Source organism: Triticum aestivum, chromosome 5A (assembly GCF_018294505.1).
Source record: "Triticum aestivum cultivar Chinese Spring chromosome 5A, IWGSC CS RefSeq v2.1, whole genome shotgun sequence".
NCBI lineage: Eukaryota > Viridiplantae > Streptophyta > Magnoliopsida > Poales > Poaceae > Triticum > Triticum aestivum.
Window position 1 is genome coordinate 19,962,891 of NC_057806.1, and position 72,089 is coordinate 20,034,979.

A 72,089-nucleotide genomic window follows, 5' to 3' on the forward strand; every position below is an offset into this window, starting at 1 on the left:
CTTCACTACTGCCGCACGCCGACGGCTACTACCCCAACATGGCGTGGCCTCCACTGCCATCGGCGTTGTGGTATCCAGCTCTCCTTGCCGCGCTACATTCCGCTCCATCACCCAACACCTACACCGGTGGTGGTGACTGGTATATGGACACTGGGGCCACTACCCATTTTGTTCTCCCATCCTGGTAATCTTAATTCTTTTCATCCCATCACCACCTCCACTCACATCACCGTCGGTGACGGTTCCTCTCTTCCTATAACGCATGTTGCACATGCTTCTTTTCCTTCTAATTCTATGCCATTATCATTGTCTAACATACTTGTTTCACCATCACTCATTAAAAATCTTATTTATGTTCATTCTCACACTCATGAAAATCTGTTACTGTTGAGTTTGACGAACTTGGTTTTTGTGTCAAGGACGCTCGAACAGTACTCCACTGTTGTGATAGCCCCGACGAGCTCTACCCGATCCATCCCTCATCCTCCACTGCCACCGCTCCGGTTACACTCTCCACCGACGTAGATCTTTGGCATGCTTGTTTGGGTCACCCCAACCCGGTCACACTTCGTCATATTATTAAGAGTTTCAGTTTCAGTTGTAATAAGATTGAGGATGATATATACTTGCCATGCATGTCGTGTTAGCAAACATGTTAGACTTCCTTTCAATAATTCTACCACCATAGCATCATATCCTTTTCAGTTGATTCATAGTGATGTGTGGACCTCTCTAGTTGCAAGTAACATGGGCTACCTTTATTATCTTTTCATCCTAGATGATTATTCTAACTATGTGTGGTCTTTTCTCTTACGACAAAAATCAGATGTGCTACCCACTCTGACAGATTTTTATTCCTATGTCACCATGCAGTTTGGTCGTCCCATTCATGCCCTTCAAACTGACAATGGAAAAGAGTTCGACAATCTCGCCATCTGCAACTTACTTGCCCACCATGGTACTATCTTTTGTCTCACTTCCCCTTATACTTCGCAACAAACGATTGAGCTGAACGTGTCATTCACACTCTTAACGACTATGTTCGCACACTCCTGATTCATGCAAACGTGCCATCTCAATTTTGGCAGGATGTTCTTGCCACATGATCTCTTCTTCTCAATCTCCAGCCATGTCGTCCTCTGGTTGGAACTATGCACCGCATCATTTACTCTTCGGGACTCCACCTTATTATGATGTTTTACGTATCTTTGGGTGTTTATGTTACCCTAGCATTGCCGCTACCACCCCTCATAAACTTGAACCTCGACCCCTCGCATGCATCTTCATCGGCTACCCCTCAAATTCCAGAGGCTACTAGTGCTATGACCCTCGTCTCCCATCGTGTATTCACTTTGCGGCATGTTTACTTTGATGAGAAAGTTTTCCCGTTTCAGCGGGTACCTTGATACGTCCATTTTGCATCATGCTTTTATATCGATATTTATTACATTATGGGCTGTTATTACACATTATGTCACAATACTTTTGCCTATTCTCTCTTATTTTACAAGGTTTACATGAAGAGGGAGAATGCCAGCAGATGGAATTCTGGGCTGGAAAAGGAGAAAATATTAGAGACCTATTATGCACAACTTCAAAAGTCCTGAAATTTCACGGAGGCATGTTTTGGAATATATAAAAAATACTAGCGAAAGAATCAACCAGAGGGGGCCCACACCCTGGCCAAGAGGGTGGGGGGCGCGCCCTACCCCCTGGGCACGCCCCTGTCTAATGGGCCCCCTGGCAGGCCTTCGGTGCCCATCTTCTGCTATATGAAGTCTTTCGTCTGAGGAAAAATCAGAAGGAAGCTTTCGGGACGGAACTCCGCTGCCACGAGGCGAAACCTTGGCGGAACCAATCTAGGGCTCTGGCAGAGCTGTTCTACCGGGGAAACTTCCCTCTGGGAGGGGGAAATCGTCACCATCGATCCTCTCACTGGGAGGGGGTCAATCTCCATCAACATCTTCACCAGCACCATCTCGTCTCAAACCCTAGTTCATCTCTTCTCACTACTAGGGAAAAGCCTATACAACAGAATCTTACCAGCAGCACGCTTTAAAATCAGGCGCTACTGCTAAGTAGCAGTAGCGTGCACGCTATAAACTCGCTGCTGAAACAAGTTTATCAGTAGCGCGCACACTCCAAGAAGCGCTATTGCTAAAATTCCCATGACGTCGCCACGAGGCCAGTTATAGCAGCAGCGCGTTATCATAAAGAGCACTACTGCTACGGACCGTAGCAGTAGCGCATTCGCACAATAATCGCTACTACTAAGTTTACTACAAAAATTTAGTCCCACCTCGCTCCGTGAAGAGAGTTTGTACCACCTTAAATATGTTACTTCTACAACTTTCACAAGCACTTGGTCTTCATTGAACTCTATGTGTAGGATCTGTGGCCGCAATAGGAATCCTCGCAGGTTCTGAAACCAATCGGCGAGGATTCCTATTGACAAATCAAATTGTACACAAAAAGACCATTGATGATCAATGTATTTTTTATGTCTATGTCTATTTTTACATACTGACACATAGCAGTAGCGCGTTCTCGGCGAAAGGCGCTACTGATAGGTCGTTTAGCAATAGCGCATTTTTCTATAGCGCGCTACTGCTATGCCATTCCATCTCCCCCCACTCACCTATCTGATCCAGATCACACTCACACACACTCACTCTGTCTCCTCCTCATCACCCCCCGCGCCGCCGGTCCTCCCCCATCGCCCCTCCTCCGATCTGCGCCGTTGTCACCTCATCCTCCTCACTGGACTCGGTACCGGCCTCCTCTTCCGTCCTTCCTCCACTCGCCGCTGGCCGGCCCCTCCTCGCTCCGCCTTCCTCCTCGATTCGTCCTCCCTCCACTCGCCACTGGCCAGCCCCTCCTCGCTCCGCCTTCCTCCTCCGTCCTACTATCTTCTCCCTCCTCGAGTCGCCCCTCCTTCTCCCTCCTCCCTGCTACATTTTGATTTAGTAGGCTAGTTCATATGCAACATTTTGATTTAGTTGATATGATTCAGTTGATTTAGTAGGCTAGTTGATTTAGTTGATTTAGAACATTTTGATTTAGTTTATTTAGTAGGCTAGTTGATTTAGAACATTTTGATTTAGTTGATTTAGTATGCTAGTGGATTTAGTATGCTAGTTGATTTAGTTGATTTAGTATGCTCGATTTTATTGTTATTTTTTCTGTACATGGATAGGTAGATACTTTTGTTTTTTTGTAATAAGTTATTTTTTTGGCAAAATGTAGGTGCCAATTTAGTTAAATTTGCCACTTGTTTGTTTAAACAATTATCTTAGGCAATAGGGGCTAAATTAGGATTATAATTGTCCATAAAATTGTTTCTCGCAGAAGAACCAAAAATATCACATGCTACTGTTTTTCTTTCCTGTGAAGTGAATCGTTAATCATTTGCTCATATTGCTTTAGGAAAATGGCGCCACCACCAGCACCACTATGTCGACTGTGCAAGTCAAGGTGCGCCAGCAGCCTTGCAACTGGCAAGCTGTTCGGCATCTACTTCCAGCCGAGTTTTCGTCATGCGGCGGTAATAAATTAGATGAAATGTAACAACTATTTTATTTTTAGTGTTGGCATTACTGCATTGTGTCATTTTGCTTTTCTTACACAGACCGTCCCATGCAATGTGAGTTTGAAATTCAACAAGCTGACAGGAGACACTGTGACATTTGAGGCTCCTGGGGGGCCGTACACTATGGAGGTCGAGAAAGGACGCAATATGTCGCAGATTGGAGGAGATGGATGGGCCGTTTCCTCGCCCACATGCATCTTACTGGTGGTGAGTTGATCAGCTTCTCCTTCATAGCAGAAAGACCCAAGTTTGCTGTCATTTATCTCAACCTGGTGGAAGATGATGAAGATGATGAAGATGACGAAGATGATGTAGATGACGAAGATGATGAAGATAATGAGGACCCACTCGATGAAGATGATGAGAACCCACTTCATGAAGCCATTGTAGCTCAAAGAATGAGGCTGAGCGAGGAGGAGGTGTGCAACCTATGGGACATAATTCCGCCACGTGATGACTTTGTCGGGGTGCCATTCGTGACCCGCCTGACAAGTACCATGGTCGATCGGCATGAAATGGTATGTTATACGCACCGACTGTAGTAATTTGATGATATGCTTAGTGAATCCGATGATATGCTTAATGTAGAGTCCAATGATATGCTTTGTGGAATCTAGTCGATGATATGCTTTAGTGTAGAGTCTGATCACATGCTTATTAGTGTAGAATCCAAGGAACTATTAATAGTGTAGATTTCCATATATACTTATTAGTAGAATTCATGATTAATTAGTACAAATGCGTAGTACTGTGTCTTTTGATAGTGTAGAAATCTAGACTTAATAGAAATATATTTGCAAGAGTATGTGTGAGGCTATTTATTAATTGATATGTTTTTCTTATTCAGAAATTGCCAAAGAACCTATGTGTGAGTTGTGGTATCGAGCCTGATGAAGAAGGCTCAGCTGGACTACACCTTACCGCAAGGGGCTCCGTCACCACCTGTACTTACCGCATGGACACAGATGGTCGCACACACTTAAACTCGGTTGGGTGGAAGAGATTCCTCATTGTCAAGAATCTTCGTGTTGGACAGGTCATCCTAATTACTATCAGGAACACCCACCGCCCAGGTTTGAGGATGATGATCGTTGTCGATATCATCTAGAACTACATATGTGTGTGTGGCTATATCATCTAGAAGTACATATGATGATCGTCATCGATATCATGTAGAACTACATATGATGATCGTCGTCGATATCATCTAGAACTAAATATGATGATTGTCGTCGATGTCACCTTGTACTGCTTGAGGATGCATGTTGAGTATATATGAAATTGTTAGCTAGTACTCCCTCGGTTCCAAATTACTCGTCATGGTTTTAGTTCAAATTTGAACTAAAACTACGACGAGTAATTTCGAACCGAGGGAGTACTACCTAGTACCTATAATGCTTTATGAAATTGATATCTAGTAGTACCTAGTATCTGGAAATTACAGCTTATTGAAGCTGGAATGGGGAAATGGTGAAAGATATAACAGTAGCGCGGGACCAGGAAATTGCTACAGCGCATTCCGGAAAAGCGTTGTTGATATAGTCAATAGTAGTAGCACGGGTACAGACGGCGCTACTACTAACAGTTAGCTGTAGCGCCTTATTGGTAGCGCGGGTGCCCGCGCTGCTGATAGCCTCAAAACCCACGCTACTACTAGGGTTTTCCCTAGTTTCCAATCTTTGTCTCAAAACCTCAGATTGGTACCTGTGGGTTGCTAGTAGTGTTGATTACTCCTTGTAGTTGATGCTAGTTGGTTTATTTGGTGGAAGATCATATGTTCATGATAACCCACAAGTATAGGGGATAAATTGTAGCCTCTTTCGATAAGTAAGAGTGTCGAACTCAACGAGGAGCTAAAGGTAGAACAAATATTCCCTCAAGTTCTATCGACCACCGATACAACTCTACGCACGCTTAATGTTCGCTTTACCTAAAACAAGTATGAAACTAGAAGTACTTTGTAGGTGTTGTTGGATAAGTTTGCAAGATAATAAAGAGCACGTAAATAAAAAGTAGGGGCTGCTTAGATAAAGACACAACTAAATTAGTTTTAGTAAAGAGCTTTTTGTCACACAAGAAAGTTATTTGTCCCTAGGCAATCGATAACTAGACCGGTAATCACTATTGCAATTTTATTTGAGGGAGAGGCATAAGCTAACATACTTTCTCTTCTTGGATCATATGCACTTATGATTGGAACTCTAGCAAGCATCCGCAACTACTAAAGATCATTAAGGTAAAACCCAACCATATCATTAAAGCATCAAGTCCTCTTTATCCCATACGCAACAACCCCCTTACTCGGGTTTGTGTTTCAGTCACTCATGCAACCCACTATAAGCGAATCATGAACGTATTGCAACACCCTACAGTGGGAATCCCTCATGCTTGCGCGGCACGAAGAGCACTATAGGACAGCACCAATAATAAAACATGCAACTGAAACCAATCACGACCATCAATTAACCCATAGGTCAAAACGTATCTCCTCAAACATCATAGGATAGCCATACATTATTGAGAAATAATATATAGAGTTGAGCACCATGTTTAAGTAGAGATTACAGTGGGTAAAAGAGGGGTTACACCACTGCATAGAGGGGGGAAGAGTTGGTGATGACGGTGGTGATGTTGTTGGTGTAGATTGCGGTGATGATGATGGCCCCGGCGGCGTTCCGGTGCCACCGAAAGCGAGGGGGAGAGAGCCCCCTCCTTCTTCTTCTTCCTTCACCTTCTCCCTAGATGGGAGAAGGGTTTCCCCTCTGGTCCATGGTCTCCATGGCGTGGGAGGGGCGAGATCCTCTCCGAGATTGGATCTTTCTCTCTGTCTCTATCTGTTTCTGCACTCTGGGATTCTTCCCTTTCACCGTTTCTTATATATCCGGAGATCCGTAACTCCGATTGTATTGAAACCTTCACCAAGATTTTTCTCCAAAAATTAGCTTTCTTGCGGCCAGAGAAGAGCATCAACTGCCTTACGGGGTGCCCACAAGGGTCAGGGGCGCCCCCCCTACCTCGTGGCCCCCTCAGGCATCGTATCGCGTTGATTCTTCTTCCCAAAAATCATAAATATTCCAAAAAAATCTCCGTCAGTTTTTATCCTGTTTGGATTCTATTTGCTATGGGCTTTCTGTGGAACAAAAATATGCAACAAACAGGAACTAGCACTGGGCACTGGATCAATATGTTAGTCCCAAAAATAGTATAAAAAGTTGCCAAAAGTATATGAAAGTTGTAGAATGTTGGCATCGAACAATCAAAAAGTATAGATACGACGGAGACGTATCAGCATCCCCAAGCTTAATTCCTGCTCGTCCTTGAGTAGGTAAATAATAAAAAAGAGATAATTTTGATGTGGAATGCTACCTAGCATAATCTTGACCACATAATCTAATCATGGCATGAGTATTAAGACACGAGTGATTCAAAGCAATAGTCTATCATTTGACATTAAGATAATAATATTTCAAGCATACTAATAAAGCAATCATGTCTTTTCAAAATAACATGGCCAAAGAAAGTTATCCCTACAAAATCATATGGTCTGGCTATACTCCATCTCCACCACACAAAATATTCAAATCATGCACAACCCTGATGACAGGCCAAGCAATTGTTTCATACTTTTGACATTCTCAAACCTTTTCAACTTTCACGCAATACATGAGCGTGAGCCATGGACATAGCACTATAGGTGGAATAGAATATGATGGTGGAGATTGTGTGGCGAAGACAAAAAGGAGAAAGTCTCACATCGACGCAGCTAATCAACGGGCTATGGAGATGTCCATCAATTGATGTCAATGTGAGGAGTAGGGATTGCCATGCAACGGATGCACTAAGAGCTATAAGTGTATGAAAGCTCAAACCCGAAACTAAGTGGGTGTGCATCCAACTTGCTTGCTCATGAAGACCTCGGGCATTGAGGAAGCCCATCATCAAAATATATAAGCCAAGTTCTATAATGAAAATTCCCACTAGTATATGAAAGTGATAACTCAAGAGACTCTCTATATGAAGAACATGGTGCTACTCTGAAGCACAAGTGTGGTAAAAGAATAATAACATTGTCTCTTCTCTCTTTTCTCTCATTTTTTTATTTTTTTTCTATTTTTTGCTGGGCTTCTTTGGCCTCTTTTTTTATTTGGGCTTCTTTGGCCTCTTTTATTTTGATAACCTCACCTGGGACAATGTTCTAATAATGATGATCATCACACTTTTATTTACTTACAACTCAATATTACAACTCGATACTAGAACAAAGATATGACTCTATATGAATTCCTCCGGCGGTGTACCGGGATGTGCAATGATCTAGCGTAGCAATGACATCAAAAAATGGACAAGCCATGAAAACATCATGCTAGCTATCTTACGATCATGCAAAGCAATATGACAATAAATGCTCAAGTCATGCATATGATGATGATGGAAGTTGCATGCCAATATATCTCGGAATGGCTATGGAAATGCCATAATAGGTAGGTATGGTGGCTGTTTTGAGGAAGATATAAGGAGGCTTATGTGTGATAGAGTGTATCGTATCACGTGGTTTGGATGCACCGGCGAAATTTGCACCAACTCTTGAGGTGAGAAAGGGCAATGCACGGTACCAAGATGCTAGCAAAGATGGAAGGGTGAGAGTGCGTATAATCCATGGACTCAACATTAGTCATAAAGAACTCAGATACTTATTGCAAAAATCTATTAGTCATCGAAACAAAGTACTACGCGCATGCTCCTAGGGTGATAGATTGGTAGGAAAAGACCATCGCTCGTCCCCGACCGCCACTCATAAGGAAGACAATCTATAAATAAATCATGCTCCGACTTCATCACATAACGGTTCACCATACGTGCATGCTACGGGAATCAGAAACTTCAACACAAGTATTTCTAAAATCCACAACTACCCACTAGCATGACTCTAATATCACCATCTTTATATCGCAAAACTATTGCAAGGAATCAAACATATCATATTCAGTGATCTACAAGTTTTATGTAGGATTTTATGACTAACCAAGTGAATGAACAACTCCTGTCATCTCTCTAAATAGATATAAGTGAAGCAAGAGAGTTTAATTCTTTCTACAAAAGATATACCCACACTCTAACAAATATAAGTGAAGCAAAAGAGCATTCTACAAATGGCGGTTTTCTATGTGAAGAGAAACAGGCAATCCAAACTTCAAATGATATAAGTGAAGCACATGAAGCATTCTATAAAGCCATACTCAAAAGATATAAGTGAAGTGCAAAGAGCATTCTATAAATCAACCATGTAATATCTCATACCAGCATGGTGCATAAAAGAAAATTGAAAACTAAATGCAAAAGACGGTCCAAGATTTGCACATATCGTATGAACGAAACGAATCCGAAAACATACAGATACTTGTTGAAGAAAGATGGGATGCCCTCCGGGGCATCCCCAAGCTTATACGCTTGAGTCTCCTCGAATATTTAGTTGGGATTCCTTGGGCATCCCCAAGCTTGAGCTCTTGCCTCTCCTTCTTCTCCTCACATCAAGACATCCTCGATCTTCGAACACGTCATCCACACAAAACTCAACAAAAAGCTCGGTAAGATCCGTTAGTATAATAAAGCAAATCACTACTCTAAGTACTGTTGCAAACCAATTCATATTTTGTTTTTGCATTGTAGCTACTGTAATATAACTTTTCCATGGCTTAATCCACTGATAGAAATCGATAGTTTCATCAAAATAAGCAAACTATGCATCAAAAACAGAATCTGTCTTAAACAGGAGAGTCTGTAATAATCTGAACATTAACCATATTTCTTGTACTCCAAAAATTCGGCCAAAATTAGGAAAAATAAAAAAAAATTATAGAAATATAGTGCAAAAAGTTTCAGAACCATTTGACATTCCAGTAAAAAATGTAAAATCGCGCACTACAGCCAAAGTTTCTGTCCTGCACCGCACAAACTAACAAGCATTGTAAACATCCTAAAGGCAAACCTTGGCACATTATTTTTATAATACAAAGGGATTGTACAAGGGGATAATTATTTTTGTTGAAAAGTTTCTGTAATCAAGATTCACAAAGTTTCAGTGAGCATGAACAAAGTTCATGGAGCTCCCCCACTTCAACAATGCTTGTCTCTCTCACTTTCACTTTCCTTTTTCAAAAAGTTTTGGGTTCCCCTATTTTTTTAAAAATATATAAAAGCACTCAACAGAAATAAATGACTCTCTAAAACTTTCGGGTTGTCTCCCTGGCAGCGCTTTCTTTAAAGCCATTAAGCTAGGCATATAGTGCTCAAGTAATGGATCCACCCGGATCCCAAGGTATATCAAAGCCAATTTTAATTAACAATGATTTGTGATTTAGTAATGAGAACAAAGTAACATATATCATGCAACAATGAAGTCTAACTCTCTTCCTATGCATCGGCATGTCATAAAAGAACAATTCATGCACACAAAGTAAAGGCCAATGCATAGTATAAGATGTTTCTTGCAATTCTATCGTGTTGGAAACATAAAGAGGCGGTGATATAGTTCCTCTCTCATAATAATTGCAAGTAGGAGCATCAAGCACATTCATATTATATTCATCAAAATCATCATGTGTAGTAGTAAAATGCAACCCATCAATATAATCCTTAATAAGGGCAAACTTCTCCGATATAGTGTAGTTTGGAGAATTCAAAAAGATAATAGGACTATCATGCGTGGGTGCAATAGCAACAATTTCATGTTTAACATAAGGAACTATAGCAAGTTCATCTCCATAAGAATAATTCATATTGGCATCTTGACCATAAGCATAGCAAGCATCAGCAAAAAGGGATATTTCAAAAAAATCAACGGGATCATAAAAATCATTATAGCAATCATCCTTCGGTAAGCACGAAGGGAAAATAAATAATGTATGAGTTGAAGAGTTACTCTCATTAGAAGGTGGGCACGAATCCGCTCTTCCTCCTTTTGTTCTTCGCTCTCCTCATCATCTTTTTCATCCAATGAGCTCACAGTGTCATTAATTTCTTCTTCCATAGACTCCTGCAAAATATTAGTCCCTTCTTGGACAGCGGAGGAGTCCTTGATATATGGTTAAACATAGGCATTAGAAGCATAATTATCATAACAATATTTAAGTATGGAACTTTTTTCAAATTTTTAAAGAGTAGCATCATACTCTTAAATCAAAGAAGCAATTTCATAAGCACCCTTAAAAGCAACAAATTCTTCAATTTGTTGAACATCATAGTAATTATAAACACCCCATACGAACATACAATTCCATTATCACTAAACTCACATTGGTAGAGAAGGTGTTTCTTAGGGTTTTCAGAACAACAAGTAACATCATATATTTCACATAAATTCCAAGCATAGCACTGTAAACGATGAATTTGATCCAGTAAAAGTTTCCCTTTTTGAGATAAGCGGTGTCGCACATAACAAGCATGCTCATCTAAACATTTGCCCTCAACTAAACTAGTTGGGGTTTCAGCACGAGCACATAGGGATCGAAGCTAATCCAAGTAAAAAGCTTCAGGAGTGTGATAGATTTTGAGTGGTTCTTCAACCATTGGTGTAGTAGGTACAACTAAGTTTTTTGATATTTTGCGTTTCCTACCCATAACTAAAGATAGAAAACAAGAGCACAAAATAAAAACTACTTAGTGATAAAGCAAACAAGCACACACGAGAATATTCACCCCACGCTATAACTCCCCGGCAACGGCGCCAGAAAAAGGTCTTCATAACCCACAAGTATGGGGGATCAATTTTAGCCTCTTTCGATAAGTAAGAGTGTCGAACCCAACAAGGAGCTAAAGGTATAACAATTATTCCCTCAAGTTCTATCGACCACCGATACAACTCTACGCATGCTTAACATTCGCTTTACCTAAAACAAGTATGAAACTAGAAGTACTTTGTAGGTGTTGTTGGATAAGTTTGCAAGATAATAAAGAGCACGTAAATAAAAAGTAGGGGCTGCTTAGATAAAGACACAACTAAATTAGTTTTAGTAAATAGCTTTTTGTCACACAAGAAAGTTATTTGTCCCTAGGCAATCGATAACTAGACCGGCAATCACTATTGCAATTTTATTTGAGGGGGAGGCATAAGCTAACATACTTTCTCTTCTTGGATCATATGCACTTATGATTGGAACTCTAGCAAGCATCCGCAACTACTAAATATCATTAAGGTAAAACCCAACCATAGCATTAAAGCATCAAGTCCTCTTTATCCCATACGCAACAACCCCCTTACTCGGGTTTGTGTTTCAGTCACTCACGCAACCCACTATAAGCAAATCATGAATGTATTGCAACACCCTACAGCGGGAATCCCTCACGCTTGCGCGACACGGAGAGCACCATAGGACAGCACCAATAATAAAACATGCAACTCAAACCAATCACGATCATCAATTAACCCATAGGACAAAACGGATCTACTCAACCATCATAGGATAGCCATTCATCATTGGGAAATAATATATAGCATTGAGAACCATGTTTAAGTAGAGATTACAGCAGGTAAAAGAGGGGTTACACCGCTGCATAGAGGGGGGAAGACTTGGTGATGACGGCGGTGAAGTTATTGGTGTAGATTGCGGTGATGATGATGGCCCCGGCGGCGTTCCGGTGCCACCGAAAGCGAGGAGGAGAGAGCCCCCCTCCTTCTTCTTCTTCCTTGACCTTCTCCCTAGATGGGAGAAGGGTTTCCCCTCTGGTCCATGGTATCCATGGCGTGGGAGGGGCGAGAGCCCCTCCATGATTGGATCTGTCGCCCTGTCTCTCTTTGTTTCTGTGCTCTGGGATTCTGCCCTTTCACCGTTTCTTATATATCTGGAGATCCGTAACTCCAATTGGATTGAAACCTTCGCCAATATTTTTCTTGCGGCCAAAGAAGAGCAGCAACCACCTTACGGGGTGCCCACGAGGGCCAGGGGCGCGCCTGCCCCTGCCTCGTGGCCCCCTCGGGCATTGTATTGCGTTGATTCTTCTTCCCAATAATCATAAATATTCGAAAAAAAATCTCCTTCAGTTTTTATCCCGTTTGGACTCCGTTTGATATGGGTTTTCTGCGAAACAAAAATATGCAACAAACAGGAACTGGCACTGGGCACTGGATCAATATGTTAGTCCCAAAAATAGTATAAAAAGTTGCCAAAAGTATATGAAAGTTGTAGAATGTTGGCATGGAACAATCAAAAATTATAGATACGACGGAGACGTATCAGTTTAGATCCTTTATGCATATTAATACCCCTCTGATTTGTGAGTAGATACGTTTGTTCCTGAGGACATGGGAGAAGTCTTACTATAAGTAGTCATGTGAATTTGGTATTCGTTCGATATTTTGATCAGATGTATGTTGTCTTTCCTCTAATGGTGTTATGTGAACGTCGACTAAATAACACTTCACCATTGTTTGGGCCTAGAGGAAGGCATTGGGAAGTAATAAGTAGATGATGGGTTGCTAGAGTGACAGAAGTTTAAACCCTAGTTTATGCGTTGCTTCGTAAGGGGCTGATTTGGATCCATATGTTTCATTCTATGGTTAGGTTTACCTTAATACTTCTTTTGTAGTTGCGGATGCTTGCAATAGGGGTTAATCATAAGTGGGATACTCGTCCAAGGAAGGGCAGTACCCAAGCACCGGTCCACCCTCATATCAAATTATCAAAGTAACGAACGTGAATCATTTGAGCACGATGAAAACTAGCTTCAAGATAATTCTCATGTATCCTCGGGAGCGTTTTCCTTTATATAAGAGTTTGTTCCGGCTTGTCCTTTGCTACAAAAAGGATTGGGCCATATTGTTGCACCTTATTTACTTTTATTACTTGTTACCCATTACAAATTACCTTATCAAAAAACTATCTGTTACCGATAATTTCAGTGCCTGCAGAGAATACCTTACTGAAAACCGCTTGTCATTTCCTTCTGCTCCTCATTGGGTTCGACTCTCTTACTTATCTAAAGGACTACGATACATCCCCTATACTTGTGGGTCATCCAGACTCTTTTCTGGCGCCATTGGCGGGGAGTGAAGCGCCTCTGGTAGGTGGAATTTGGTAAGGAAAAATTTATATAGCGTGCTGAAATTTACTGTCACTTGTTACTATGGAAAGTAATCCTTTGAGGGGATTGTTCAGGGTATCTTCACCCCGACCAGTAGAGAAAAGAGTTTCTCCTCAACCTAGTGAACCTACTGAAATTTTTTACTTTGAAATTCCTTCGGGTATGATAGAGAAACTGCTAGCTAATCCTTTTACAGGAGATGGAACATTACATCTCGATTTGCACCTAATCTATGTGGATGAAGTTTGTGGATTACTCAAGCTTGTAGGTATGCACGAGGATGTTATCAAGAAGAAGGTATTCCCTTTATCTTTGAAGGGAAAGGCATTGACATGGTTTAAGCAATGTGATGATATGGGATCATGGAACTACAACCGATTGAAATTGGAATTTCATCAGAAGTTTTATCCTATGCATCTTGTTCATCGTGATCATAATTATATATATAATTTTTGGCCTTGCGAAGGAGAAAGCATCTCTCAAGCTTGGGGGAGGCTTAAGTCAATGTTATATTCATGCCCCAATCATGAGCTCTCAAGAGAAATTATTATTCAAATTTTTTATGCTCGGCTTCCTCTCAATAATCGCTCCATGCTCAATACTTCTTGTACTGGTTCTTTTATGATGAGGACTATTGAATTCAAATGGGATTTATTGGAAAGAATTAAGCACAACTCTGAAGATTGGGATCTCGACGAAGGTAAGGAGTCAGGTATAACACCTACGTTTAATTTTGTAAAATCTTTTATGGATACCGATGTTTTCCATGAATTTAGCACTAAATATGGACTTGACTCTGAGATAGTAGCTTCTTTCTGTGAATCATTTGCTACTCATGTTGATCTCCCTTAGGAGAAGTGGTTTAAATATTATCCTCCCATTGAAGTAAAAGTAGTTGAACCTATTAAAGTTGAAGAAAAGACTATCACTTATAATGTTGATCCTATTGTTCCTACCGCTTATATTGAGAAACCACCTTTCCCTATTAGAATAAAGGATCATGCTAAAGCTTCAACTGTGGTTCGTAAGAGTAATACTAGAACACCTACACCTCCTGAGCAAATTAAAGTTGAACCTAGTATTGCTATGGTTAAAGATCTCTTGGCCGATAATATTGATGGGCATGTTATTTACTTTTGTGATGAAGCTGCTATAATTGCTAGACCCGATACTAAGGGTAAACATAGACCTATTGTTGGCATGCCTGTTGTTTCTGTAAAAATAGGAAATCATTGTTATCATGGTTTATGTGCTTTCGGTGCTAGTGTCAGTGCAATACCTTATTCTTTATACTAAGAAATTATGCATGATATTGCACCTGCTGAGTTAGAAGATATTGATGTTACTATTAAGCTTGCCAATAGAGATACTATCTCACCGGTTGGGATTGTTAGAGATGTTGAGGTCTTGTGTGGGAAAATGAAATATCCTACTGATTTTCTTGTTCTTGCTTCCCCACAAGATAACTTTTGTCCCATTATATTCGGCAGACCCTTCTTGAATACTGTTAATGCTAGGATAGACTGCATAAAGGATGTTGTTACTATTGGTTTAGGGGATATGTCTCATGATTTTAATTTTGCTAAATTTCGTAGACAACCCCATGATAAAGAATTGCCTAGTAAAGATGAAATTATTGGTCTTGCTTCTATTGTCGTGCCTCCTAATGATCCTTTAGAACAATATTTGCTAGACCATGAAAATGACATGTTTATGAATGAAAGAAGGAAAATAGATGAAGTATTCTTTAAACAAGGACCTATTTTGAAATACAACTTCCCTGTTGAAATTCTAGGGGATCCTCCTCCACCCAAGGGCGATCCCGTGTTTGAGCTTAAACCATTACCTGATACTCTTAAATATGCTTATCTTGATGAAAAGAAGATATATCCTGTTATTATTAGTGCTAACCTTTCAGAGCAAAAAGAAGATAAATTATTGAAAACTCCAAAGAAGCAACATGCTGCTATTGGATATACTCTTGATGATCTTAAGGGCATTAGTCCCACTCTATGCCAGCACAAAATAAAATTGGAGAAATACGCTAAACCAGTTGTTGATCACCAACGAAGGTTAAATCCTAAGATGAAAGAAGTGGTAAGAAAAGAAATACTAAAGCTTCTGGAGGCAGGTATAATTTATCCCGTTGCCGATAGTCAGTGGGTAAGTCCTGTCCATTGTGTCCCTAAGAAGGAAGGTATTACTGTTGTTCCTAATGATAAAGATGAATTGATCCCACAAAGAATTGTTACAGGTTATAGAATGGTAATTGATTTTCGCAAACTAAATAAAGATACTAAAAAGGATCATTACCCTTTACCTTTTATTGATCAAATGCTAGAAAGATTATCCAAACATACACATTTTTTGCTTTCTAGATGGTTATTCTGGTTTCTCTCAAATACCTGTGTCAAAAGAGGATCAAGAAAAGACCACTTTTACTTGCCCTTTCGGTACCTTTGCTTATAGACGTATGCATTTTGGTTTATGTAATGCACCTGCTACCTTTCAAAGATGTATGACTGCTATATTCTCTGACTTTTGTGAAAAGGTTTTCATGGAGGATTTCTCTGTTTATGGAACTTATTTTGATGATTGCTTAAGAAACCTTGATCGAGTTTTGCAGAGATGTGAAGAAACTAATCTTGTCTTGAATTGGGAGAAGTGCCACTTTATGGTTAATGAAGGTATTGTCTTGGGGCATAAAATTTCTGAAAGAGGTATTGAAGTTGATAAAGCTAAAGTTGATGCTATTGAAAAGATGCCGTGTCCTAAGGACATTAAAGGTATAAGAAGTTTCCTTGGTCATGCTGGTTTTTATAGGAGGTTCATTAAAGACTTCTCAAAAATTTCTAGGCCTCTCACTAATCTCTTACAAAAAGATGTTCCTTTTGTCTTTGATGATGATTGTGTAGAAGCATTTGAAATACTTAAGAAAGCCTCGATTTCTGCACCTATTGTTCAGCCACCTGATTAAAATTTACCCTTTGAAATAATGTGTGATGCTAGTGATTATGTTGTAGGTGTTGTTCTAGGACAAAGAATTGATAAGAAATTAAATGTTATTCAATATGCTAGTAAAACTCTAGTCAGTGCCCAGAGAAATTATGCTACTACTGAAAAGGAATTTTTAGCAGTTGTATTTGCTTGTGATAAGTTCAGACCTTATATTGTTGATTCTAAAGTAACTCTTCACACAGATCATGCTACTATTAAATATCTTATGGAAAAGAAATATGCTAAACCTAGACTTATTAGATGGGTTCTCCTACTACAAGAATTTGATTTGCATATTATTGATAGAAAGGGAGCTGAGAACCCCGTTGCAGACAAATTATCTAGGTTAGAGAATGTTCTTGATGACCCACTACCTATTGATGATATAGCTTTCCTGATGAACAATTAGCTATCATAAATGCTTCTCGTACTTCTCCATGGTATGCTGATTATGCCAATTACATTGTTGCTAAATTTATACCACCTAGTTTCACATACCAGCAAAATAAAAAGTTTTTCTATGATTTAAAACATTACTTCTGGGATGACCCACACCTTTATAAAGAAGGAGTAGATGGTGTTATTAGACGTTGTGTACCTGAGCATGAACAGGAATAGATCCTATGCAAGTGTCACTCCGAGGCTTATGGAGGACACCACGTTGGAGATAGAACTGCGCATAAGGTATTGCAATCCGGTTTTTGTTGGCCTACTCTTTTTAAAGATGTCGTAAATTTGTCATGTCTTGTGATGAATGTGAAAGAATTGGTAATATTAGTAGACGTCAAGAAATGCCTATGAATTATTCACTTGTTATTGAACCATTTGATGTTTGGGGCTTTGATTATATGGGACCGTTTCCTTCCTCTAATGGGTATACACATATTTTAGTTGTTGTTGATTATGTTACTAAGTGGGTAGAAGCTATTCCAACTAGTAGTGCTGCTCATAACACCTCTATTAAGATGCTTAAAGAAGTTATTTTTCCTAGGTTTGGAGTCCCTAGCTACTTAATGACTGATGGTGATTCGCATTTTATTCATGGTGCTTTTCGTGAAATTCTTGCTAAGTATGATGTTAATCATAGAATTGCATCTCCTTACCACCCACAGTGTAGTGGTCAAGTAGAATTGAGTAATAGAGAGATCAAATTAATTTTGCAAAAGACTGTTAATAGATCTAGAAAGAATTGGTCTAAGAAACTTGATGATGCATTGTGGGCCTATAGAACTGCATATAAAAATCCTATGGGTATGTCTCCGTATAAAATGGTTTATGGAAAAGCATGTCACTTACCTCTCGAATTAGAACATAAAGCATATTGGGCCATTAAAGAGCTCAGTTATGATTTCAAACTTGCCCGTGAAAAGAGGCTATTTGACATTAGCCCACTTGATGAATGGAGAACCCAGGCCTATGAGAATGCCAAACTGTTTAAAGAAAAGTTAAAATATGGCATGACAAAAGGATACAAAAACGTGAGTTTAATGTAGGTGATCATGTTTTGCTATACAACTCTCATTTAAGATTTTTTGCAGGAAAACTCCTCTCTAAATGGGAAGGTCCTTACGTTATCGAGGAGGTCTATCGTTCCGGTGCCATAAAAATTAACAACTTCGAAGGCACAAATCCGAAGGTGGTGAACGGTCAAAGAATCAAACATTATATCTCAGGTAATCCCATAAATGTTGAAACTTATGTTATTGATACCGTAACCCCGGAGGAGTACATAAGGAACACTTTCCAGAACGTTTCAGACTCTGAAAAGGAATAGGTATGTGGTACAGTAAGTAAACCGACTCCAAAACAGTTCTAATGGCAATTTTTCTCCATTTTGGAGTATTTAAGAAAATAGGAAAATAAGAAGTAGTCCAAAGAGGACACGAGGCATCCACGAGGGTGGAGGGCGCGCCCCCCTGCCTCGTGGGCACCTCGTGTGCTCTCCTGACTCCTTTTTCTTGCACGATACTTCTTTTAGTCGGTAAAAACTTCACTGTATAATCTCCCGAAGGTTTTGACCACCGTATCACGCAAATATCCTCTATTTTTGTTTCGAGCTGTTTTTCTGACAGATCTAGCTCACATGACGCGTCCAAGTGCCCCCAAGGACAAGTTCTTCGAGAAGGTCATCAACCCCTACCTTGCGGAAGTGCTGCAACATCCTCAAACCATTGAGATGTATGAGGGGTTGCTGCACATCCGCGATGTTGAGGGACCAAGGAGGACCGGAAGCGCGGAAACAAGGCTCGAAGCAATGGAGCAACAAGTTTTCAAGTGCTAGGAAATAGTGGAACATGGACTCGACGCCAATCACATAATGATCATGGAGTTCACCAACAACCACAAGCTGGATGCCAAGAACATTGGGGAGGCCATCTTCAATCTTCACGAAAAAATTGAGCACCTCCAAGCCCTGATCTATGACCTACAAAACCAAAACTGTGAGTATGAATATAGATTCAAGAGGATGAGTTTGGCTACAGATTTAAGGATCCCGGAGAATCGAGCATCCTTTTACGATGGTGAGCCTATGCCTTGGAAGATGGACGACAAGCCTACATCATCAAAAACTCCATCATCACCACCATCTTCTTCACCAGCAAAGGAGAACTGAGTATCTGGTATGGGCACTCCCCTTGGCAACTGCCAAGCTTGGGGGAGGTGCCCCGGTATCGTATCACCATCACACTCCTATCTTTACCTTTTTTTAGTTCGATCTTTTTGGTAATATCTTGATCTAGTAGAATAAAGTTTCAGTATGATCTAGTCTTGAGTTTTGCTTTTTGATCCTTCTATGTAAAGTTTCGGAGGAGCCATAGGGGGTGTGCGCGCCTGAGGGAGTCCTGGATTAGGGGGTGTCCGGATAGCTGGACTATACCTTCGGCCAGACTCCTGGACTATGAAGATACAAGATTGAAGACTTCGTCCCGTGTCCGGAAGGGACTTTCCTTGGCGTGGAAGGCAAACTTGGCGATATGGATATGTAGATCTCCTACCATTGTAACCGACTCTGTGTAACCCTAACCCTCTCCGGTGTCTATATAAACCGGAGGGTTTTAGTCCGTAGGACGAACAACAATCATACCATAGGCTAGCTTCTAGGGTTTAGCCTCCTTGATCTCGTGGTAGATCCACTCTTGTACTACCCATATCATCAATATTAATCAAGCAGGAGTAGGGTTTTACCTCCATCGAGAGGGCCCGAACCTGGGTAAAAACATCGTGTCCCTTGTCTCCTGTTACCATCCGCCTAGACACATAGTTCGGGACCCCCTACCCGTGATCCGCCGGTTTTGACACCGACATTGGTGCTTTCATTGAGAGTTCCTCTGTGTCATCACTTTTAGGCCCGATGGCTCCTCCGATCATTAGCAACGACGCTGTCCAGGGTGAGAATTTTCTCCTCGGACAGATCTTCATGTTCGGCGGCTTCGCACTGCGGGCCAATTCGCTTGGCCATCTGGAGCAGATCGAAAGCTACGCCCCTGGCCATCAGGTCAGATTTGGAAGTTTAAACTACACGGCGGACGATCGCGGAGACTTGATCTTCGACGGATCTGAGCCACAGCCGAGTGCGCCGCACTGTCACGATGGGCATGATCTAGCTCTGCCGCCGAACAGTGCCCTGGAGGCCGCACCTGTGTCCGCTCCTACCCTTAGCTCGGAGCAGACCACACCAATCGAGGATGGGTGGTTAGACACCGCCTCGGGGGCTGCAATCTCTACGGCGATCAAGCCGAACACCAGCCTTGTTCTCTGCGAAGCCCGTGACTCCAAGGTGCCGGACTCCTCCCCGGACTCCGAGCCCTCTGCGCTCCTACCAATCGAATCCGATTGGGCGCCGATCATGGAATTCACTGCCGCAGACATCTTTCAGCACTCGCCCTTTGGCGATATTCTGAATTCACTCAGGTCTCTCTCTTTGTCAGGAGATTCCTGGCTGGACTACGGCCGGCAGGATTGGGATGTGGACGACGAAGAAACTCGATCCCCACCCACCACCCACTTCATAGCCACTGCCGATAATCTAAACGACGTGCTCGACTTCGACTCCGAAGACATCGACGGTATGGATGACGATGTTGGAGACGAACATGAACCAACGCCTGTAGGGCACTCGACAGCCACCCCATCTCATGATGTATACATGGTGGACACACCTAAAGGAAGCGACGACGAGGAACACAGGGATGCAACGAGGCATCGTTCACTCGAAAAGCAATCAAAGCGGCAACGTAAGCGCCGCTCCAAGCCCCGCCTCGACAGAGACAATAGCCATACAGACCCAGCCGTAGAGCAGGACGAGCCGGCGGACGACGAACATGCCTTCGAGCAAACGTCCGAACAGGGCAACTTGGATAAACAAACCGAACAACCCGTCCCCGGCGAAAACAGCATTCCGGACAAGCTCATGGAGCAGAAGAACCTCCACAAAAGGCTCGTTGCCACTGTGCGTAGCCTGAAAAAGCAGAAGCGAAAGCTCAAAACTGCGGAAGATGCACTCAGAATCAGATGGAGCAAAGTACTCAACACCGCAGACAAATACGGCGGCAGTCGCCACACCAAAAGCTATCCGAAGCGAAAGCTACTGCCTGAATTTGACGAGGAGGCCTTAGAGCCCCCGCAATCAAAAAATAAGAAAGCTACCCGGTCGGATAGACGACCCCATGGCCAACATAGAGCGGCAAGCGATGCCGCACACAAGCCGGCACGCGATCCACTCAAGGATTCGCATCAAAAAGATGGCCCAGCCAGATCTATCTATGGGCAAGAAAGCAAGCTCTTGTAAGCAATGCAACACAACCAATATCCGAACATCACGGCACACCCAAATACAGGGGTGCCGCACACCCCCTATGTTTCACCGATGAGGTTCTGGACCATGAATTTCCAGCGGGATTCAAGCCCGTAAACATAGAGGCGTACGACGGAACAACAGACCCTGGAGTCGGGATCGAGGATTATATCCTCCACATACACATGGCAAGAGGACATGACCTCCACGCCATAAAATACTTACCCCTCAAGCTTAAAGGGCCAGCTCGGCATTGGCTCAAAAGCCTTCCCGAAAAAACCATTGGAAGTTGGGAAGAGCTCGAGGATGCCTTCCGGGAAAATTTTCAAGGGACCTATATCCGCCCTCCGGATGCAGATGATCTAAGTCATGTAACTCAACAGCCCGGAGAGTCAGCCCGGAAATTCTGGAACAGATTCCTTAATAAAAAGAATCAGATAGTCGACTGTCCGGACGCCGAAGCCCTAGCTCGCCAGACACCTCGGCCAAGAAAAGCCAAGAACAATGGCCGCATTAACAAGCCTCATGACCCGCTTTTGCGCAGGAGAGGACAGCTGGTTGGCAAGATGTAGCACCAGCGACCCAAGTACATCCGAAGTTAGAGATGGAAACGGAAAACCCCGACGCAGCAAGGATCAGTGCCGGAATAAGGGAAGCAGCCCAAAGAGCATGGCAGTCAACACCGGATTCAAAAGCTCGCGGCAGAGTCAGAAAAAGCCGCCCCTCAAGCATAACAGGGATGAGCTATCCAACTTAAACAAAATCTTGGACAAGATATGTCAAATACACAGCACTGCCGGGAAGCCTGTGAACCATACCCACAGAGATTTTTGGGTTTTCAAGCAATCCGGCAAACTCAACACCGAACACAAGGGGCTTGACACACCAAGTGAGGACGATGACGAACCCCACAAGTAGAGCACCAGGAAACAAAAGGATTTCCCACAAGAAGTCAAAACAGTAAATTTACTTCACGTGGCGAACAGAGTGGCGCAAACAGAGATACGCACCATATGGCCTATCCCAAAGGAGTCTCGCCAATGGTTGTTAAAACCGATCACCTTCGACCATCAGGATTACTCTAGAAGTATTCGGAACGCAGGCTGGACTGCACTGGTACTAGATCCAATGATCGACGGACTCCACTTTACACACGTCCTGATGGATGGCGGCAGTGGTCTAAACCTGTTATATCAGGACACAATCCGCCACATGGGGATAGACCCAACAAAAATTCGCCATAGCAAAACCTCCTTTCAAGGGTAACGCCAGGCCCGGACGCCCATTGCATGGGTTCTCTCCGGCTAGAAGTTATGTTCGGCTCCCCCGATAATTTCCGTCGTGAAAAGCTAACTTTTCACATCGTCCCATTCTCAAGTAGCTATCAAGCACTGCTGGGACGCGAAGCTTTCGCCCGCTTTAACGCAATACCGCATTATGCATCTCTTATGCTTAAGATGCCCGGTCCACGAGGCATCATCTCATTAAAGGGGAAGCATTGAGCGCGCCCCCCGCGCAGAAGACTGTGCGGCTGCCTTGACAGCCCCACAATAAAACCGCTTCACCAGCCAAAACACCTAAGCAGGTCGTTAGGACCACGGACACGGCTAGACGAGTCTGGCATTTGATAAAGGCTTAATAGCCGTATACCCCTGTACTAGGGGCTCCGCGCATATAAAACAAGAGAAAATAAAGCTCAATTTTAACCATTTCAATTTATACTTTGTTTATTTAGTATAACTCACGTTTTCGCACGACCTTTTTTAACTAAGTTCCTCTCTTTTACAGATGAACACCGTGCCACGCCCGTCCAGGATACGGCACAACAGAGACACAGGCGCAGACGTGCAGTAGGGACCCGTTCCAAGGATTCTTTTCAGATTAAGACCCTGCGTAAACCTTTTTTACTGTCTCTTGTTGATACACATCCCCTGGTTTCTTGGTATAACCAAGGAGGAGGATGGCGTTTTGGCATGTGGCCACGTCAGAATTTTGCGCGTACCTGGACACTAGGGGCTTATTACTAAGGGCGTTGTCCCGCCCGCCCTCATAAAGACCGAATACCTTAGGGAGTGTTCGGCGTCGCGAGTTTGGCCTTATATGCATCAGCTCCGAATCATGTCTTTGGTCAAATGTTGGGTTGCCCGGCTCCTGTGTTTTGCTGCCTTACGTTTCGCTCTATCAGCTAAGGCGGCACCAGGAGAACTACTGCGATTGTGCTCCGGTTCGGCCAGGTGAGCACCTCAGTAGAGAAAGCCAAAAACTGACTGTCATGATATAGCGTGAGACTGGTCAACCACTCGATGACTTACCGGAATCTTTAGGATTCCTCCGCATTAATGAAGGGCCGTTTCCCGGCCAGGCACATATGTGCCCCGAGTTCGGGCGAGCGCAGGCGCCACCAGGGGCTATATAAGTAGCCTCACTGTCAAACTCCTATGGCTAAGTGAAAGTGATAAAGCATTATAGTCCGATTGCCTAGTTCGCTGCGCTATCACCTCCTTTGTAGGACCAATACGTTGGATTAAGTGTGAAAATGCACCTTCTGCGAACACCCCCGCATTATTTGCGTGGGGGCTGAAGCCGACGACTGCCATCTTTCAGATTATATATACATATATCTTAAACGGCCGCACAGGAGGTATTATAATACTTGCAGGCACAAGTATAAAAAGCTTCTACAATTTATCAAAACATTGTTTTACACTAATATATGCTATTCGAACATAGCATCCTTCGAGCACTACGTCTCTATTACACGAGCGCCTTGCAGAACTTCCTGAAAATAGTGCTCGGCAGGTACTCGGCTTTCGTCCGAATCTCGGGACGCAACAGCGGTGGTCTCCATCTCCGCCCAGTATGTCTTGACATGGTCAAGAGCCATCCGCGCACCCTCTATGCATGTTGACCTCTTCATCGCAGTAATATGCGGCACCGCACCAAGGAACTGCTGCACCAAGTTGAAGTAACTTTTCGGCTCTGGCCTCTCCGGCCACAGATGACTGATGACACATTTCATGGCAAGTACGGACAAACTATTCAGCTCGGCCCATTCGGCCAGACGATCGGCTACTGACAGTGGATGCCCTGGATTGTGAAACTGCGACCAGAAGAGCTTTTCCACATTGCGATCTTCTTGATCTCGAAAGTGTTCGGTCGCATCTGCAGCACTCGCTGCCAAATCCAGATAGGTGTCCGTTGTACTCCACATCCGGTCTAACGGAGCATGTTTAGGATCACAGAACTTCCTCCGCAGCATAAAGGGCTTTCCAGCCGTGATATCTCCGGCCTGACGTAGCTCCTCCTTCATAGCTCTCATTGCAGAGCGAGCATCCTTGGCATCTGCAACGGCCTTCTCCAGGTCCGTCTGTTCCGCCTGGTCTTCTTTTTCAAGAAGCTTGCAACGGTCAGCAGCGCTCTTCAGCTTCACGGCCATTTCGGCCATTTCCTTCTTGCTTCGGCAGTGAGCAGCCTGTTCGGCTTTCAGCTCTTCAATTGCCTTTCCGGTAGCCGCATCACTTTTCCTGGCTTGCTCCTTGGCTTGGGCAAGTTCCGCCCGAAGATTCTCCATGGCAGCGGCACCATCTGCATCAAGCACACACATTGTAAGATACTGGCATAAAGCTCCTCTTACTAGGTGCCGCCGGAGGAATTAAATACCTTGTGCCTCGTCAAGCCAATTGTTGACAAGCGCGATGTCGGCATCTGCCACGTTAAGTTGCCGCTTTAGCTCGGCAAATTCATCAGTCCGGCTGGCCGCCGGACACTTCGACACCTACATATGAAGGCGGCATATTAGACCTGGGATTATGATCCTCTACGCGCTGTCACTTTTGACAACGCACAGAGTCTCAGGGGCTACTATCTACACAGGGCGCAACTTATTTAAGCGCAACTGTCAAAAAGTGTACATTATTTCACGTACCTCAAAACCTATCAGCAAACTCCTGACGGCCTCGTGCAATCCGCTCTCCGCGGATGAAATCCTTTCAATCACCGTGCCCATCAATGCACGGTGCTCCTCTGAGATAGATGCTCGCCCTAGCAGATCCTTCAATTCCCCCGACCGTGCACCAGACGGTGCCGGACTCGTCCTATGGCCTTTTTCGAAGGCCGGACATGGAGGGCTTTGGGGGGCCATATGACTACCTTCCGGCCCTGCCGGATTCGGAGAAACCCTCCGCGATGATACCTCAGGGTCGCCTGCCTCGCAAGGAGGTATGACAGGGGGAGGCGTTCCGCTCTCCATCATCTCCGAAAGAAGATCCCCCGAAGACAAGCTCTGCTGAGAAGGGCTGAGGTCCGAGCTACAAGGTAAATTTTCGGTTGCTCATCTCAGATACAAAGTGAGGATTCCCCTCATTTTTTAAAAAGAGAAACTTCTCTCTACTTACGGCTCGGTGGAGGGCTGATCCCCTTAAGGGCATAATTCGGTCGAAGTATTCCCCGGCGCAGGACCCTCTGACGAAGATTTCTTCCCCCGCTTTGAGGCCATGGTCTCCGGGTCATCAGAGGCGGTCCTCTTCTTCCCCTGAGGAGAGGAATTTTCGAGTCCTCCCTTCCGGACAGCCTCCTTCGAGGAGGCTGTAGCCTCCTTGTCCCCTCCCGCGCTTTCCTCCAAAGGCACAACCTTCAACATCCTGACTAGCACGGGATCCGGCGTGGTCTCGGGGAGGGGAGCCGGACACCTGATCAGCTTTGCTTTCGCTATCCACTCCTGTTTAAAGGACAGCTCTTTTATGGGCAATTTTAGGATAAATATACGGATAGCAAGTCCGGGCACGAGGCTACTTACTTGAGTATCCGGGCGATTGCAGCTCAGACCTGCATCCTCGGTCAAGTCCGGACACATTGCTTGTGATCCGAAGAACAAATTATACATCTCCACGGGCGTTGCGCCCATAAAATGTTGGAGAGCTCGTGGTCCCTCCGGATTGAACTCCCACAGGCGAAGGGGGCGACGTTTGCCGGGCAGGGTTCGGCGGATCAACATGACCTGTGTTACCACGACCAGGCCGATGTCTCTTTCTAAGAGATCCCTGATGCGGCCCTGCTGCAAGGGCACGTCCTTGGACGGCCCCCAGTCCAGTCCTTTATGGACCCATGACGCTAGCTGTGGTGGGGGACCCGAGCGAAAGGTAGGTGGCGCCACCCACTTGGTGCCCCTGGGAGCGGTGATATAAAACCACTCTCGTTGCCATAAGCTGAACTCCTCTTGAAAAGAGCCCTCGGGCAATGGAGCACCGGCATTTTTGCTTATAATAGCACCTCCGCACTCCGCGTGCTGTCCCTCGATTATCTTCGGTTCTACTTTGAAGGTCTTGAGCCATAGTCCGAAGTGAGGAGTAATACCGAGGAAGGCTTCACACACGACGATGAATGAGGAAATATGGAGGATGGACTCCGAAGCTAAGTCATGAAATTCCAGCCCATAAAACATGAGCCCCCTCACAAAGGGATCCGTCGGGAAGCCTAGCCCCCGAAGGAAGTGAGACATGAACACCACGCTCTCACCAGGCTTGGGAGTGGGAATGACCTGCCCTTGAGCAGGCAGCCTATGCGAGATTTCGTCGGTCAAGAATCTGGCCTCTCTCAACTTTAGCACGTCCTCCTCCGTGATGGAGGAGGGCATCCACCGGCCTCGGAGGTCGGAACCGGACATTGTCGAAGGTCCGAAGCGCCTAAATATGGAGCCTTGGGTGTTGGAACTCGAGGCGAGGGGCGAACTCGTTTGAGATTGAAAGAAAGGAGTAAGGCCTTGGTCTCTTTATAAGAGGTTGAATACCAAGGGCCCACCCCGTAACCGTTTGGGACTCGCCTTTAATCAAGAAAACATGCCAACGGGCACAATTGGGTTACCCACGTCCGTATTGATGAGAATCCCGTAAATAAAGGGGACACGATCTCTGCTTTGACAAGACGTGCCAAGGAAACCGCCTCGCTAAACGCGCTGAGGTGGGACAGTAAAAACGATTCGAATAAAGGCTTGGCCGTGGTGTGATGTCACGCTATGGAATACATCAGCAGATTAGATTTGTGTAAATATTATTCTCTCTATGGCAATATGTGTAAACTTATTTTTCAGAGCCGGACACTATCCTTTGTGTTCAAAATCTTCTATGAAGTACTTGGAGGAGGAACCCGCCTTGCAATGCCGAAGACAATCTGTGCGCCGGACTCGTCGTCATTGAAGCTTGGTTCAGGGGCTACTGAGGGAGTCCTGGATTAGGGGGTGTTCGGATAGCCGGACTATACCTTCGGCCGGACTCCTGGACTATGAAGATACAAGATTGAAGACTTCGTCCCGTGTCCGGAAGGGACTTTCCTTGGCGTGGAAGGCAAGCTTGGCGATATGGATATGTAGATCTCCTACCATTGTAACCGACTCTGTGTAACCCTAACCCTCTCCGGTGTCTATATAAATCGGAGGGTTTTAGTCCGTAGGACGAACAACAATCATACCATAGGCTAGCTTCTAGGGTTTAGCCTCCTTGATCTCGTGGTAGATCCACTCTTGTACTACCCATATCATCAATATTAATCAAGCAGGAGTAGGGTTTTACCTCCATCGAGAGGGCCCGAACCTGGGTAAAAACATCGTGTCCCTTGTCTCCTGTTACCATCCGCCTAGACACATAGTTCGGGACCTCCTACCCGAGATCCGCTGGTTTTGACACCGACAGCACCCTACCCCCTGGGCGCGCCCCCCTGTCTCGTGGGCCCCTGGCAGGCCTCCGGTGCCCATCTTCTGCTATATGAAGTCTTTCGTCCGAGGAAAAATCAGAAGGAAGCTTTCGGGACGAAACTCCGCCGCCACGAGGCGGAACCTTGACGGAACCAATCTAGGGCTCCGGCGGAGCTGTTCTGCCGGGGAAACTTCCCTCCGGGAGGGGGAAATCGTCACCATCGTCATCACCATCGATCCTCTCATCGGGAGGGGGTCAATCTCCATCAACATCTTCACCAGCACCATCTCCTCTCAAACCCTAGTTCATCTCTTGTATCCAATCTTTGCCTCAAAACCTCAGATTGGTACCTGTGGGTTACTAGTAGTGTTGATTACTCCTTGTAGTTGATGCTAGTTGGTTTATTTAGTGGAAGATCATATGTTCAGATCATTTATGCATATTAATACCCCTCTGATTATGAACATGAATATGATTTGTGAGTAGTTATGTCTGTTCCTGAGGACATGGGAGAAGTCTTGCTATAAGTAGTCATGTGAATTTGGTATTCGTTTGATATTTTGATGAGATGTATGTTGTCTTTCCTCTAGTGGTGTTATGTGAACGTCGACTACATAACACTTCACCATTGTTTGGGCCTAGAGGAAGGCATTGGGAAGTAATAAGTAGATGATAGGTTGCTAGAGTGACAGAAGCTTAAACCCTAGTTTATGTGTTGCTTCGTAAGGGGCTGATTTGGATCGATATGTTTCATGCTATGGTTAGGTTTACCTTAATACTTCTTTTGTATGCGGATGCTTGCAATAGGGGTTAATCATAAGTGGGATGCTTGTCCAAGGAAGGGCAGTACCCAAGCACCGGTCCATCCACATATCAAATTATCAAAGTAACAAACGTGAATCATATGAGCATGATGAAAACTAGCTTGACGATAATTCCCATGTGTCCTCGGGAGCGTTTTCCTTTATATAAGAGTTTGTTCATGCTTGTCCTTTGCTACAAAAAGGATTGGGCCATCTTGTTGCACCTTATTTACTTTTATTACTTGTTACCCGTTACAAATTACCTTATCACAAAACTATCTGTTACCGATAATTTCAGTGCTTGCAGAGAATACCTTACTCAAAACCGCTTGTCATTTCCTTCTGCTCCTCGTTGGGTTTGACACTCTTACTTATCGAAAGGATTACGATAGATCCCCTATACTTACGGGTCATCATACCTCCGGCTAGTCCCTCTTCACCGATGTCCGTCGACGACCCTTCGCCGGTTCCATGCCAAGCGCGCTGGCGGGCTGCTCTCGTCCCGCCTCCTGGCTTTGAGGCGCACCCTGCTTCAGCAGCCGCTGCCACGCTCGAGGCCGGTTCTGCTGCCGCGACAACATCTCCACCAGTCGGTTCCGCTACCACGACAACATCTTCACCAACCCGTATTGCTGCCACCGCCGCGCCTGCGGCCCCTCCTATGGCTGCCTCTAGAGCCACCTCGATGAGCTCCCTGTCGGCCTCTACGCCCGGCCCGGCTTGCTCAGCCGATCCTTTGATGTCCACGACGCCCTCCACTGATTCGGCTTCAACGGGTTTTTTACCGCCTACTTCACCCGTCTTGCCGCCTCCGCCTGCTCGTGTCATGACGAGCCATGCTCGGGCAGGTGTTCATCGCCCCAGCACCCGGTACTCGACTGATGAGTACCTCCTTGCCACCAAGACTTCCATGCCGTCCCCTCTTCCATTGTCAACTCGAACTGCCCATTCGTTATCCTCATTGGCTCATTGCGATGCAAGAGGAATTTGACGCTCGCTAGCGCAACCGGTCATGGCAACTCGTTCCTCGGCCTCGCCACGCCAACGTCATTAGCGGCAAGTGGGTCTTTCATCGTAAGAATCGTCCCAGCGGTACCCTTGAGCGGTATAAGGCCCGCTGGGTCGTCCATGGTTTTCGATAGCGTGCTAGAGTCAACTTCATCGACAGCATTGCTCTGGTTGTCAAATCGGGCACAATCCGCACAGTTCTCCAGCTCGTGGTCTCTCGCGCATGGCCAATGCAAGAGATGGATGTCTCCAACGCCTTCTCCACGGACATATCGCCGAGCAGGTCTACTGCCAGCAGCCCACCGGCTTCGTCGACGCCACTCACCCTGAGCACATGTGTTTGCTTTCGCGCTCTCTTTATAGGCTCAAACGATCACCACGTGCGTGGTACCAGCGGGTCACCACATTTCTGCAGTAGTTTGGGTTCAGTGTTACACGCTGGGCTGCCTTCTATTCGTCTGCGACTGCTTATCTTGTGCTATATGTCTACGACATCATCTTGACAACATCCTCAGTTGAGCTCCTTCAGCAGCTTACTTCTCGTCTGCGCGACAAATTTGCTACTCCCTCCATTTTTATATACAAGGCCACAAACTCAAATTACAGGTACCAAGGTAAAATTTAATTCATGTTTTGTAACCCAACTTTCTTTCTCATTTACTGTGATCATTTAATACACCGCATGCATGCAAGAAAACAGAATGGAGGAAGTAGATGAGTGTCATTATGACTACATGCATGCAAGTATTAAACAAGTTGCTAGTACGAGGAAACATCATTAATTTTTGCCTCGATTACCGTTGGTGGCCTTGTATAGATGCAAAATGTATATTCCATAGTGACCTTGTATAAGTAAATGAAGGGAGTATCAAGGATCTAGGCCCCTTACACTATTTTCTCAGGATTGAGGTGGTTCGCCGAGCTGATGGGTTCTTCCTTCATAAACAGAAGTACGCCTGCAAGCTTCTCGAGCGTGCTGGTATGCTTAATTGCAAACCCGTCTCTACGTCTGTTGATACGAAGGCCAAGCTATCTGATCATGATGGATTACCAGCCTTGGATGCTTCGTTCTACTGCTCCATTGTTGGTGCACTTCAGTACTTGACTCTCACTAGGCCAGACTTGTAGTATGCGGTCCAGCAGGTGTGTCTTCATATGCATTCTCCTTGTGACACTCATTGGAACCTGGTGAAGCGGATTCTCCGGTACATTCGCGGCACTATGGCTCTTGGCCTCATGTTGATGGCATCCCCCTCCACTGACATGGTTGTTTACTCCTACGTCGATTGGGCTGGCTTTACTGACACTCGCCGCCCTACTTTTGGCTACTACGTCTATTTTGGTCCTTCCCTCATCTCGTGGTTGTCCAAACGACAACCTACTGTATCACGCTCCAGCGCGGAGGCAGAGTATCGAGCCGTGGCTAGTGCCATTGCGGAGTGTTCATGGCTACGACAACTTCTTTAGGAGTTGCATCACGGCATCTCTCATGCTACGGTGGTGTATTGCGATAATGTATCCGCCGTTTACCTCTCCGCCAACCCTGTTCATCATCGCCGGACGAAGCACATTGAGCTTGACATTCACTTGGTGCGCGAACATGTCGACCTTGGACACATCCGCGTTCTTCATGTTCCGACAGCACAACAGTTCGCCGATGTGATGACTAAGGGATTGCTTCTTCCACTTTCGAGGAGTTTCGGTCCAGTCTTTGTGCCGCTGGCGACGCTTCAACTGCCGGGGGGAGTGGGGGTGGGGGGTGGGGGGTGGGGTGGTGTTGAGTACGCCATAGTGCATGCATCTTTTGTTTCCATGTACACCTACTCATATTTCCTTGTATAGATTGAGGTAGAGGCCCACCATGTACATCATATATACGTGCATGTTGCACATGATCAATATATTGTGCATTGCAACAACCTCTTACACTCCTCCGTCGCCCGTCGCAAGCGCTGCGGGTTGCAGAAAAAGATTTCTCATATTCGCTAGTTAAGATACTGAATTGTTATAAAAATGATTTATCTCATGTAGTGAAGCCAGTTTAACCCTTGTTTCCTATCCAAGCTATAACTTCAAATCACGCGACACGTCCGGCTGCGGTAACTTCTGAAGCTCGATGGCAACGTCCAGCTCCTGGGTCTTACAACAAACTGAATGTTGATGCGTCCTTCTTCGAGGACTGGAGTGGGGCTGCAGCTGCTGTTCTTCGTAATTGCCGTGGAGAAGCGATTGCCGGGATCTCAGAGCTTATACATAACACTCTTAGTGCACATGTCGCTGTCTGCAAGGACTGGCATTGTGTCACCACCGACCGTTCCTTCCTCGTCGCCCACGCCGCCAGCCGCTCCCGCGAGATGGTCGTCCAATTCACCAGAGACCCGTACGCGGCAGTGCAATCCATGTCTCTTGAGCCGACGCAGCAGCAGCCATGCCGTTTCCTTTGCGACTATGACCTCTCCGGCGACTATGAGGATGTCATATATTCTCTCCATGGTCTGCTTCTGCTAAGACAAAGTTGCGACCTCTTCGTCGTCTGCAACCCGGTCACCAGGCAGTGGACCAACCTGCCCGAGTTGGGTCGGCAATCCTACTGCTCGGTCTTCGAGTGCGGCTTCTACTTCCACACTTCTTCCGGCGAGTATCGCCTTTTATGCCACGCCATTGAGAAAGAGAAGGAAGAATTTACTAATTCTAATTTCAAACCTGAGACAAGACGTCGCTACTACATCCTCTCGGCCGGTGCCATCCTACCACGTCGACTTGGGCCAGCTCCTTCCGACCCATCTGGTAATCTATCAATGTACGAGGTTCCAGTGGCTCATCGTGAAAACCTACACTGGCTCTCTAAGCACCCTCAAGCCAACCACACGAGAAAGATGCTAGCATTCGACACGGCTTCCGAGACATTCAGGCTCATGTCCCAACCCTCGCCAGACAATATTGTGAGGACATCCTTGTTTGAGCTCGATAGGGAGCTCTGCGTCGCGGCTATGTCACAGAGCTTGACATCCCTGGACATATGGGGCCTACAAGACTACAAGGCGGAGACTTGGACATTGCTCCATCGGGTTCATGTGCCGATGCCCGTACTTTACAAACGCGATGAAGTATCGGTGAGCAAGGTAATCTCTCTTCGGAACGGTGCCATCCTCATCAGATGTCCTAAATGTAACGTGGCCAGGATGTACCACCTCAAAGACAAGAGGATGATTTGCGAAGATTTCACATTCGGTAGTGTAGTATATCCCAGATTCCTTGTATTTAATGAGAGCCTCGTGCCACATGCTTTTTTTGACTCCCCTCGCTGCCCGGATCTCGAGACTATATACTTCTTCTAAGGGAGTTAGCATCCTTTTGCAGCAAAAATATTTCCTTCTGTTTTTCTTAGTGGTAGGCAATATGTCGTCATGCGTTTGTGGTGCTTTACCTAAGACCTTAGTTTCTTGGAGATGTTTATACGAACTAGATGACCCGGTTGCGCCAATGGCGCAAGAAGCGAAATAGAAAGAATGTTAGTATTGAGTAAGTAGGAGATGTAGTTGGGAATATAATGCAATGTGGATTGTATTACATCATGTATTAACCACAAATCATGAAATCAGTACCAGAGAACCAAATAATGTACTAACAACCAACATTTCAGCATAAGGAGTATCATAAGAGTGTTTATTTGCACATCAGGAGTATCACAATTACAACTAAGGAGGCATTGTCCCCATTGCTGTCCCTGAGCCCTTCACAAGAAGAGTTTCAAGCCTCGCAACTTCTTCCTCCAGCTCTGCACATACCCTCAGTTACGAACCTAATCCCTCAGCTATGATTATTTCAAGATCAACTTTGTTTCATCGTGGGAAAGCTATCATCCATGCGCATCAGTGATTTCTCACGTGTTCTGCTTAATGAAAACATATACATACATGTATATAATATCACCATCAGTCCTCATGTAAGGCACTTTTCAGTTTACCACTGTAAGGCAATATAAGCCATTCACTTAACATCCATGCAAATAATTAATCGTCCAAAAATGGAAGTAGCTGACTAACATCATATAGCTGGCCAATAAAAAGTAGTTGAAAAACAGTACTAACACTACAGTGGTAGATCAACACATTTAGCTACCACATGGTATTGGTAAGAACGGGATAACATGATAAAGATAAGCTGCTAAATGCGTATAAGTTGAATCAGAGAGCAACATAATATATGGGCATTCGAAAAGAGAAGGTAAATTCTACAATAAGATACAGTTGTGGCCTTATGGGAACTGGTCAAATTTTACAATATGGGCTTCTGAGGTATCATATGATATGTATCAAGCTAAATTCAAGTGTCTAATTATAAATTCAAATAAAAAGAAAATTTATGTGGTGTCTAGCCTTAAGTTTCTTCCATTATTTAGTTATATTGTCACTGTAATCATGCAGTTCAAAGCGTAGAATTATTCAGTAAACTGATGTACTGAAATGAAGTGGCTGTCATCTTTTTCTTTCCTAATTCAGAATCTTCAACCTTAGGTACAGATCATGCCATCGGTCCACATAGCAAAGATAATGATGCAGCCTCTGCCAACAATAGAGCTCTCTCCTCATATTCATAAAGTAATAAAAAAACAATCAAATGGTTGCCATCTTTTTCTTACTAATTCAGAATCTCCAAACTTAGGTACAGATCCTGCCATCGTCCACATAGCAAAGATCAACCATATCACTTGTGGAAATGATGCAGTCACTGCCAACAATAGAGTTCTCTCCTCATATCCCTAAAAATATGAAAAACAAACAAATCAAAATTTATGTATAAAAGCACACTCAAATAAGAAAATCTGAGGCAATATGCACCATGGCTTGATCAGAGTGCAAGACAACAAGAGGAGAAGAGAAAGGCTAGAACCTGCAAGCTCAAGAAGCAGAGCATGTTGTTGAGGCAAGGAATGAGAGAAATCTGAATCGCCGGGTCGTGTCGTCTCGGAAGGTGATGACCACAGGCATACCCTCTTCCACCCCCGCGCCTTCGCCCTCTTCCTCGGGCAGCTCTCGTGGCTTCCAGGTCCAGCTGTTCGATCCTAAAGCAACAGAGTAAATATCGACAATACTTAATTACCATTATAGAAGGGGAGCCTTGGCGCAGTGGTAAAGCTGCTGCCTTGTGACCATGAGGTCATGGGTTCAAGTCCTGGAAACAGCCTCTTACAGAAATGTAGGGAAAGGCTGCGTACTATAGACCCAAAGTGGTCGGACCCTTCCCTGGACCCTGCGCAAGCGGGAGCTACATGCACCAGGTTGCCCTTTACTTAATTACCATTATAGAGATTCTCTCCTACAAATTCATATGAAACATAGTGTGCATAGAAGCAACACGTACAGGTCAACTCCATATATTTGAATGAACACATGCAAAGTATTCCACGGCCTTCTATATGAAATTTAGACCATTTTTGATGCCAAGGTTATAGAGCATTACTTGTCCTGTTTCTGGCACAAAACAATCTATGACTTCAAAAAAAAGAAACAATAATCCCATCATCCTGGTGATTTAGTTTCAAGCATTGTTTCATGTGCTGCACTTACATATATGGACTAGCTGTACATTGCGGTGTTCAACAGGTTCATGAGCATATAATCAATAAGCAATTGTTAAATTTGCTGGCTGTATGTTGCGGTTTCAGTATTTACATATGGAGAATAGACTAGGCAACATGTTTCTACCTGACTTGGGCAACTGCATCCAGGAGAAAGTGTCTTCCACTAGCATTAGTCTTTTGTGTCTTCAGTATTGTTTATGCCAGATATGTTGCACTTGCACATTTTGTACATTGCTCATATGGAACAAATATCCTATTTGGTAACTAGTGTCTGTTTGATTTCTTGATTGATTTCTGTGTATCAGTAACAGCATCATAGCTCATACAGATGAGGCATTTTAATGGAAATTTATTTTCTAAAATTTCTAACGTTCAAATATGGGTGGGCATGTAGATACAAAATTTATCATGGATAATTTGTTGTAATACAGTAGGCATTTGGTTTGTTCTTTCGCTGTTGTAACTTCATTTTTTGGGATGGTTGTCAGATCAGGTATTGGAATGGTGCTTGGCTGCAAGATGGACTGTTCCTCTTTTTTGGGGTCGGAATTGCAGGTAAAGATGTGTTCTTTCGCTATTGTTAGTTCAACTTTGAGGATGTTTGTCAGGTCAAGTATTGGAGTGGTGCTTGGCTGGAAGATGGACCTCCTTTGCATTTCTTATGGTAGAGCTTATAACAGTTCTATATGGCTTATTTCGAGATTTTTGCAATCAGTTTAGAACTTAGGTTAAATCAGTAGCTGGAAGGTGGCCAACAATGATGTTCGTTGTTTCTGTTTTTCTGTGTCGGACTATAAAGCACCATACTAGTCATTGTTCAGTTACCATCTTAATTCTTAGATCATGTTATACACTGATTATGTACTTGGATAAAGCACAATGTTGAAACCACTGAGGTTCCTGGCTACTCAAAAGCTGCACTAATTTGATATTTGCTACCGCTCTAATAGATATTGGATTCAAACAGCAGTAATTTTTTGAGTAGATAATCTGGTATATTGAAATCAGCCAGATATAGAACTGAAAGTAACTGAAGATGCATGTACAGTTTTTTCTGCTTTTGTTCTGTTAGGCGGTAAAGTCATGTCAAGTTTGAAGAACTGTTGAAGTTATTCCGGGTTTTCAGGTTTGTATCCAATATTAGGCCATAGGGACCAAACATAGCAATGGTGTACGGTTTGTGGATTAAAAAACATGATATCTAAACAATAGTCAGCTAAAATGATGTGCTTTCTGTCGTTTTTGTAGCCCTTCTATCTGGTTTGAGATTCATTTGTTTTGTATGTATAAGGATGACTCATTTGGGTTTTTGTGATCCCCATTTATCTTTGGCCCTCTGCCTCTCTGCATGTTGGTGATCCCCATTTATCTTTGCCCTCTGCCTCTCTGCATGTGTGTATCATCAGAACTCAGAAACGAGGCAGGGAGGACATGGCCAGGCCTGCACTTGTCAACCCTCTGCTGCCGCCCAAGGGCCCCTTTCTATCTTTTTTTGAATGGTCAAGGCCCTCTGCCTGTTACAATCACATCCCAGTAGAAAACATCACTGGCCTCCAAAAAAGGTCTTTCTTCGGTAGCACAGTTTAGTTCTTGGATGTCACTCTTCTGGCTATGACCGACATTATGTCTTCTGAATACTCATGTTTTGTGTATTAGGGATGCAGTCGCTGCTGGAAAAACTGTTCGTTTGTTCTTCTTTTATAATTTGTTCGTTCAGTTTTCTAAGTGGTTCATGCTCTGAAAATTCTGTAAAGTAGTATTTTTGGAGCATGGTTCATGCTCTAAAAATTGTGATATTCATGGTTCATGCTTTCGAGACCATTCTGGACTTCACATGTGTGATTTGCTTTTGTCAACAAATATCTACAAATGATTTTTTAAGCTTCACAATTATCTGCTAATGTCGTTAGCTATAATTTAGGGCATGTCATATGTTTTTTTTCCTAATTAGTACTTGGAATCATTAGACATTGTGAAAATAAGTTTCAGCTCCAGTGTCGTACATATATTGTTCCAACCGTTTCAGTTTAATGAAATAAGAGAACTGAAGCTTCTTTGCATTTGGATTGGACATGCATGGTTCAGATGATGGACTCTCTTACCTGAACAAGTGCTGCAATGCGATTCTGAAGGTAAATTCATTGAGCTTGTGAGGGCATTGCGGCTGACTCAAGGGGCACTCTTCAACTAGGCCGATGAAACTGGAATTGTTGAAGAGGAGGACCTGAAGAAGATGAATGTATGTATTTCATTCTTCTAACTATTGTAAAGATATCTATACTCAATACTCCTGTTAAATGTGTCGAACTTATTTTCCATTCAAGTCTTGTATACTATGTGCAGAGAAATGTATGCCCTGCCATGGTTGTTTATTTTCTTGCTTGCATGGTTGAAGGTTGGAGCAAAAGAAGTCCACTGTCAAAAGGGAGGCGTTTTTAAGACACTTTTAAAAAGGGACTTCGCCTGACGCACCGTTTCAGGTAGAAATAGACCTGATGATTCTGCTGGCTGCCAAATTTTATTGTAGAACACTTTCTGCATTGACCTATTATTACAAAGTATAAGTTTGGAGGGTGAAACATCATAAGGCTAATAGAGCTTAGCAGCCCCCCCCCCCCCAGCATTTTTGTTGTGATGAGCCAGTATGCTGAAATGTATCACAAGCTGATCTTTTTTTTAGAACGAAGGCTCAAGAAGAGCCCGGCTTTGAATTAACAAAGCCATCAACCGGCCAGGAATACAAGAACACCAACTTACAAGGAAAGCAAAAAAAGAAACAAGCGGCTAATACAAGGAGCAAAGCGAAACAGACTCAAAGGCAGCAGCGAAAGCAAGAACGCCATGCTGCCGCCAACACCCTACAGGACGGCCTACACCAACCGGACAAGCTACGGACTTGAGAGGATGCACCACCGCGCAAGCTTCGTAATCGTAGCCAAACTCGAAGACAGCACCGACACTCCTCTGGAGCTGCCGCTGCAAAGGGACCCCTGCCCTCTCATCCTGGCTCGAAGGATGCCGCACCGGCAGGCGGCAGTTCGGTTCACCCTAGAACCCAGAGGAAGACGTCCAAGCTGCGCATGAAGAAAGAACTAGGAGCAGACCTGCTAGCTCAGAGCACACCATTCCGAGCACCGTCGTCGTCCGCGGTTAAGCCACACCAAAGGGCTAGAGCCGTCGGCCACAGACGCAGCAACAAGGGCAACAGCGATGAGCCACCGAAGAAAGGCAGTGAAGCGCCGAGCCAAGCTGCCACCCGCCACCATCACACCCGCAACCCGACTCTCTCGCCGCCCCTGCGATCCCCGGGCTGCGCCTCCAAGAAGGAACACGGCACAGATGTGTCGTCGCCGCCCGAATCAGGGGACCTAGGCTTTCACCTAGCAGGGAACGGAAGGAGGGGGGGAAGGATCCTCACCACATCCTCCAGGGAGGAATACGGCGCCCAGGGCGTCGCCTGTGATGTGGCTGCGCCGGCCAGGGGTTTCCCCCGGAACCAACCCCCCTCGACGAGATCCGCGCTGCCGACGCCCGGGAGGACCCAGAACCGGCGATGGAAGGAGCAGATCTGGGCGGAGAGGGTGAGATGCATCTGGCGACGGCAACCGCACAAGGGAGGCCGCACACCAGCGACCGTGGACCGACGCCTCCTCGTCCCCCGCGAGACCGAGGAAGGCGCCTCACCAGCTCCGGCCGGAGTGGCCCGCCGCCCGGGTCACCCGGCGCTCTCCGCCCGGGGCCGCCGCCCCGGAAGCCGAGCCCTCCACGCGATGTGGAGCCGCCAGATCCCCCGCCGCCACCTTCATCGGTGTCGAGCGCACGCCGGCGCGCACCTCTGGCGGCGGCGGAGGGGGAGGGGAGGGGGGAGGAGGGTGCGGCGGCGGCGGTTTAGGGTTTCCCCCGAGTCGCCTCGGTGGAGACGACGCGGGGGCGGGGGAGCGGTCATTTGTTCAACGTTCCTTTTGTCACAAGCTGATCTTGCGTACCATGCTCTGGCTACTCTGCAACATGAGTGCCTCTAGCTGCTGCGGCACTCAGGTCACCGCACGCCTGCCAGTGCCAGCCACTTGGCTGATTCTCTGGTTGGAGTTGAGCTCTACATGTTTTTTCTTTTTGAAAGATCAGGGCTTCATGTTGTTGCAGTGTACAAATTGTACAGGATTTTGCATGATGTATCAGTGTATCAGAATTGAACCGCTCATTTTCTTTATTTTGCTGCAATGCAGGTGCTCTGCCAGGCAAATTCAGTCACGAGATGCATCATGGCGGAACTTTTCTTGGGTATGGCTCAAACTGAAGCTGGCATTTAGACCAAAAAAAGTGATCTGCTTTCATGAAAAACTGGGTATGGTTCTCGGCAGATGCTATTCCATGTTTTCAAGCTCAGAGTGGGAAGAAGGCAGGTTTTGGTTGGCCCTAGCTCCTTTTGCTATTCTGGTGCTGGAGCAAGGAAAGTTAACTGCAGATCAAGCGGCGAAAGGGCTGGCGGCAACTTATCCATGGAAATGGGATTGGCACGTGATGGTTTGCTTTCCTTCGGCTGCCAGGGTCGAATAAGCTAGGTGCTATCTGGCCTTTCCGCTAAAAGGGACAGGAGCTTTTGTGTCAGTTAAGAAGATGTCTTTGGAGGCAATTGCTATTTGCTAAAGGGAAACTGAGTAACTGACTACTGTTTGGGTTAGGGCTGGTGGTGTCCCTGATGAACTTAAGTACTATCAAGGCTTATATGAGGTTGGTTCAGTGTTGTGTTATTGATATTGATATGGGCCTTTTAAGAAGGGAAGATACAGACAAGATTCCTCCTGCAGCCGAGTTGATCTACTAAGATCCATGATGTCCTCTTCAATTTTCAAATCGTTTGGACATCTGAGCAACTCTCGGCAAAAAACACAAATTTGGGGTCCGTAAAAAAGTTTACTGTTCATGGACTGTTCTGACTCGATTTGTCTTTTTTGCTGAGAGCTACTCAAATGTCCAAATGATCTGAAAATTAGAGCGGGCCTCACGCAATAAATTATCTACCATACAAAAATTGGGATTTTTTTTTTATTTTGTATGAATTTTTTCTAACCGGGTGCAAATGAGTCAGGGCACCGAATCGCCGCACTCTATATTGAAAATCTATTTCTCAAGAGTTATTAGGTTTCGAAATCCAAAATTTGTTTCATAAAAATCTGGACAAACTGAATCAACGAGCAATTAATAACAAATCCCACGTAATTAGCCTTAACCATTATCAATTAATTTCTGACTTCCTGCTTCGGTGTGTGATGATCTTACAAAGATGATGAGGCAGCATTGGTGGGGGGTGGAGAACGGGAAGAGGAAGATGGCATGGCTTAGTTGGGAGAAGATGATGCTTCCGAAGGCTATGGGAGGTACGGGATTTCGTGATATGAGGGCCTTTAATCAAGCTTTGTTGGCCAAGCAGGCGTGGCGTCTCCTGGATAGTCCGGACAGCTTGTGTGCTCGTTTATTGAAGGCTAAATACTACCCAAGGGGGAATTTATTGGACACGGTATTCTCAGCTAGTTCTTCGGCGGTGTGGAAAGGTATTGTTCATGGACTTGATCTTTGAAGAAAGGCATTATATGGCGAGTAGGTAATGGTACTCTCATTAAAACATGGAGAGATGCTTGGATCCCTAGAGGACATAATTTTCGGCCAGTAACTCCCAAGGGGAATTGTCGATACAATTGGGTGGCTGACTTCTTGGATGAGCATGGTGCATGGAATGTGCAGCGGCTCAGGGAACACTTTTGGGACTTGGGTGTGCGGGAGATTCTGAATGTGCAGCGGCTCAGGAAACACTTTTGGGACTTGGGTGTGCGGGAGATTCTGAAGATTCGTACTTCTCCTAGGAATGCGCAGGATTTCATTGCGTGGTTCCCTGAAAAGAGTGGGCACTTTAGTGTCCGAAGTGCTTACCATCTCGCAACGGAAGTTCAGCATTCGGTACACTTAAGTTCCTCCAGTGGTAACCCCTCCGGACGGAGGCCTATCTGGCAGCGTATTTGGAGTTTCCAAGTTCCGTTGAAAATGAAGATTATGGCTTGGAAGGCTGTTTCGGGTGCCCTTGCTACAAATGAGTGCAAGAAATATAGACACATATCAGTTAGGGATGGATGTCCGTTATGTGGGAGAGAGAAGGAGACGAGCTTCCATGCTCTTGTTTCATGTGATCATGCAAGCAGAATTTGGACATACATGAGGCTGGTATGGCGTCTTCCTAGCAATGATGTTTTACATGATACTGGACAGGACTGGCTGTTAAATGTTGTTGCAAACTGCGATGATCAAATGAGGATTGCACGATCATGCTGATATGGCGAATTTGGTCTTTGCGCTCAGATCTCACTCATGGCAAGGAGGCTCCCCCATTGTTGGCGACATCAGACTACCTCCAGAGTTACATGAACTCACTCAACCTATGCGGCAGATTTTCAACGGAAGAAATTATTAAAGGGAAGATGCCAAGGGTACAGGAGGCTCCATACGTAGTTCCCAGGCCGAGCGCCCCTTCGGCTTGGCCGCGGCCGCCGGCTGAATTCGCTGCCCTCTCGGTGGACGGTGCTTTTATGCAGGAGGACGGGTCTGCTGCGGCGGGTATGATCCTACGGCGTCAAGATGGGAGTGTTATCTTTGCAGCATACAGGTGTATATTCAATTGCAACGACACGTTGGAAGCGGAACTGCATGCGATCATGCAAGGCATGGCACTGGCCGTGCAGCATTGTTCCATGCCAATTGTTGTGCAATCAGACTCGGCATCGGCGTTGGCAGCATTGACTGGGGAGAGTTTAACCAGGTCAGCTTATGGACACTTGGTGACAGAGATCAAGCATCATATGGAGACTCGGGAGTTTGTTCCTTTGAAAATCAAGCGTGAGCAAAATAAGGTAGCATATCAATTGGCTTTGTATAGTCGTACGGAGTTCACTACTGCTGTATGGCTAGGGAGATGCCCTCCTTGTATTGAGGATTTGGTGCCTCTTGATTGTAACCCTATGCATATGGAATAAAACTCTTTTTCTATCGCAAAAAAAAAGGAAGCACTCAATATTAGTGAATGGGAATAACAAATCCCGCACGGGTCTTAACACTAGGTCGGACTTCCATCTCGGTTTCTATCCAACGGCACATGACTAGTCCAGTGGTGTCCCTAGCAAATTAGCTCTGATTTAGCAATACTTGAGCTCATTCACTAGCTCTGTACTTACTATACTAAGCAGTAATAGTGGCGAGTCCATTCACTAGTCCAGTGGTATGACTATAGCAGTGGCGAGTTCCATTGAGTACCCGCCAGTGCTACATCTCCAATATAGCAGTGGCGGGTAATATAGTGCACCCGCCATTCATGTGAGTTCACCTATAAGCTCCTTCCTAGTAGTGAGGTTCGAGCAGCATATTGTGAGATTCATTGAAATGTGAGCCTTTCTCCTTTTTCATAATGTAGGAGAATGTTGGCACCCTGCTCAAGAAGCTCAACGACTTTGTCACTGCTCAGCAAGATCATCAACTGCACCCTCTTCCTCAACCCTAAGGTATACCGCCTTGTTCTCCTATTGCTGATATTTATTGTTAATATTGTTGATGTATGTTAGTAGCAAGAAGAGATTGTAAATTTCTAAGATTTGTTTTAGTAGTAAGATTTGTCAACGGAGGTCAAAAATTCCAAAAAACTGTATAGTTAACATAGTAATCGATTACTTCAAGTTAAGCTTTTGTATTATCTATGTTAACTGTACAAAAGTAGTTCTTTCCATAGTTAACATAGCAATGTTAAGTCATTTTTATTTGAAGTGATTGTGAATTTGCTTTTGTATTATCTATACGACGTAGTATCATGATGCACTAACATGTCTATCATACATGAAGGCAAAGAAGAGCAACGCGTCCATAACCATAGTCGAAATGTTAACCAAAATGCATATAATACTCCCCAATCAAGCTTGGTTCATATGCAAAGGGTTTCATGGCTTGCCTTGGTTAGGGTAGCTGTCAAAGGCTTGCTGTCCTTCACCACAAAGCAAATTCTTCTCTGAATAAAGTGAATAAAAAGCATTTTTTTTAAATGCCCACAAAGGCCAACAAGTGACGCCTGTACTAGAATGTTTATGCAGCTCACAGAAAAACGCCACTGTAAAGAAACTTCAAATGGAAAACATTGGAAATCATGTCATTTCGAGTTGTGGTTAGGAGGTCAAGGTTTGGTCGACAAATGATTTATTTTCATTTAAGCAGAATTTCCAGAACGGGCCACGCCGGTGGCGTATTTTACAAATACGCCAAGCAGCGTACCGGTACAGATTACAGTGCGAGTCACTGACGGGTGGGGCCACAGGCTTTATTTGAATTGAGTACGCGTGGAAACAGAGTAGCGACGAGAGCTCGCTCCGGAAGGTATAGGGTGGGCAAAAGGGGACGGCAGCTTCCTCTCCGGCGCATCGGCGAGCGTACGGGCTGCAATGCAATGCAATCGATGGCGATAGGCACCGTGGGAGCTCTAAGGAGGTCGGCCGAATCGAGCTGACACAGATGAGACGAGAATGGAAACATATCCTTGTGCAGTAGTATAAGTGTCGATTCTTCAGTTTCGTATACAAAACTTTCTTCAGATCCGTGTGCAGTTGTGGATGCTATCTGAAGAAAAAATAGAGTAGCTGAAAGGCAACTAACTGAAGAAAACGACGGTGGCCATCTGAAGAAACGAGCACCCCGCCAGGGTTTAACTGACAGCAAGCAACATGGACACAGCACTTGCTTGCCAGCATCATAGTTGCCATGTTTCCGGTACGGTGGGAACGAGAAACGGGAACGAGGGACGAGAGTCGGTGGTTGAAAAAAATAGGATACAACGAAGGTATACATCTCTCGAACGAATTTTTTATAGCGGGGACGCGATCCAATCCATTTGGGTACGATGAACCCGGTACGGTACCATGGATCGAGGAACGCAGTTCCTGAAGAACGACGACTCCCTGACGTTCAGCATTCCTTACTGTTAATGGATCCCTTGCAATTAATGGACTGGAGGAAAAACGAGGAGTCCTTGAGAAAAGAAATGACGGCGTGAGTAAATTATGCCTCGCGTTTTGGCTGTTGGATCCTGGAACCTGAATCGAGGAGCAGGCTGCGGGGACGCCGAATCTTCATCGAATCGTACCGAATCCGACCTCGTTCCCGAATCCGATTCCGGGTCGATGAATCGGGATGGAGGGACGGCCTACCGTTCCCCGTTTCCGGCTACTATGGCCAGCATTCCAGCTTCCTCGGCAGCGCGCGATTGCGTGGTGCTGCGGGCGGCTCCGCACGGACAGGAGCTTAGTGTCGCGCCGCCGCCGAAGCTTGCATTGTGTCGCTCTCGTATCCACAAAGCCGTCGGTGCCGTCGCCGGAGCCGGAGCCGGAGGCTTGTCTCTGACGATATGCGGGATCGCCGGTCCAGCAGATGGACACGCACGGCCGCCGCTGCACCAAAACCCCTTCCTTACTGTTGGGCGCCTGGAAGGCCGCTCGCCAGTGCCCTCGGGCAGGGCATCGGACTGCCGGCGACTTTGACGTGCAGCAGGTGCGCGTCGTCGGCGCGGTAGAGCTCCTGGAGCGCTCCTCGGCTTGCCATTGGCGGGCCGGGCACCCCCAGTACCGACTTACCGCTTGGAGGTGTTTCTTTTTCGTGTTTTTTGTCCGTTATATGATTATACAGCGCGACCTAAGAGTCAATTACACCGATGATATTAGAATTTTGCATGAACGGTCACTTTGGTGCCAGTACTTTTGTCATACATTGAACAGGTGTAAAAACTTGCTCGAGCGTACAAATACAGTACAAAATTGAGTTTAGATACGAAAGTAGCGCTGACTAGGCTCACCTCTATACCTGGCCATCTGCCGGGCCGGGCCAGGCCTATCGAAACCCATGACAGAAAACCTAGGCCCGAGCCCGGCCCGCCTATCAGGCCTGATTTTGGGCCCAAGCCCAGCCCGAAAGTGTTAAAGCCCATCGGGCCTTGGGCCACGGGCCGGCCCCTTCAGTAAATTGCGAAAACAGCAGGCCCAGGCCTGGCCCAGACTCAGGCTCAAAATCTAAGCCCGAGCCCGGCCCGGGTGCAGTGTCGGGTCGGGCCGGGGCGGGCATTTTCGTGTCGGGCCGACCGGGCCGGGCTGCCCAAGGCTAGGTCTACTCGCCTCCCGCTGTTTTTTCGCACAAACCCCCTTGATTTTTTTTATTTCTCACCCAGAAGCCCTGTTGACGTTGGCATTTCCATTTTTTTCGCCTATATGACTAGTAGGTACCACTTGTCAGGGCAGTATTTGAAATTAGAACAAAAAATATAAGCCCTAGGTCTCGAACAAGCGACCATGGCTAGCACACAGCAGAACTTAAACACTCAACCCATTACGTCTTGACATCCTCATTACATAACTCAAAGTTTAATGTAGAAGAATAAAGTCGCTCCTGGAGCTGAAATGTGCTGCCAATCAGTTCAGCACATTCGCACCTGCTTTTTATAAATTAATAAGGGTATGTAAATTCTAATCTCAGTAATAAAAATATGGTCTAATTATGCTTGCAGTATAAATATTATAAATACAAACGACACAAATTACTTTTCAAATTTGTTCACGTATTATTTAAAAATATATGCATATATTTAAAGTGATAATTATGAAATATAAAAATGTCTTTATAGTTTAAAATATTCATATGATTAAATTAATTTTTTAAAAAAATCATGTAACAATATGCATATTGAATAGAAAATATGAAATTAGTTGTATATTTTCCTTATATTTCAGTAAATGCTTATATAAGTTTACAAATGTTCACAGTTTCAAAATATATTAACTGAAGTACTATATAAAGGTGTTCATTCTATAAGAATTTATTTGTTGTTGGCAAAAAGTGTTCATTCTATATGGCCGCGGAAAAAGAAAAGGCACTGCAGTGCCTTGCCGCGCAGCGCCATATCTGTCTGGGCCTTTGGACCGTTGTCGGACTGCGGCTTCGGCTGCTTCGGCCCGAGCCCACCCGCACTGCTGACACACCGAGGTCGGGTTTGTTTTGTGGCTCGAAAAAAAAAAACCGAGGGCGGGTTACGCTTTCACCGCGGGAAAACAATCCCACTGTATTCCGTCTCCACTTAAGCCGCGGGGTCTCGACACATCTCACCTCTCTCCCTTACAGACGGGACCCGCCAGCCGGTTCGCCCTCCTTTCCCTGGTCTTCTTCAAGCTCCCGACGGACACCGGAGGCGGCTGGGCTGGGCGGTTGCCGTTGCGCGCGGGTATGGCAGCGACATCAGAGGGTCGCGGTGCAGGCGGGGTATCACGGGGAAGAGGAGGAGAGGTCCTGCGGCTGCCGAGGATAGAGAGGCCACGTTCGCTGGAAGCGTGGCCGCGGCGGCGCGGCTCTCCGATGAAACTTGCCGGCGAGGGTTTTCTTATGGAATTGGAGCAGGGTAACGGTCAGTTGGGGGTACTCTGCATGCTCCTGGAAGAGAGGGTGAAAAGGGAGGGGATGCAGGCAGCTCGCCATGTTGGCGCTGCTCCCACCGGAGGTGGAGGAGGAAGGGCCTAGAGCCAGATTCCTTGGGCAGAAGGATCACAGAGAGGAGAGGAGGAGGTGTGTGAGCTCGAGAGGGCTCGGGATGGCTATTTTATAGTCGGTCGAAGGTGAAGGGAGATAGTGTGGTTCTTGAAATGCTCTCGCGCGCCACCACCCATCCCAGACCCACCGCCCCCGCCGCCGCTACCTGCACCTCCATGGACCGTTGACACCCTCGGGTTTCCTGCGCCGAGACAATATGGTCCTCGCCCCAAGCTCTCTCTACAGGTACAGGGGGTGTTGCTGCCATCGATATTTTCCAAACGCTAAACTCTGTCAATCAGCCAGATCCTGCCGGAGCGACCGGAGCTGCCATCGATATTTTCCAAACTTCCTCCACTGTCAACTTGAGGATCAACTCTCCCGCTCTCTCTACAAGAGGCAGTATCACGGGGGAGCAAGGGGACGCATCCAAAACGCACTCTGTTTCTCCGGTGATCTCTGTCGTGGCAGCTTGTGGTTTGGAAACGACTAGTCCTATATATGAGGAGTATACATCAATTATTTTATTTATAGCTGAAAGAGCACTGACCCTGCAGCTTCATCAGGTGCACTGAGTTCCTCCTCCTCGATCTTCCTCTGGTGGTGTACAATTCGGGTCCAGAGATGCTGGTGACATGTTTTTCTGCGTCCTTACCTCGGAGATACTCATGCATTTGTACCGCTGCTATCTTCTTCTGAGATACTGCTGTTGATCACTCTTCTGAGTATTCTGCTGTGTACTGCCACCACTCTTCAGGCCTGATGGGGGAGGCGACGATCTGGAAGCAAGATCGCCGCCAGTGATCTTGCTGTTGTATGCACGGGGAGCGGCCTAATGGAGGCGACGATGGGCTGTGGCAGCGATCTGCTGGAGAGGATGGCCAGGCGATCTGATGGAGGTGGCGGGGATTCAAATTTTGTGGCCTGGAGCTCTGTACCGATTCGCTGGAGGATGGCGCTGTTTTTTCCCCCTTTCCTTTCCAATCGCTCTATACCGAATCGTTGTATCCTATTCCCTAGCGCTGAACAGAGGGAGTACAAGACTCGGGATACCAATTTTACAAGATACGCTCCACCGATAGAACAAAGCTCAAACACTCCAGGAAATGAACCCCCTTAGAACTGGACACATAACAAGGTTTTCCTGTTCTTGCATACTTGAGCCATCATCATCAAACAGCAGCATATTTCAAGATTTCCTTTTTCAAAAAAACCAGCTTGTTTCGTATACTTCAGGGAGACCACAACATAGCAGCAATCCCAATCCATCTAAGCAAAAGATTCTCCCCCATCCCATATTTTGTCAAGGCAACAATTTCCCAAATAGACTGGGGATTAGCCGGGCGGCAGAGAACACCTCAAATGACAGACCAAACAGAGACAAACAAACACTGAAATAACAGATGACCCAGCGATTCCACATCTCCACATTGCCATCGGTAGGACCATGTCTCTTAAGAATTTGCTCCGTAGCAGGCAGTCGATCATTGATTACTTTTTTAGAGGGAAAGGCGCCTCGCCCCGGTTCAGTTACCAGGATTGAAACCACGAGTTCACAGCGTCAGGTTTTACAACACACGGGGGATCGACATCAAGTCGCCCCGGTTAAGAGAGTTATAAACTCAGGTCCAATAGAACACACAGGCCATTTATACAAGTTTTTCAGACTATCACATAGGCACAGACTGCGACTAGTAAACAGAGAGGCCAAGCATGCCAATCAAGCTTTGGGGACAACCTTCAGCCAACAGCCATCAGCTACAAGTTCCAGTGAGTTCTCTGCCGGTCATTTCGCCAGGTCAACCGTAGTGATCTTCCACCCTTGCGAATCATCGTCTTGGTCCAGGTGGGAGCCAGGTGCCACTTCCAGATGTTCTCCAGTTAGCTTCTTCAGAGTTAGCCAGGATCCACCCAAATTAAGCAGAGGTGGTGGCGCCCGAGCCAGCTGCTCCAGTTTCCCAATCGCAATGCTCAATTAATCTTTCTTTGGCATCCCCAGAGAATAGCACCTGACACTGGGAGAGCAAACAAACAAGTCATTCTCCATATTACCCATACACTAGGCCAGGGAGTTTTGTTAAAGTGGATATCATTCCTGATAAGCCAGAGAGCCCATCAGACAGCTAAATGTGCAGTGTTGTCAACACAAAGTTTTTTCTCACGGAACCACAGGCCAACAACCAGATCGAAAGACAATAGGCAAACTAGATTTTTCAGTGACAGCACATACTCCTTCCCAGACAACAGTGCAAATTAAAAACACATGTGTGCAAGATTCAGGTTTTCAGAACAGAAAATGCAAGTCACATCATCAACAGTTTGCTTCTTGCTCTGGTTATGTTTAAGCTTGCAGACTCATCCGGTTCAAAGTAACAAGCATTCTCAAGTGAAAATAAGACTTCACGTTTCATAACAAGCATTCCCAATGTACAGTGTTGTACTACATTTGAGCATACTGCAAGACAACAGCTCATCACAACGAGCCTTATGATGTTTCACACTCCATAATTTAACTTTGTCATTCATAAGAAGCCTCGAAGCGGAGGGATATGGCGCCTTCTCAGGCCATCTGCGGCCCAAGCTGTCTCTGACTGTCAGGGTCGATTCTGAATTGGCCCTCTGCTTCCTCAAATGGCCAAACATGTTGACGTCAACTCCGCCCTAGGCCGCTGTCTCTGTTCCTCTCTCTGGCCGGCCGGTCATTGCCCTCTGGTCTCTCGCCTCGGCACTGGATTGCCGTCCTCTGGCCTTGCTCACCAGATGGCCTACTCTGCCTCCAAGATTGCAGTAGCTGGGACCTCCGAAGAGGGCCGGGCGGGGTGAGGCCCAGTTGCCGCGAGTTATAACTGAGTATGGACGACGAGGACCAGGAATCAGCATGCCATCGTCTCTGTTGCTTTGGCTACGAGCCTGCCACCAACAAAAAAAGGTTTGGTGAAAACCTTATCTCTTCCTCCCTCCTTACATGTCCAGGCTGTAAACGCACACATTTGCTAAAGTTTCTCCGGCCCTCTCCTATCCTCTGGCAATAACAATTTTAAAAAATTATTTCTTGCAAGGTAGCATCCTTCATATCTTTCCCTTGCATGGCACATGTTTAATGGTTTGCCTATATGACTGTACTCTCTTGTGCTCCATTTCTGGGTATATGTTTTCCATAGATCTACTAGGGGATCTACTAGGGGCACCAATTATTATTATCATTTTCTGCTGCAACAATGTTGTTTTAGCTAGGTATTACATGTAGTTCTCCTGCATGTTCAGAAAGAAAATCAATATCGTTATGAAAATAAATAGCAGTAATTAGGTCTGAAGCCACCAAGAAATCCAGTAAATTGACATCGACGTGTACTAAAAGTCGGGTTTAGCGCAAATGCACAATAGTTACATAATTTGGGATGAGATTAAAGAGAATTAGAACTATAATTTAGAAATGTAGAATAATTAATTACAGTGTCAAAATAGATGTGAAAATCATCAAGCTTGTGTTTCTGAAGTACTTCATCTAAGCCAATGTCATTGCCTATCGTATTCATCAAGCAAGCTCTACCTCTACCGGGTAGCAGCATCGTTATGGGTGCAGTGTAGTGAAGATCTTGAATAATTTTGTCCGAACTGATAAATCTCGTGGTTTTGAGTTCTGGTTGTAATGGAAGATCATTCGATCCTGTCGTCCCCCGCGCTGGTAGCCAATAAATATAAAGTTTAAATGCTGATATTGTTCCCATATATAGAAAGGCAGTCACAATTAAAATGCACCATGGAGGCCACTAGAATAGGACGTATCCACTCTGATGGGGTTTAAAGGACATTAGAAACCAGCAGACTGAATGAACACATTAGAACCAACTTTCACTTGGCTCTACTTCTCCTGGTGTATCTAATAGCAGAGGATCACAACAAATAGGATCCAAGCACACTTACCCAAATTCACCTAATTTTCCTTTCAATTTTCCCAAATTGTACAAGTCTTCTGTTCAAACGGCAAATAAAACTAATTTGCTATGAATCAAAATAATTTAGATCACATAATCCTTGAAGAAAGGTCGCATTTTTTTTCCTTTCTGCGATCCAAGTGTTTTCTTGTTCCCATGTGTATCTGAAATGAACTATAAGGACACTTATGGAAACTTTAGGTAAACTTATGACATCAACTAAACTACAATAGTTCCTTTTAGAGTAAAGAATCAAATATGTTCTTATTCGCATCAATAGCACATTTTTCAGAGCATGAACCATGCAACATAAAAACTACTCCTGTCACTACACATAAAGTGCCTGGGGGAAATATCCTCTCCCGGATCATCAGAAAGTAGGGAATCAGCCACTTCCTAAGCTTCCTGGAAGCAATCACTCCCAGATTTCTCTTGGGATGAAGCCACACCCAGAGAAGGTTGAGGAGCAGGATTTTTAGTCAATTCTACATAAACATCAAACCTAGCTTTTTCTAAAGATTGAATACCATCTAAATTAATAGCAACATCATCCTCAGAATTTCCCAACTCTACATCAAGATTTCGAGCGATGCCATCAAGTTTCTTGTGAAAAGAAGTAAGAACAGATAAGTAACTGGGAGTACCATTGGCGATCTCCAAGTTTTTCACCCTGACATTGTGGATGGCCCTGTCATGCGCAGTATAGTTCAAGTCTTGAGCACCTCCTCATTGTGTTGTCTTGATCATGACCTGCCCTTGAAGAAGTAAACTCATTGTTCTCCACACCAGGTTCAGAAATCTGACATCTGTTGGTTTCATTCGAGATCATCTATGTATGCCTTACTGCCAATGCCCTCCAGCTCATCCAGAATTTGATCAGAGATTCTGCTCCCACTATCTTGAGATGTGATAGTGTCATCAGCACCATGTTCATTATCCAGAGCAGCCGGCTCCTCTTTATACTGCCTCTGAAAATTAGCCTTTTGCTGCTCTTTGAGCAATTGTCCTCTGAGTCGTTTCTCCTGTTTTTGCTGAAGGAAAATATTCATCCTCCTCTCTGCTTCCAGTTGCACTTGTTTATCAAAATCTTCCTTGCGAATAATCCGAACCTTCTTGACCACCTACATCCTCAGGCTTGTCTGACCAGCTGTCTCTTGAGTTTGTAGGCAGTTCAGGAAGCTGATCACTACCTCTTTGGATGCAGGATGAATCTTGTCTGTGTCTTTTACCCCTACCCCTCACAACATCTCCCCTTCTTAAAAGGCCTGCAATCAACTCAGCTGTAGGGAGAGCCATACAAAGCTTTTCATCAAAGCATCAACTTTTCGGCCTAAATGCAGCTTCAGTTTGAGCCATACCCAAGAAAAACTCCACCATGATACATCTCGGCACTGAATTTTCCTGGCACAACACCTGCATTGCAGCCAAATACAGAAAATCAGCGGTTCAGTTCTGATACATTGATACAATTCTGTCCAATTTGTATACACTGCAACAACAACAACAACAACAACAGCATGTAGAGCTGATCCTTCAAAAAAGAAGAAACATGTAGAGCTCAATTCCATCCAGACAATCAGCCAAGCGTGAGGCCGCCGGCTGGCACTGGCGGGCGCGCGGTGGCCTGAGTGCTGCAGCAGCTAGCCGCAGACGGGTGTGCACCAGGAAACGGGAGACCGGGAGGGGATAGGCTAGCCCTAGCCCGGAGCGGCGCCACCGGCGGCTAGGCTCTTAAGCACAGCAAAGTCGAGATCGCTCGGAGTGGCCTGGGGGTTGGGGTTTGGGTGGAGGGGGTTGTCCCACGGGAAGACACCCCAATCCTACAAGCAGAGCAGGTCGCCGGCGGCCGCCGCTCGCCGCTCGCCACCCGCAGCTCGATCTCGCCGCCGCCGCCTCTCTCTCTCTCGCCTCGGTTTCAGGGTTGGGCTCGGGCCGGTGGGCACCCGGAAGCGGTCGCTGCCTGACGCGCGATGCCGCCCAACTCAAAATAAAAATAAATCCCCAGAATAATTTCACCGGCCAGCAGAATACACTCGCCGCCGGCAGCTCGATCTCATCTCAAAATAAACCCTCCAGAAACAAATTCAGGCACTCTCGAAACAGAAAACAACAATTAAAACTAACCGCAACTACAAAATTCAGCAAGCCAGCATTCACAAAATGAACCCCTCCAGAAACTGAAACAAATACTCCCCCAAAATTAACTGCAATTCAGAAAAAGGCATTATCCTCCAAATTAAAAGAAAGAATTATGGATCCTTGCTTCTATCTCCGACAATAGAACCAAACATCCTGATTAAGACTAAGACTATGAATTTACAGATTCCATCATTTGAAAAGCACATCTGCTCTCCTCCACATCTACTTCACTGTCATTTACACAAAATGGATTGCTCCTACACATTATCTATCGTCTGACTCTGAACTGAATGATCTTCACACGTAGTCAGCTATGGTTTCTGAACCCTCTCTACACATTATCTATCATCTGACTCTGAACCGAATGATCTTCACATGTAGCCAGCTCTGGTTTCTGAACCCTCTCTACACATTATCTATCTATCATCTGACTCTGAACTGAATGATCTTTACATGTAGCCAGCTCTGGTTTCTGAACCCTCTCTACTCAGACTCTGACAGATCAGAAATTGCTCCCCTAGGCAGCAGATGCCCTTCCCGACGCATAGCTATGTGGTTCCGGAGAGTTGCCAAAGCTCCTGGAGGCTGCTCAGTGTCTTGCTGGGGTACAATGCAAAGGGCAGGGAAGAATTCCTTGCATTTGGCGAGGAACTCAACTCGGCTGTCGGGGAGAGCTCCGGCATTGAGGGCCTTGACCAGGTACACGAAAGCAGCACTGCCTGATGATATCCAGACCACCGAACGATTTGAGGCAGCACCTGTTTTTGTCAGCAACTGCTCAAGCATCGCCGGGCTGATGCTCCCAGCTTTGCCATCCAAGTTGAAGACCCAGAGCTTACCCTTAGCAGGCCACCCCTTGGGATCAGAGACTGTAAGCTCCATTCTAGCGCCTGCGCTGACAGCCAGATCATGGCAAGCTCTCTCATAGGTGTCGGTCCTCACCTCTGAGCTGAATGTGAGCTCCACAGAAACAACCCCCCACAATGGGAAAAGCTCTGAAAGTTCTGATATTTCTCTCTGCACGTTGAGCCGATCGACAGTCACCTTTCTGATATTGACATCCGACCTTGCTGGATCCTCAGAAGCGTCATCCGATACCCCATACATAAGACCATGGTACTTGATGAACGGAGAAAATGGCTTCTCACGCGCGAGGAGCTCGCGAAAGCAATGCAGTGTCATAAGTGCATCCGAACCGGCAGTGTGTTCTCTGCCGATTCTTTCTACTCTGAGCTCCCGAGCCAATGCTTTCAGACCGGAGCATGATGCCTTAGTGCAGATCCCGTGCCTGTGAAATTTCTTCAAGTCATAGTTATTCGGGAAGGCATTTGCGACAAAAGTGAGAAACTGCACACGCTCTTCAGGCATTCTTTCGCTGCCTTGCAGCCCTCTCAGCAAATAACCAAAATCAGCGAAGCCCTGATAGGTGATCCATGTTATTCTGTTGTTGTTGAGAAGACCAGAACCATTGAGCCACTGGATGAATGGTTCAAGCTCTATCCCTCTGTCAAAAAGATCGTTAAGCTTGAATCCAGCCTGCTTCAGAAATTTGACTTTGTCGCTGTCACTTGGCCTTGACGTGGAATCAAACTTAACATTGAACTCATACGTCACTAGCTGCTGAAAGCTCCAGTTCTTGGCTATGACAAACCCCACTTGAATTAGATCTCCATTATCGACGCTCACAGGCATGTCGGAATACCCCTCTTCCGGAGACTACGGCTCAGTCCATGGGCGCCACGGGCCATCTTGAGCACAAAACTCCGCATCCATACCAATCAAAATATCCTCCGGGCTTGTCATTAGGATCTGAATTTCAGCCGCTGCTTTGTCGAAGTTGTGCCCCCACACAGAGACAAACTTGAGGGGGGAGCTGATTTCAGTCATGGCAGCGGCGGTGGTCAATGAACCTGCAAAGCAATCAAGATTCATCAAGTCACTGAAATCAGCAACAACAAGTACCCTACTTTACAAGCTTGTACTAGTCACCACAGGGCATATACAAATACATGGATGGCACAACTGTAAAGATGGCATGAATATGCTCCTAAAACATGTTAACATGATGCGCAAAAGATAAACACACAAAATGCTATGAAAAAGACAAATCAGCAAGTTATGATAACTTTCAGCAGATCATAACACTTAGCACTTTTGCAATGAAGATTAACATGGCATTATGAAGCCTAACATGAATGCAACAGCCACCATCACATAGAGCACAGAGAGATGAACAATTCGACATATCATACACGCAAAACGGAGTAATATGCACGAAGTTATGACATGAAAAAGATGCACACATAACGACAGTAAAGATTCAAGCCCACAAATCAATCAAGAACCCCGAAAGTTGATCAGAAACCCAAAAAACACGCTTGGTCCCGAAGAATTCATGGCCTTTTCCTAATCAAATTCATAATTCTAGTATTGCTTCCACGATCAGAACCAACCCGAGAGGGAGAGCAATGCAATTGGCTGAAGCTGAACTCTGACATACCTGACAGCTTCATCGTGTCGCCTGTGGCAGAAACCACCTCCTTCCGGTGATCGCGATCCATGGCGGGGGCGGCGGCGGCCCTCCAAGAACCTGCTACACAACGACGTCTGTCAAGATTCAAGCTCACGAATCAAGCAAGAAGTCTGCAAGTTCAACAAGAAGCTAAAAGAAACTCGCCTTGCACTACCGGAATCGCCCCCTATGCCGACGGCCAGGGCCGTCGGCATAGGCCTGAGTCCCGTCGGGATAGTCCTATGCCGACGGCCCCCGTCGGCATAGGGCCGTCGGCAACATATGCGTCGGCACAGCCAGGGAGGCCGTCGGCATAGAAAAGCCGTCGGCATATATGATACGCCGACGGGGGCCGTACATCTATGCCGATGGCCCTGGCCGTCGGCAACTATCATGCCTAACGGCGACCGCCGTCAAGTCTGCCCAACGAACGGTCGCCACGTGGCACCACTATGCCGACGGCCTGGCCGTCGGCTTAGTCAAAAACTATGCCGACGGCTCGACCGTCGGCATAGGTGTGCCACATGGTGACCAGCCGCTGCTCTACGACCAGGGTTATGCCGACGGCCTGGCCGTCGGCATAATTTGAAACTAAGCCGACGGCCAGGCCGTCGGCATAGTCCTTCATACAGAGCTCCCAGTAGCTGACACGTGGGCGCCTATGCCGACGGCCTAAGCCGACGGCTAGGCCGTCGGCATAGGCGCCCACGTGTCAGCTACTGGGAGCTCACGCTAGCCCTATGCCGACGGCCTAGCCGTCGGCATAGTTTGCTTTTGCTTTTTTTCTTTTCTTTTTTCTGTTTGTTTTCAGATCAATTCAATTCAAATAGCAGCACATATCAGCAGATATATATGATGAGATAGACATATAAAACACAACGGGATATCATCCGGCACCATCACAACAATATATGCATAAGCATCATCACACACAAGTCTCTAAATGAACATCATCACAACCAACATAAGCATATAGAGAAGCACACAAGTCATCTAAATGATCATCACCACACACAAGTCATCTCAAGCATCATCACCACACAAGGATCATCGAGAACCGCGGAGGTCGTCACCGCCAAGAAGGCCAAAGCCCAGGTCGTCACTGCTAGCGGCAGCGCTACCGCCAAGACCGCCTCCGCCTCCATCTCCGCCTCCGCCTCCGCCTCCGTGGATCGGAGTGGTCGGGCTCCGTGTCTCCGGAGTGCTGCCAAGACCACCGCCAACGGTAGATCCACATGTTCCCTGGATGTTGAAAAGACATATGCACGGGATATATGACTATGTTGAAAGGCATGGCATGCTTTGGGTGAATAGATTGGGGATGAACTAATCGGCGAGGGGCTAGCATTCTGTGCCACAAACTCCTCAAAGCTCATCAGCACTGGTTGTGCTGGAGGGCATTGTGCTGGAGGGAACTGAGGACACCTGCCGGCCGCCATATCCTGAAAAGCCTGCTGCATCTGGCTATCCCTCTGCACTTGGTGTTCATAAAGCCTCTGATGCCACGCCATGGTCTCCTGGCGTGTGTACTCCATGTAGGCCTACGGTATGACATGATGGAACTCATAAAACTACTAAATGCGAAAAATGAAGTGAGCAATGAAGATAAGAGGGAAAATACTTACAGATTGTTGCTCCTAAAAGAGGGACTGTGTACTGGTCACTGGCTGGCTCGTGCGCTGGCTCAGGCTCGGGTCGATCCGACGAAGCTGTGTGTAGGAGATACTAGGAGTGATCATACCATTGAGAACCGCCTCCCGGCCGTGCTCCTTGGGCCCCATGCTCACCACCGCCCTGTCATCCAGAGGCGCCGCAATGGGGTCAGGTGTGTCAGGATGCAACTTCAGATACGCTTTGGAGTAGGCCTGCTTCCTCCCCGCGGTCTTCTTGCCGTAGTACTGGGGCTCGCCAGGCTTGGAGTCCTTCCGCGTATGGGCGATCTCCCACGCCTGCATGTCTGAGAGCGGCCGCTTCAGTTTCTCCTCCTGCACCACCAAACAGAGGTTAGTCATACATAAGAAAGTGATGGTAAATAGAAGAAGAAGAATGTTTAATGGGGTTAGTCATACATTAACTGCCTTGTGGAGATAGTGGTTTCGGTTTCCCTGAGCATGTACTCCCTCCGTCCCTCGGTTAGCCTTATTTTTGGTTCTCATAGCTGCCCAGGCTCCAGCCTCATCACACCAAAGATCCACCAATGCCACCCAGGGCTCGTCTTTTTCCATAACACCAATTTGGACACACCTACATAATAAAAGCATAATGGCATGTAGGTGTGTCCAAATTGGTGTTATGGAAGCATAAAGCATAAAGCATAATGTACCACAAGATAATGAAAGCATAATGAAAGCATAATATATGAAAGCATAATCCCACCCGAGGATGTGTATATTGAGTACGTTCTCCATTCTACCCCGTTCCGAGACAAAATTTCGGCAGCACCTCCCCGCTGTTCTCTAGATACACGTCTCGGCAAATAGCGGAGAGAATGTGCCCCGGAGAACAATGGGGAGGTGCCGCCGAAATCCTATCTCGGAACGGGGTAGAACATGGAGAACATACCCAATCTACACGTCCTCGGGTTGTCCGTGGAAAACGCTGGACAATCCGAAAGAGCTGCGGTGATAAATAGGCAATTGAATGCATATTTATCCATGCAACCCTTTCGGACGGGAGACGCCTAGGTTACGTCAGTTGACTTGAGAATGAAATCTAGTGATATAAAAAAATGGAGGCGATGAAATGTTAGCTCACCCTCGGCTGTAGAGGAAGTAGTCGAACAGTAGAGGGATGCTCAGGGGGACCAACGCGTCGGACAACGGTCACTCTGATGAAATGTGACACCACAACGCCTGCAAATTCCACCGAAAGAACAACTTAGATCATCACATCTCAGTAAAGTGTCAAACTTTTGTCTTCTATTTTTTTAGCAAGATCATCACGAGTATCATTTTTTTAGCAAGATCATCACATCTTAGTAGGTCTCAAAATTTTGTCTTCAATTATTTTATCAAGATCATTATGAGTATCAAAAAAATAACAAGATCATCACATCTCAGTCAAGTGTCAAATTTTGTCCAACATCCATCCATCCATTCATCTATCATTAACTTTACCACATACATTCGTCAACATGACCTAGCATTAAATATATGACAAACAAAGTTTCTAAAAAAATTCACCGTCATTCCATCCATCCACCATCTATGATTCTAACAACATCCATGAATCCATCTAAGAAAAATTTATCCATACATCCATCCACCTAAAAACAGTAGCAAGAAGAAGAAAAAACATACAAAAAATCTATTTATCTAACTATCTATCCATCCATTCATCTAGCAGCACAGCAGCGGCAGGGGAGCAACGGCAGCAGCGGGGGGAGTGGCAGGCTGACGGGGGAGCTCACCGAGGGAGCAGGGGACGTGGTGGCGGAGGTGGTGTCGGAGGGGCCGGCAACGGGTGGCGGAGCGTGGGCGGCTGGGGGCTCCCCGGTGCTCACCAGCAGCAGAGGAGGGCCGGGAAGGGGGCATCGGACCGCCGGAGTCGTGGCCGCAGCCAGCTCACCACGAGCAGGAGGGTCGAGAAGGGGGCGAGGACGACGGGGCCAGTCCCAGGACGGGGCCGCGCGGTGCGGGGCGGGGCCGCGCGGTGCGGGGCGGCCGAGAACGACCAGCGGTGATGCGGGGTGGGCGAGGAGCGTGGGAAGGGGTCGGTGCGACGCGGCCAGGACGGGGGCGGCAGCGATGCAGATGGGGGCGTCGGCGGTGCGCGGCTGGGATAGCCGGTGGCGGGGGGATCGAGTGGCAGAGGGCGGGGATCGAGCGGTGGCGGGGCTGGATCGAGCGAGGAGGGTGGATGAGTGGTCAGGGCGTGGGGTGCCCGGTTGGATAAGGTGTGAGGTATGCCGACGGTATAGTCGTCGGCATAGGTTCTTTCCACCTATGCCGACCGTTGTGCCATCGGAATACCTGCTTTTTTTTGTTTTTTGTTTACATCAAATTCAATTTATTTTAAAAAATGTCCTAACAAAATGTAATTATTAATGTCTTGGTCTCAGCACACTGTAAAAAAAAGTTCCACCTCGCCACCCCGTCCCGTCTAACCCTGACATAGACGACCGCCGGATCTAGCTCTTTGACTTGCGCCGGACTGGGTCTGACCGGTGGACCTTTTCACCTGATTTTCGTAGCCCAGCCCATAGCTGCACCCCCCAACACCATCCCGGCCCAACCCACCCAAAGATACCCTCACTGTAGTGTTTGACCCCGTCCCGCCTAACCCTGTAGTGTTTGACCACGGGATCTAGCCCTTTGACTTTGCACGGACGGGCTTTGACCAGTGGACCTCCCCACCCGGTTGTGTTAGGTCAGCCCATAGGAACACTTTGGAGCAACATCCGGGCCAGACCCACAACAAGATCCCCTCCATGTAGACCCCACGCGTCCGTTTCCCCCCTCCAGGTGCCGGCGGCGGCGCCGTCCGTGAGGGGGGCACACCCCGGACACGCGTGCCGGGCGTTTGCAACCGCCACAACACTTCCAGACTTGTGAGAGACCGCCTACGCAAGATTTGGCAGCATGCTAGCCCCTGGAGGCCGCCGGCCACAGCCGTAGACGTGCGAAGGGCAATCCGCGTAGAGGGAATTTTTCGGATACTTCTCCATCACCAAAAATTATGAAAAAATACCATCGTTCCTATAGCACATGTGCCCGCGTCGTGCAAAAAAACTCATGATTTTATCGCGCTCCGAGTATTTAGTAATATTGACGCCGCATCGTTACCGCAGAACGTCTACTACCGTGTCATCGCCGTCCGTGAGGGGGGGGGGGCCACGCCCCGGAGACGCGTCCCGCCTCTTCGGACATGCCACCACACCACCCCGCATGTATGAGGGCCCAGTACGACGCTCCGGTGGCATTGCTACCCCCCAGCGCCCCCGTCCCGCCTAACCCTGTAGCGTTTGACCACGGGATCTAGCCCTTTGACTTTGCACGAACGGGCTTTGACCAGTGGACCTCCCCACCCGGTTGTGTTAGGTCAGCCCATAGGAACACTTTGGAGCAACATCTGGGCCAGACCCACAGCAAGATCCCCTCCGTGTAGACCCCACGCGTCCGTTTCCCCCCTCCAGGTGCCGGCGGCGGCGCCGTCCGTGAGGGGGGGGGGGCACACCCCGGACACGCGTGCCGGGCGTTTGCAACCGCCACAACACTTCCAGACTTGTGAGAGGCCGCATACGCAAGATTTGGCGGCATGCTAGCCCCCGGAGGCCGCCGGCACAGCCGTAGACGCGCGAAGGGTATTCCGCGTAGAGGAAATTTTTCGGATACTTCTCCATCACCAAAAATTATGAAAAAATACCATTGTTCCTATAGCACATGTGCCCGCGTCGTGCAAAAAAACTCATGATTTTATCGCGCTCCGAGTATTTAGTAATATTGAGGCCGCATCGTTACCGCAGAACGTCTACTACCGTGTCATCACCGTCCGTGAGGGGGGCCACGCCCCGGAGACGCGTCCCGCCTCTTCGGACATGCCACCACACCACCCCGCATGTATGAGGGCCCGGTGCGACGCTCCGGTGGCATTGCTACCCCCAGTGCCCCCGTCCCGCCTAACCCTGTAGCGTTTGACCACGGGATCTAGCCCTTTGACTTTGCACGGACGGGCTTTGACCAGTGGACCTCCCCACCCGGTTGTGTTAGGTCAGCCCATAGGAACACTTTGGAGCAACATCCGGGCCAGACCCACAGCAAGATCCCCTCTGTGTAGACCCCACGCGTCCGTTTCCCCCCTCCAGGTGCCGGCGGCGGCGCCATCCATGAGGGGGGCACACCTCGGACACGCGTGCCGGGCGTTTGCAACCGCCACAACACTTCCAGACTTGTGAGAGGACGCCTACGCAAGATTTGGCGGCATGCTAGCCCCCGGAGGCCGCCGGCCACAGCCGTAGACGCGCGAAGGGCAATCCGCGCAGAGGGAATTTTTCGGATATTTCTCCATCACCAAAAATTATTAAAAAATACCATCGTTCCTATAGCACATGTGCCCGCGTCGTGCAAAAAAACTCATGATTTTATCGCGCTCCAAGTATTTAGTAATATTGACGCCGCATCGTTACCGCAGAACGTCTACTACCATGTCATCGCCGTCCGTGAGGGGGGGGGGCACGCCCCGGAGACGCGTCCCGCCTCTTCGGACATGCCACCACACCACCCCGCATGTATGAGGGCCCGGTGCGACGCTCCGGTGGCATTGCTACCCCCAGTGCCCCCGTCCCGCCTAAGCCTGTAGCGTTTGACCACGGGATCTAGCCCTTTGACTTTGCACGGACGGGCTTTGACCAGTGGACCTCCCCACCCGGTTGTGTTAGGTCAGCCCATAGGAACACTTTGGAGCAACATCCGGGCCAGACCCACAGCAAGATCCCCTCCGTGTAGACCCCACGCGTCCGTTTCCCCCCTCCAGGTGCCGCCGGCGGCGCCGTCCGTGAGGGGGGCACACCCCGGACACGCGTGCCGGGCGTTTGCAACTGCCACAACACTTCCAGACTTGTGAGAGGCCGCCTACGCAAGATTTGGCGGCATGCTAGCCCCCGGAGGCCGCCGGCCACAGCCGTAGACGCGCGAAGGGCAATCCGCGTAGAGGGAATTTTTCGGATACTTCTCCATCACCAAAAATTATGAAAAAAATACCATCGTTCCTATAGCACATGTGCCCGCGTCGTGCAAAAAAAAAACTCATGATTTTATCGCGCTCCGAGTATTTAGTAATATTGACGCCGCATCGTTACCGCAGAACGTCTACTACCGTGTCATCGCCGTCCGTGAGGGGGGGCCACGCCCCGGAGACGCGTCCCGCCTCTTCGGACATGCCACCACACCACCCTGCATGTATGAGGGCCCGGTGCGACGCTCCGGTGGCATTGCTCCCCCCAGTGCCCCCGTCCCGCCTAACCCTGTAGCATTTGACCACGGGATCTAGCCCTTTGAGTTTGCACGGACGGGCTTTGACCAGTGGACCTTCCCACCCAGTTGTGTTAGGTCAGCCCATAGAAACACTTTGGAGCAACATCCGGGCCAGACCCACAGCAAGATCCCCTCCGTGTAGACCCCACGCGTCCGTTTCCCCCCTCCAGGTGCCGGCGGCGGCGCCGTCTTTGAGGGGGGGCACACCCCGGACACGCGTGCCGGGCGTTTGCAACCGCCACAACACTTCCAGACTTGTGAGAGGCCGCCTATGCAAGATTTGGCGGCATGCTAGCCCCCGGAGGCCGCCGGCCACAGCCGTAGACGCGCGAAGGGCAATCCGCGTGGAGGGAATTTTTCGGATACTTCTCCATCACCAAAAAATATGAAAAAATACCATCGTTCCTATAGCACATGTGCCCGCGTCGTGCAAAAAAACTCATGATTTTATCGCGCTCTGAGTATTTAGTAATATTGACGCCGCATCGTTACCGCAGAACGTCTACTACCGTGTCATCGCCGTCCGTGAGGGGGGGCCACGCCCCGGAGACGCGTCCCGCCTCTTCGGACATGCCACCACACCACCCCGCATGTATGAGGGCCCGGTGCGACGCTCCGGTGGCATTTCTACCCCCAGTGCCCCCGTCCCGCCTAACCCTGTAGCGTTTGACCACGGGATCTAGCCCTTTGACTTTGCACGGACGGGCTTTGACCAGTGGACCTCCCCACCCGGTTGTGTTAGGTCAGCCCATAGGAACACTTTGGAGCAACATCCGGGCCAGACCCACAGCAAGGTCCCCTCCGTGTAGACCCCACGCGTCCGTTTCCCCCTCCAGGTGCCGGCGGCGGCGCCGTCCGTGAGCGGGGGCACACCCCGGAGCCCCAAGACGGGCGTCTACGCATGCATGAACACTTTCACATATGCATCGAGACCCGTGCGATGTTTCGGTGACATAGCTACACCCCGAACCCCCCCCCACCAACCAGAATTCCTTCCGTGTCGACCGTTTCCCCCCTCTGTGACACGGCGATAGTGACGTTCGTAACGGGGGGCAATCGATATACCATCGGGTTTGTTTTTTTAGATAAGGCATAATTACCTTATGCAAAAGCAAAAACTAAAATAAAGTAAAGATAACAAAACAAAGTAAAAATAAAAAATAAAGTAATGCCCACGTATGCCGACAGCAAGGCCGTCGGCATATATGTGCACACACGGAGGTTGTCCCATGGATCGGTGACGTGGCGTGGCACAACGATCGATGACGTGGCGAAGGGGCCTATGCCGACGGCTGTGCCGTAGGCATACCTCTGCCATAGATAAATTTAAAAATTAAGTAAAGTAAACATATGCCAACGGCAAGGCCGTCGGCATACCTGCGCACACACGAATCGATGACGTGGCGTGGCACACGGATCGTTGACGTGGCAGAGGGGCCTATGCCGACGGCTACGCCGTAGGCATACCTCTGCCACAGATATGCCGCCGGCCGCCGTTACCACCCGTCGGCATAGGTTCAACGCCATCAAATGGTCAGCGCTGACCGGGCAGGTGGGCCCTATTGGGGATATACATAACAGGTAGGCCCACGAAGGGTCGAAATATCATGAAGCATGGGGTCCACACAACATGTGGGTCCAGGTCAATTTCATACAGACACACTATCCACTCGGACAAGCAGCATACCATCCACTCGGATGACGGTTCACCACTCGACCGTACGACTCACTCGGATATACGAAGACCAGCAGGCAGCAAGGCAGTCGGCATCTTTCTAATAGTGAGGGCTTAATAGCGGGCTGGCATTATGGCATTCATACCCCACTTTGTAACATAGGAGGTGAGGGGGTGGCGCACTCTATATAAGCCACCCCCCACCACTAGACTAGGGGGGTCTTTTTCTTCCACCTCTCTCTCTTTTCACCATTAGTCTCAGGACTTAGCTCAGGCATGGGGATCCGTTCCTCTCTCTCACACACATATTGTAATCTCCGGATATATACTCAGATAAAACAAAGCCTCTCCGGAGCACGAGACGTAGGGTTGTTATCTCCACCGTGAGAGGCCCGAACTCGCTAAAACCACCGTGTCACCCATATGCATCTCGGTAGATCATGCTCCGTTCTCCTACCCCTCTCTTACTGTCGAGACTTAAACCACGACAGTTGGCGCCCACCGTGGGGCATGGCGTCTATCGAGCCATGATGCAGATGGTTATTTCTTCTACCACCAGCGGCACATCGGTTCCGGCTGGTGCCCTCTATTTGGTTTGATCTTCATCTTCTAATACATTTTCTATATTGTTCATTTGCGCAACGAGCAAAGCATCGCAAACACGTACATCCATCCAAGCACGTACAAGGAGAACTATCGGCCTTCAGGTTGGCTGGCCTCCCATCCGCATGAGCTAATCGCTTGAATCGGCGCGAAAGCAAGAAACCGACTGCGCCTCCACAGACGACCACCGGCGCCATCCCCACGTCGTCGCCTTCGACTTTGTCACAGCCGACTGCGCTTCCACGCGCGGTCGTCGTCGTCTCCAACCTCAACACAGCTGACTGCGCCTCCACGAATGACCTCCGGCGCCATCCGCCCCGTTGTCGTCCCCGACCTCGGCACCACCGACTGCGCCTCCGTGCGCAGCCACCAGCGGCGTCCGCGTCATCATCGTCTCCAACCCCGTCGTTGAGCCACACACACTTCCGTCGTCGCCGTTAACCTCGCCATCAACTCCGGCCTCATGTTCTCGGCTGCTCGCCGGCAACCTCTGCGGTGGCGGTACGGGCAGGCAACGCTCCTGCCTCCGGTGCCAGTCGTCTGCGACGGTCTCGGTGGTGGAGGCGCGCTACGGCAGCGTCGGCCGTTGCCTGCCTCCGGTGCTAGTCGTCTGCGACGGTCTTGATGGTGGAGGCGCGTTGCGGCAGCGACGGCCGTTTGGGATTGAAGGAATAAATGGCTGGTAAGTGCTTGCATAACGTGGGCCATCTAATCGAGCATTAACTGCATGCAGGGAAAACGGAATCAGAAGGATATCTCCGGATCTCCCACACGTACGCGGCTTCACCGGCAATCATTAAATGCACGCCTATAAACGTCGGTCTCATAATTCCGCCAAGGATTGACCGCTTCGTTAAGGTAATCGCCTTATTAACCGGCCAATTGATGGGGATTATTAATCGCCTTATTAACCGCCAAGGATATCTAATTGCTTCCAACAACCCATCGGTTCCACACCAGTAAATTCATGCATGCATGCATGTATAACCGTCCGTCCTTCAACTCCGCGGCCGTACTTGCTAGTACTAACTTGCAGGGTCACCCGATGGTTTTTTCAGTCGGATGGTAGCGAACTAGATTGGTTCAGAGTTCAGTCAAAAAAAAAGCCACTCGGACACAGACTTAAGTTCACTCGGCCATGAACCCGAGTTCACTCGGACGATTCCTCGTCCAGTACCTGAGCGCAAGTCAGAGGACAAGACGCGTCATCACTCCGCGGCACGCGTCTACATCATCCGGACGCTCCGCGCGTCGCCGCTCTGCGGGACACGTCTACGTCACTCGGACGCCTCGCTCATCGCCACTGCGCGGCACGCGCCTCTACTTCACCAGGACGCCCCGTGCATTGTCACTCCGGGCCACGCGTCTACATCATCCGGACGCTCCGCGCGTCACCACTCTGCGGGACGCGTCTACGTCACTCGGACGCCTCGCTCATCGCCACTGCGCGGCACGCGCCTCTACTTCACCAGGACGCCCCGCGCATCGTCACTCCGGGCCACGCGTCTACATCATCCGGACGCTCCGCGCGTCGCCACTCTGCGGGACGCGTCTATGTCACTCGGACGCCTCGCTCGTCGCCACTGCAGCACGCGCCTCTACTTCACCAGGATGCCCCGCGCATCGTCACTCCGCGGCACACGTCTACATCATCCGGACGCTCCGCGCGTCGCCACTCTGCGGGACGCGTCTACGTCACTCGGACGCCTCGCATCGGTTGGTCACCTCATCACCACTCGACCGCTCCGGGCCTCGTCAATCGGTTGGTCACCTCATCACCACTCGACCGCTCCGGACCTCGTCAATCGGTTGGTCACCTCATCACCACTCGGTAACCCCGCGACACAGTTTTTACAATCTCATAAATGATTGTTATTCTTTTTATATGCTCTCAATCCCCCAGTGGGTGACTTAGTTGCGAATCCGTCTCGCCTAAGTTTAAAAAAAAATCCTACCGAGTGGAGAGCAACCCTCTCACTCGGGGGCTTAGCTGCAGTCCAGTACTCGCCTAAGTTTCAAAAAAATCCTACCGAGTGGAGAGCAAACCTCCCACTCGGGGGCTTAGCTGCAGTCCAGTACTCGCTTAAGTTTCAAAAAATCCTACCGAGTGGAGAGCAACCCTCCCACTCGGGGGCTTAGCTGCAGTCCAGTACTCGCCTAAGTTTAAAAAAAAATCCTACCGAGTGGAGAGCAACCCTCCCACTCGGGGGCTTAGCTGCAGTCCAGTACTCGCCTAAGTTTTAAAAAAATCCTACCGAGTGGAGAGCAACCCTCCCACTCGGGGGCTTAGCTGCAGTCCAGTACTCGCCTAAGTTTTAAAAAATCCTACCGAGTGGAGAGCAAACCTCCCACTCGGGGGCTTAGCTGCAGTCCAGTACTCGCCTAAGTTTCAAAAAATCCTACCGAGTGGAGAGCAACCCTCCCACTCGGGGGCTTAGCCGCAGTCCATTACTCGCCTAAGTTCCTCATAACCACTCGGCCGCCCTGCGCGTCGCCACAGGTTGGTCACCTCATAACCACTCGGCCGCCCCGTGCGTCGCCACCAGGTTGGTCACCTCATAACCACTCGGCCGCCCTGCGCGTCGCCACAGGTTGGTCACCTCATAACCACTCGGCCGCCCTGTGCGTCGCCACCAGGTTGGTCACTTCATAACCACTCGGCCGCCCTGCGCGTCGCCACAGGTTGGTCACCTCATAACCACTCGGCCGCCCCGTGCGTCGCCACCAGGTTGGTCACCTCATAACCACTCGGCCGCCCTGCGCGTCGCCACAGGTTGGTCACCTCATAACCACTCGGCCGCCTCGTGCGTCGCCACCAGGTTGGTCACGTCATAACCACTCGGCCGCCCCGTGCGTCGCCACCAGGTTGGTCACCTCATAACCACTCGGCCGCCCCGTGCGTCGCCACCAGGTTGGTCACCTCATAACCACTCGGCCGCCCCGCGCGTCGCCACAGGTTGGTCACCTCATAACCACTCGGCCGCCCCGTGCGTCGCCACCAGGTTGGTCACCTCATAACCACTCGGCCGCCCCGCGCGTCGCCACAGGTTGGTCACCTCATAAACCACTCGGCCGCCCCGTGCGTCGCCACCAGTTTGGTCACCTCATAACCACTCGGCCGCCCCGCGCGTCGCCACAGGTTGGTCACCTCATAAACCACTCGGCCGCCCCGTGCGTCGCCACCAGGTTGGTCACCTCATAACCACTCGGCCGCCCCGTGCGTCGCCACAGGTTGGTCACCTCATAACCACTCGGCCGCCCCGTGCGTCGCCACAGGTTGGTCACCTCATAACCACTCGGCCGCCCCGTGCGTCGCCACTCGGATGGTCACCTCATCATCACTCGGCCGCCCCGCGCGTCGCCGCAGGTTGGTCACCTCATAACCACTCGGCCGCCCCGTGCGTCGCCACCAGGTTGGTCACCTCATAACCACTCGGCCGCCCCGTGCGTCGCCACAGGTTGGTCACCTCATAACCACTCGGCCGCCCCGCGCGTCGCCACTCAGGTTGGTCGCCTCATAACCACTCGGCCGTCCCGTGCGTCGCCACTCGGTTGGTCCCCTCATCACCACTCGGCCGCCCCGCGCGTCGCCACTAATGTTGGTCAACTCATCACCACTCGGCCGCCCCGTGCGTCGCCACAGGTTGGTCACCTCATAACCACTCGGCCGCCCCGCGCGTCGCCACTCAGGTTGGTCGCCTCATAACCACTCAGTCGTCCCGTGCGTCGCCACTCGGTTGGTCACCTCATCACCACTCGGCCGCCCCGCGCGTCGCCACTAAGGTTGGTCACCTCATCACCACTCGGCCGTCCCGTGCATCGCCACTCGGTTGGTCACCTCATCACCACTCGGCCGCCCCGCGCGCCTTCAGACAGCTAAGTCACTTTACATTCTGTTATTTTCGTCTTCCCGAGTATTCCATAATTCACACATCACGTTCACTCGGAGGCCACGCCACCAAGTGTACCTCTACGCTCGGTTGCTTATTTTCACATACTTGCTTAGTACTGGTTATGTGACTCCCAAGTCCAACTTCCATTTTTTCGCATACATCATTTACGAACACCAGGTATCGTTCTTCATTTCGAGTTTGCATCGGTCCTCCTGGGCTGCAACTCAGTCGAAACACTACACTTCCGTTTTATTTGAGCTAGTATCCCAATGAGTTCAGTCGGATCCGCCGCTTCGACAAGTTCGAACGGATCCTTCGGTCTTTCAGACTCTTGCTGGTTAACCAGCAAGCCCCTTGCACTCCCAGCGGGTGTCTATGGGTGTTATTCACACAAATCATTTCAGCACACATCAAATTTCCTCAAGAAATTATTGTGTTGACTTGTGCCATTTTTTACACAAGTTACGCGATCACTCGACAGCCTTACGCGCCAACTTCATCGCTGCTCGGACTCGGTCACCATACTGATCCTAGCGCACCACAACACTGACCTTGTCCCTCTGTTGACTTCAAACACGTCCGACCAACCCCTCTATGAAATTCTCTTCATTGTATCAATGATATAGACCTCGTCGGGCATGAGACAGATAAGTCCCTTTCATAATTAAACTTCACACTTCACTCTTTTGCGAGTTTGCCTCTTTCGAGCATCACTCGGAAGCTTCTCCTTATCTTTACCCAAATCCGACTCGATGAATTGCAAATCATCCATTCAAGACTATATTTCTCATATTCCGGCATGTCCGTTGTCGAAGCCTGTAGTATGCTCGGGGGCTACGCCGCACTCGGGGGCTGCACCTCATTTGAAATGACACTCGCCTGAGTGGTCGAGTACTTCATCACCAGTCAGATCCTTCACTTCAACAAGTGCATTCGATCCGCCACTTGGACAAGTTTTATAATCACCCAGATGCTCTACACACCATCTTCTTTCCTACTCAGACTCAGTTGTCACGACGGTCTTGTTGCGTCGCAACCACACCAAACTCGTCACTACATAAGCTTCGAAAGCATTCGACTAAGTCCTCCGAGGACCATTTTCACCGTCCGGTGACACACGACTTCGCCTTAGCCGCTTCGCGCGCCGCCACTCGGTTGTGCACGTCTTCACCACTCGGCTGCCCCGTGCATCTTCACTTGGCTAGATATGTAGTCCTACATTCGACCACTTCACACGTCATCACCATTCGGCCGCCCCACGCGTCGCCACTCGGTTGCGCGCGTCTTCACCACTCGACCGCTCCGTGCATCGTCACTCGGTTGTACACATCATCGCCCTTCTGCCGCCTCGCGCGTCACCATCAGTTGGACATGTCTTTACCTCTACACCCCCAACACGGGAACGGCTAAGTTACTCATATGGTCAAACCTCATATCACACTCTGTAGCAAGTTTACCTCCTTCGAGCATCACTCGGGGGCTACGCACGGCAGTTGGCCATGTCACCCTCAGAGGTTACGCCCATTTGGTCAACCTGTTGATCACATCAGGAATATTCTTCTGACCATACATGCTCGGTTCGCCGAAGATCTATAAGTGAAGCACGTCCACTTGGATAAATACCCCTTTCATGCAAAAGGGTAAAAATGAAGCACCATCACTGAATCGTACAGGCTACCTTACTCGTCGAACATCGTTCGTACAACCACCTCGTTACGCATCCATCCGATTGATTCAATTCCAGACAAAGATATTTGCTGTGCCAACTGCCTGGAGGTTTACCGAGAGACTTAAACCCTCTGCCAGACTCATCTAGTCCGACAGAGGCTCGGGGACTACACCCAGTGGGTGCACTCAGCGTGCCCCCACTGGAAGAGAACTCAGAAAGAAACATTTTGCTCGATGCAAACCCATCTCCAGTATTACTCGACCTCCGAGTCAGAGAAGAACAAGTTCGATCAGTACCAGCTAAGAAGAGTTTTAGTTCTCTCATACCCCCGCCGACTGCCCGCAGTCGACGGCGGTCTCGGGAACTACACCCAGTGGGTGCACTCAGCGTGCCCCCACTGGAGTAATCTCCACTCGGTACGGCCTGACCAGTCCGAGTGATGAACAACAACAAAAAGACAGGCTCTAAGACTCCCGCCGACTGCCCGCAGTCGACGGCAGTCTCGGGGACTACACCCAGTGGGTGCACTCAGCGTGCCCCCACTGGAATGGTATCCACTCGGAACGGTCCGCCCAACCCGAGTGACGGCCAAACAACAAAAAAGACACGTTCCAGGCGTGAAGAAATTCCGAGTAATCAGTTACTCGATGTAGGCCCAGCTCCAAATCACTCCAAAAAAATATTCTATAAGGCGAGTTTAACGCTCCTCCATGGACCTGTTTTGAGCCTTCTTCTAGGACTCAAAGTGTGAAACTCACAAGTGTGGATCTGAAACCGACTCGTATTGACGTTCCTCCGGGATAAGAATGACATCTCTCTAAAAGAGCAGTCCATGTGTCAATCTGGTTGCACGGATTTAATGACACACCCATACTCAGATCACGAGTTAAACCTCTCCCGAGAGATGAACGAATGTCACCAAGTTGCTCCTCACAGACACTTACCTCGATTAGTCGGGAAGCATGGTGCCGGAATCCATTGAGATTTTGTTCAAACCTTGGTTGTCTGAAAGCGCGGCGACATGTACCGAGTATTTCTGTAATCACTCGGACCAAACTGTGTCTTACACCAACTCGTTCTGCAAAATCGCAATCGATTCGGGGGCTAATGTTGGGGATATACATAACAGGTAGGCCCACGAAGGGTCGAAATATCATGAAGCATGGGGTCCACACAACATGTGGGTCCAGGTCAATTTCATACAGACACACTATCCACTCGGACAAGCAGCATACCATCCACTCGGATGACGGTTCACCACTCGACCGTACGACTCACTCGGATATACGAAGACCAGCAGGCAGCAAGGCAGTCGGCATCTTTCTAATAGTGAGGGCTTAATAGCGGGCTGGCATTATGGCATTCATACCCCACTTTGTAACATAGGAGGTGAGGGGGTGGCGCACTCTATATAAGCCACCCCCCACCACTAGACTAGGGGGGTCTTTTTCTTCCACCTCTCTCTCTTTTCACCATTAGTCTCAGGACTTAGCTCAGGCATGGGGATCCGTTCCTCTCTCTCACACACATATTGTAATCTCCGGATATATACTCAGATAAAACA

General features: G+C 47.7%; 2 long non-coding RNA genes across 4 annotated transcripts; one reads left to right on the forward strand and one right to left on the reverse strand.

Annotated features, from left to right (window-relative positions):
- Window positions 1-36,026: 36,026 nt before the first annotated feature.
- LOC123106381 (uncharacterized) lies at window positions 36,027-40,616 on the forward strand. Of its 2 annotated transcripts, none has more exons than XR_006451313.1 (4): window positions 36,027-36,094; window positions 37,625-37,778; window positions 37,935-38,019; window positions 39,766-40,616. It is a non-coding gene; the product is annotated as an uncharacterized lncRNA (long non-coding RNA). The 2 variants fall into 2 exon arrangements; XR_006451312.1 differs by lacking the exon at window positions 39,766-40,616 and adding an exon at window positions 38,220-38,357.
- An 8,899-nt stretch (window positions 40,617-49,515) lies between these two features.
- Window positions 49,516-53,125, reverse strand: LOC123102040 (uncharacterized). Of its 2 annotated transcripts, none has more exons than XR_006448711.1 (2): window positions 51,708-53,125; window positions 49,516-50,038 (listed from the first exon to the last, which is right to left on the reverse strand). It is a non-coding gene; the product is annotated as an uncharacterized lncRNA (long non-coding RNA). The 2 variants fall into 2 exon arrangements; XR_006448712.1 differs by having other exon boundaries at window positions 49,516-50,380.
- Between the last annotated feature and the right edge of the window lie 18,964 nt (window positions 53,126-72,089).